At 36.6% G+C, this 72,089-nt stretch overlaps 2 protein-coding genes and 1 pseudogene across 7 annotated transcripts; 1 reads left to right on the top strand and 2 right to left on the bottom strand.

The window, feature by feature from the left end:
* Positions 1 to 16,527: 16,527 nt before the first annotated feature.
* LOC136217682 (uncharacterized) lies at positions 16,528 to 24,716 on the bottom strand. 6 transcript variants are annotated; one of them, XM_066004306.1, is made up of 14 exons: positions 24,405 to 24,716; positions 23,661 to 23,798; positions 23,133 to 23,214; positions 22,849 to 22,925; positions 22,205 to 22,311; positions 21,140 to 21,260; positions 20,319 to 20,435; positions 20,139 to 20,230; positions 19,712 to 19,778; positions 19,517 to 19,595; positions 19,332 to 19,423; positions 18,554 to 18,697; positions 18,265 to 18,418; positions 16,528 to 17,093 (listed from the first exon to the last, which is right to left on the bottom strand). In XM_066004306.1, the coding sequence occupies exons 1-13, from the start codon at positions 24,588 to 24,590 to the stop codon at positions 18,278 to 18,280; spliced, it is 1,443 nt and encodes a 480-aa protein (XP_065860378.1). In that variant the 5' UTR covers positions 24,591 to 24,716; the 3' UTR covers positions 16,528 to 17,093; positions 18,265 to 18,277. The 6 variants fall into 6 exon arrangements, with proteins under 6 accessions (XP_065860378.1, XP_065860379.1, XP_065860377.1 ...); XM_066004307.1 differs by having other exon boundaries at positions 16,529 to 16,997; XM_066004305.1 differs by lacking the exon at positions 16,528 to 17,093 and having other exon boundaries at positions 17,976 to 18,418.
* A 5,073-nt stretch (positions 24,717 to 29,789) lies between these two features.
* LOC136216814 (endoglucanase 25-like) lies at positions 29,790 to 30,885 on the top strand (annotated as a pseudogene).
* An 8-nt stretch (positions 30,886 to 30,893) lies between these two features.
* Positions 30,894 to 36,118, bottom strand: LOC136217681 (uncharacterized). Its single transcript, XM_066004304.1, has 9 exons — positions 35,813 to 36,118; positions 35,601 to 35,731; positions 35,422 to 35,507; positions 35,216 to 35,310; positions 33,312 to 33,408; positions 32,492 to 32,606; positions 31,901 to 32,055; positions 31,417 to 31,542; positions 30,894 to 31,285 (listed from the first exon to the last, which is right to left on the bottom strand). The coding sequence occupies exons 1-9, from the start codon at positions 36,046 to 36,048 to the stop codon at positions 31,085 to 31,087; spliced, it is 1,242 nt and encodes a 413-aa protein (XP_065860376.1). The 5' UTR covers positions 36,049 to 36,118; the 3' UTR covers positions 30,894 to 31,084.
* Between the last annotated feature and the right edge of the window lie 35,971 nt (positions 36,119 to 72,089).

Here is a 72,089-nt window from a genome sequence, read left to right as displayed (position 1 = left end):
TATCAAGGCTTGATAGCTAATTGAGTTGCTACAAACACATGCATGTACTATATACAAATGTTGTATAATTCATGCATCTATATACAATTTATAGTAATAGACTCTTGAAACCTAGTATTTTCTCTCTCCTTTATTTTTCTTCCGCCGCATAAACAACTTCTTTTTCTCCGACTTAACTAGATCTAATCGAGGGAGGAAGAATTAAGTCTTCCATCTATGTATCTGCTTTTTCTTTGTTTGTGGTTTCATTTTATTTGAAATCCATATTCTCATCTGATCTTCTTTTCCACCTGATTGAATTTGTTAGTTATAATTCTTTCATTTCTACATTTCTTGGATTTAGCAAGAGAAAAAATGGTTGATCTTGTCTGTAGATCACTAGATCTACGTGGATGTAAAAGAAATGACTCAGATCCGAATGTTCGAAATGACCTAAATATAAAGATTGGATTTATGATAAGTATATAATTTATCTGAATATTCGAAAGAGCAATAAAAACGATAAAAGGTACAACTAGCACAAACGAACGATAAATCATAAACTTTTATGCTGATTAAGCTTTACAATAAGTATACAATTTATAGTTCATTTGTGTTACTTGTACCTTTTATTGCTCTTTATAGTCTCTTTTCTTTCCTTCGTGGATCTTGTATTGGCTTTAGCATATACTTGTGTAAGGTTATATTATTCATTTTCTTAAAAGAAATGAAGAAATTTATATTGATCACTTCTCAAAACTGATACAAGAAAGGGAGAGGATCCCAATCTTTGTAATCTGACATAGAATCAGTCGCTCTAGCTAAACCATAAGCTACTAGATTCGCATATCTCTTGACAAACGAACATATCAGTTATGATTTCCTTTATACGGGATTTACAATAACAAGCAATAAGGTCTAATATAGAATTCAAATTCTCTTAATTGTTGATAATATTGAGTAAAAATTGAGAACCTGATTCCATAATGACATTTTGAAAGCGATTATTCTTCAACCAGCTCAAATCTTCCCGGACACTGAGGCCCTCAGTGATAAGAAAATCATACGTAAAGGGCAGACTACCATTTCGAGTGTGAATAAAATCATCATAATCACAAAACCATAACTAACTCATTGAGAAAGCGAAAAAGGAGCAGTGTCAATATTACACTTAAACGAGCTAGAAGGAGGTGAAAACCATTTAATTAGAGAAGCTATAGAGGATTCTGAAGGAGACATCGGTGAATGATAGAGAGACCAACAAAAAAGAAGAGCAGTCACCGAGCTAAAAATCACACCTGCTGGTGAAGGATGATTGTGCCAAACCAGAGAACATCTGTTATTGCAAAATCATAGACATTTTTGTGTTTTAAAATATAAGACCAGAAATCCACCAGATTAGAGAAAAGAGAACTCATATCGCATATATGCACAAAAAACTCCATACATGTTTAGCAATCAAGCAGGTTATAAGAATGTGATAAGAAATTTCATCATAAACACCATACAAAAGACAGACCTTAGAGATAGGAACATACGTGATTTTAGAGTTGTTCTCATAGGAAGACATGAAGAAATTGACAGATGTGAGCGCCCTGAAACCCGTTTATCCTTTTGGTTCGGCAAAAGGGGGTTTCGTTTGAACAATACACTGTCACTTAACATTTTTAAGGACGACATGGAGTGTGTCCCTTCCGATGCATGTTTTACTTATTAGCCTTTTATCATGTTTTGGGATGATTCGGTATGTTGGAGTCACCACCTGGAATTAATATCTAGGAATGTGTAAATTAAATGACATATGGGCTCACACTACGCCATCTCTTTAGAGTTAGGTTTGTGAATTAAACATTTTAAAGAGTTTGATTAATAAATAGTAAACTTGACTTCTGTTAGAATATCATTTATAATAGAATTCATTTTCAGTTTATAATATTCACCACATGAAAGCGATAAATAAATATTGAATAATAAATTACATTTCAAAATTGCACAAATGCCTATACAACCAATCTAGCCCTATGAAATAAATCTATTAAATTTGCAAGACATGTAAACATTAGTTGTGGGACATTGGGACTCGTCTTTCAGATTTAACTACGATGTTCGACTCGATCAATTAGGACTCATTCCAATCATATTGCTTAAGCACATCAGCATGTGTTTATATCCGTGAATTAAATCTATCTATTCTAATAGATTTAATTTATTCTAGAAATACCCCTTAACCGGTAATTAATCATATTTTATATGTTGCAACATTTAATCACCTATTTATGCCTACTGCAATATAAATTTACCGAATTTAGGAAATTACACAACCCGACGAATACGAACGAAGGTAGAAATTCTGCACTTCTTCATTAATAGAAGTGTAGAATTCCTACTTTATGTCCCAAAATCACAGCAAACCGAAATGAATTTAAATCAATTACGCATTAAAAGGAAGGCTTTACCCTTCAGAGTGTTACCTTTCGTGTTATAACCCGACTTTATGTGGAGGTAGACTCACGAACACAAACGAATAGGAATGCAACCGCGAACAGATTCCCAAACTGGTGGAATTAGACTCGAACAGGATTGAATTGATCTCAAATGATTTAGTCCCTTTCTTTGCTTCTAACTGGGTGATTGCCTGAAGAATCAGTGAGAGAAATCAAGGATTTCACTCACTTTTGCTGACTTTCACTCACTTTCAAGTGCTTCTCTCTAGAAATCTCTCTCTAAACTCTTAATTCTAATCTTGATTGATGTTTAAGATCATTTGTGGATGATTTGGGGTGAATCCAAGAAGTTTGGGGTTTATTTGGAAGCTTTCTTTGGTGTTTGGGACAGAAGAAGATGAAGCATAAGCTTCTCTGTTTACTTTCTCTCTCTTCTTTCTCTCTCTATCTCTGTAACTTTTTCACTCTCAAAATAGCTTCCCCCCACCTAAATGGCAGTTTCTGATGTTTAAAACCCGAATCCCCTTCCATTTTTTAGTTAGTGGGGCTTAATGGACAGTTTACAGCAGTTTCTGAAGAACTAACCCGGATGGAACCCATATCATTATGGCGTCTGAAAACGACCTTCCCGACTTACAATTTCGACGATTCTTATGTCGTTGGATTTGTCTCGATGAGACGAACATTTTATGTTTAACGTCCAAGGCTAAAAATGACCTGCTTTAAAGTTATCGCTCTAATAACGTCCCGGGTTTCCGTTCGACAGACTTCGAATGGTCATAACTCTTTCGTTTGACCTTTGAATTGAGCCCGGAAAAGAGTGTTAAGCTCAGAATGGAAAATAATTGATTTTAAGCTCTAAGATTGAGAGAAATGAGTTTGGGTTTCAATCTTTGATCCTATACAAAGTGACGCCTGAGGCCCACCTGTAACATACCAAGCACGGACAACCTAATTTCATCATTACGGTCGGAGAAGTATGTGCTAACAACCGCCAAAATGAGATCCTTAACTCGATGGGGGACTACAATCTTCCAAATTGTTTTCCACAAATCAGAATTAGCTCCACCTTGTTGTTGAACTTTATTGGATATAAGCTTATATCCTTCATTGATAGTGTAACATCCTTTTTTTATCTCCTAGACAAATACCAAGAATCGGTACTGTCCTACCTACTGAAAGGAATTTGAAGAATCATATTAGTATCCCTTGTAGAAAAGACGCAATGTAATTTCTCTACATTCCAACAACATCATCCATAGCGACTAAAAAGATCAGAGACAGTAAAAGAACTCATTCTTAGGGGGAATATCACTTTCTATAAAGGGGAAATTAGCATTAGAGAGCCAAGGATCGCCTCCAAAATCAAATATTAACACCATTCCTATATGACAGAAAAAACTTAGATTACTCTTCAACTCAACCCCTAAAAAATCAATTAGGATAGCAGGTTGTATAAACTTTAGCAATGAGAGAATTCGGGTTTGTGAGAAGTATCCACCCCTTCTTTGCGAAAAGGGCTAGATAAATTGTGTTGTTTTCGAAAACCCATCCCTCTTTGACATTTAGGAAGGGATAATCGATCCCCACAATTTCCATCGAATACCTCGTTGATTATCACTAGTTGAACTCCACTAAAAGGAATTCATAATTCTTTCAAGCTCGACACAAAGCGACTTCGGAATCAAGAATAAACTCAAAGTATATGATGAAATTGCTTGAATGTCTGATTTGATAAAAAAAATTCCTTAGCAGCCCGTAAAAGAAGCTTTGATTTCCAGCTATAAATTCGAGCTCGAACCCGCTTCTCTATATATTGAAAAATTTAAAACTTATTCATGCCAATCAAAGTAGAAAGACTCAAATAACTACCAACCACATCATTCGAATGAACGCCAAATAATCTGCTGAGATCATGACAAATAGAAGACGAGCAATTTCTACTAAAAGAAATTGATGACTTAATCTGTTGAACCGACACCTCAAAATATTGGAGCAAGCAATCTTTCACAATTTCCTCTTCAATGCTAGTAGCGTTAAAAAATAAGTAGTTATCATCAGCGAAAAAGATGAGTAATAGGTGGAGCATTCTTAGCCACCCTACAACCATGTATCAATCCCCTTCCCTCAAGTTTAGACAAAGAAGCAAAGAGTCCCTCCCCACACATAAAGAACAAGTACGGAGAGCTGGGATTGCCTTGATGGAGCCCATTTTGTTGTTTAATATGTCCAATAGAATACCCGCTACCAGTGATAAAGTACTTTACTTTTGAAACACATTGCATCACCAAGTTGATCCAACCGTTCGGAAAGTCAAGCTTTTTCATCATACATTGTAAAAATTGTCACTCAACACGATCGTACCTTTGAATATGTCCATTCTCCATTGTTTTTTTTTTTACTATTTTTAATCTAATGGAATAATATAAACTTTTACACTTTGGAACGTACAAAACAAATGCATCCTATAAAAATCTTCAATTCTCATATATTGAAGAGTGAATCATGTACAATTATACATAAGACAAATATTTATACCTAGTTATGAATAACATAAATAGAATATTATACTACCAATAAATTTTATTCATCGTTACTTTTTTTACACACTTTAACTTTCTTTCTTTTTTTTCTAGAAGATACATTCTATTATGTATTGAAATTTTATCTTAAACTTCTAGTTTAAAAGGTTTAATTCTTGACATTGATAACACAATTTGTTAATACGGTGATATACCCCTATATAAATGTTATTTGAGTTTAAAGCATGCATAATATAAGATTTGAAACTAAAAAAATAAAAAATAAAAACCTTTAATACAAAGGTTTAAATGTTGAGCTAAGATTTTTCAAATAATTTGCTGAAAAATGTGCGTCATCATCATCATGCTATGTTCTTTTAAAGTGTATTTAGATGATGATGATCTCAATTAAGATGATGATCTCAATTTATAGGAAAGAAACCTATATTAGTAATTAATTGACTTGTAAGAAATTAATAATTAAGATGATGATCTCAATTTATAAGAAAGCCTAAGAGCATCTCCAACAGCCTATTAAGTTGGTTCTTAAGTTAAAATTTGAGGAGGGAGAATGAAAATTCATCTCCAACAGCCTCTTAGTGGCTCCTCAAATCACTAAGAGCCTCTCTTCACCTCTTAGTACCTCCTAACTTCATTTTTTATTAATAATTTATTATTGATATGTCTCTCTCCTTACACTATTGATAATGTAACAATAAAGAATAATCTTAATAATAAAATCATAAATAAAGAGTGAATATAAGGAGCATTGTTGGAGATCATATATCTTAGCTACTCTTAAATCACTAAGGGTCAATTATTTATATTATTTTTTGAAAGCTCACTAAAAGTCTCTTGAAGATGCTTTAACATATATATTATGTCATCGCCCTTATATTTGAATCTTATTTGAATCTTAGGCTTGGTGTGGCCCTATCTATATATGCTACACCATTTGCTTCTTCAACCATTGCTACTAAACTTTCTGATAATTACTAGTACTATTTATTTTATTGTCGTTTACATATAAAGTGTTTCCTTATCACAATAATTGCATATTATGAAAGACACTCCAAATATATTATTTTATAGATCTAATACACAAATAACCCCTGAACATGTTCAAATATTGCAACTAGTTCCCCTCCTGAACTTTCAATTATAACAACTTTGTAAAACATAACACATCAAACTTGTCCAATTGTAAAACATAACCCCAAATTGCTGACATGGACTGTCATTAAAGAAACACGTGAAATACAAAGCTGCAACGCTTGTGGAGTATGACAATCAAATCTTTGGCGCGATACGAATCCGGGGAAACGTTTTTACGGTTGTTTCAAGTACGGGGTAAAAAAATTCTCAATTTGGGGTTATGTTCAATTGAACAAGTTTAAGAGGTAAGTTGTTACAATTGAAAGTTTGAGGGGGCAGTTGCAACATTTGGACATGTTGAACTATACTTCGAACGATCAATCAACCACACAGATAAACAAAGTTCACAAAGATCACAGATTGGATCTTGAAACAGCAATCAAAAGAATACACACAGAATTTACCCTGGTTCGGCTTAACTGCCTACATCCAGCAACTTCACTAATCAATGGAGATTACAACAAGATTGAAACAGTTTCCTCTCTAGAAACTCTCGTGTTTTCCCAATCCCCAACTCAGTATATCACAGTGTACACTAATGACTTAGTCTAAGAATAATCTCTCGTGTGAAACTACTTCCCAACCCAGACCTTTTATAGCCTTTACAAGGTTGTGAAAATACCCAAAATATCCTTACTCAAAATGTACTAACTCAGCAAGACCTACTGACCAGTGGTAACACAGCAAGACCATGTTGACCTGTATTAACACCTCAGTACCATGCTGACCACAGCCATGCTGACTTGATAACTCAGCATTATACCGACTTGTTGAATTACTTCATGCTGACTTGATTACATACAATTATGCTGACTTGATAACTCAGCACCATTCTTGATTAACTCAGCATCATCAGCAAGTGATAGAAAACAACGACTTACAATCTCCACCTTGTCTTTCTAATCACTCCATCAACTAGTGAAGAAAAAATACACTCAAGGACCACTGACCATCCTAACCAGTTTCAAGCAATGTTCAAATTTATTACTTAAAACAGATTTGGTCAGCATGTCGGCTGGGTTATCCTCAGTTCCTACTTTCACCACCTGAACAGTACCAGTGCTAATCACATCCCTGACGAAATGCATTCTCACATCTATGTGTTTGGATTGTTCGTGAAATACTTGGTGTTTTGACAGATGTATAGCTCCTTGGCTATCACAGTAAATCTTCAAACCATCAATCTGTGTCACTCCAAGTTCCGTTAAGACTCCTCTCAGCCACATTGCTTCCTTTACTGCCTCTGTGACGGCAATAAACTCAGCCTCGGTTGTTGACAGAGTCACAACTGACTGTAGACTTGCCCTCCAACTTATTGCTGTTCCAAACACAGTGAATACGTACCCGGTTTGGGATTTTCTGGTGTCAATGCTACCAGCATAATCAGAATCAACAAAACCTGCTACATCATCCACTAGGGCTTCAGCTCCACCATAACTCAAACCTTTACTCAGTGAGCCTTTGACATACCTCAGCACCCACTTCACCGCTGACCAATGTGCTCTTCCTGGATTTGCCATGAACCTGCTAATGAGACTCACAGCATGAGCCAAATCTGGGCGTGTACAGACCATCGCGTACATTAGACAGCCTACAACACTAGAATATGGCACCCTCTCCATGTCTTCCTTTTCCTCATCAGTTTGAGGACTCTGCTTACTGCTCAGCTTGAAGTGACTTGCAAGTGGAGTGAGAACGGCCTTTGAATTCGTCATACCAAAACGTTCTAACACCTTGCTCAGATAAGCTGACTGACTTAGGAACAACTTCTTTCTTCCTCTGTCTCGAGAAATTTGCATCCCTAAAATTTTCCGTGCTGACCCGAGATCCTTCATCTCAAACCGTGTGTTTAGTTGTGCCTTTAACTGATTTATGGCTGCTTTGTTGTGACAAGCTATAAGCATGTCATCAACATATAACAAGAGATAAATCTTAGAGCCATCACTAAGGTCTCTACTATACACACACCAGTCATAACTAGACCTATGAAAATCCTGACTTATCATAAACTCATCGAACTTCATGTACCACTGTCTAGGGGACTGTTTCAGACCATATAGAGACTTCTTAAGCAAACATACCCGCTGGTCTTTATCTCCTATTTCAAAACCCTCTGGTTGTTGCATATATATTGTTGGTCCCTTGTAAGGTTGCAAATATAGTTCCAAGGGGGGGGGGGGGGGGGTTAGGAACTATTTACCTTTTTAAAATAATTTGGGCAGATTTCTTTTCTTTAAGAAAAGTTTATATAACAGCGGCGCTTAGCACTCAGCAAGACACTGACTTAGTCAACTAGTGACTAGGACAGCTTCGTTGCTTAGGTCAGGAAATAGCACTTAGAGTATATTCCTGAACTTGCTCGTTGGTAGCGCACAACTCAGTTTGACCTCTTTTACTTGGTCAGTTTTAGTTTGTTTTAAGCAAGCAATATAAATAAGGAGTTAAGGTTTAGAAATACTTCACTCAGCAGATTTATCCAGGTTCGGCTTCTTCTAAGCCTACGTCCTGTCCCCGGAACACTTCCGAGATTTCAAATCCTCTACTGAGCTCTTTAAAGGTAGAGCCTCAAACCTTTTACAAAATCAGAAGCTGAGTATAACAAGAGTACCTTCCTCTATACCTCTACTCACTTCTATTCTAATTCACCAAGTACTAAAACCGAGTACTCAGCTTCTCCTTTCTACTTCTAGAAATGATAAAGATTTTGTCCTAAACAACAATTGATAGAACACCTTAGATGATTGAAAAACAATCACTCTAGACTCTTACACAAATGAATAGACTTTGTAGTGTAAGAATTTGCTTTGCTTTTGATGGAGAACTTTTGTATACGTTTGGTCAGCGTAACGGCTTTTGCTCAAAGTTCTCTATTGAATGTGGATTCTGAATGCTCTATTTATAGAGAGCTGTGAGAGCTTCTGGTTATTTCGAATTTCGAAATAACCGTTGGAGAGAAACGGCTACAAGTCGTTTTCACTGAGTCTGCCAGCAGTTCTCTTTAGCCAATCAGATTCCAGCGTCTTCTGTTCTTCGGTCAGTGTGACAGTATGTTCCTCCATTTTGGGTAATGTCAACCAGACAGCTTGCTGTGTCTTCTGGTTTTTACTTAAAGAGGAAATACTTTGTCTGGAAGCTGTCTTATGGTCAGCAGCTGTCTTGTACGTTTTGTCGAGACAGCTCAGCAGCTTCATACCGAAGTTGTCTACGTGGATCTTCTCGATCCTTCTTTACTCAGCATGCGTCTCATTACTTCAACGGCAACGTTTTGAAGACACGCGGGCTGAGTGATCTTGGGTTTGTTTGACTTGGGCCTTGACTTCCATATAGAGCTTGAGCCTTATGATCTTTATGTCTTATGATAAATTATAAACTCAACATTAAACAAACACATTAGTAACAATAAGCCAAAGCATTTAAACTTAGTGTGTTGTAGAATATTTACTTTCACTTAATTAATTTTGTCAAATCAAAATCTTGTGGAAAGGTGTTTCAACATATATGACCTCATCCAGGTTTCCATAAAGAAAAGTTGTTTTGACATCTAACTGTTCTAATTCTAGATCAAAACGAGCTACAAGAGAGAGAATAATCCTTATAGACCTATGTTTAACAACCGGTGAATAGATTTCATTAAAGTCTATACCTTCCTACTGAGTAAACCCTTTGGCCACCAACCTAGCTTTAAACCTAGGTTTCTCTACACCAGGTATCCCTTCCTTTCTTTTAAACACCCACCTTGAACTGACCAACTTCTTATCAGGAGGTTTATCTACCAAAATCCAAGTTTCATTTTTATCAAGGGATTTTATCTCATCCTTCATAGCGTTAAGCCACTGTTCCTTGTCAACCGAATTCACAGCTTCCCTATAGGTTACAGGTTCAGATTCTTGTACTTCCTTAGCAACACTAAATGCATAAGCTACAAGGTCCTCAAAACCATATCTAACCGGGGCCCTAGGGACTCTTCTTTCACGGTCTCTAACAAGTCTATAGCTTTGACTGGACTCAGTAGAATTACCATCACTGACTTCTTGCTCGGTTTTACGAGTGTTTTCACTATTTTCTTCAAGCTCCACCTCATTCTTAACACTCTCAAGGTTTTGAATGGACTCAGGACTACTCGGTTCTAACTGAGTTTTCTCTTGGTTTTTTCGATAAGGAAAATCCATCTCATTGAACACAACATTTCTGCTGACTATGGATTTCTTATAACCAGGTTCTAGGCACCACAGCTTATAGCCCTTGACTCCTATAGGGTAGCCTATAAAAACACATCTTAGAGCCCGAGGTTCTAATTTTTCCTGTCTAACGTGTGCAAAAGCTGAACAACCAAACACTCTAAGTTTTTCATAATCCTCTGGGTGATCAGACCACATTTGCATAGGTGTTTTAAAACCTATAGCAGACGATGGGCACCTATTGATTAGGTAACACGCAGTTTGCACTGCTTCAGCCCAGAAAGACTTAGGGAGACTGGATTGGATTAACATGCACCTAACTCTCTCTAGGATAGTCCTATTATACCTCTCTGCTAGGCCATTCTGCTGTGGAGTTCCAGGAACGGTATGATGTTTGGTTATACCTGACTTCTTGCACAAAGTGATGAAATCTTTGTCAAGAAACTCCAAACCATTGTCGGTTCTCAACCTTTTGATTTTCTTTCCTGTTTGGTTTTCCACTAACACTTTCCAATCCTTGAACGTTTGCAAAGCCTCATTCTTATGAGCTAGAATATAAACCCATACTCTTCTAGAGTAATCATCAATAAGGGTCATAAAATAGGTCCTCCCACCATGAGACTTAGTTCTTGTTGGCCCCCATAGGTCAGAGTGAATGTACTCAAGAATGTCCTGGGTTCTATGTATTGCTGACTTAGGAAACTTGACTTTACTTGACTTCCCTAAGACACAGTTCTCACAGAAATCTATCTTTCCTATGTGATCTTTACCAAAACAACCCTGCTTCCTAAGTTCATTTAAACCAACTTCACTCACGTGACCTAGTCTAAGGTGCCAAAGATTGGTTCTATCAGTTTTAGACTCGGTGAGATTTACTTTAGAGACTAACACAGTACTACCTAAGAGTGTGTATAGGCCATTACTCATGGTACCTTTCGCAACAACTAAAGATCCTCTAGCTATTCTTATGATACCCCCTTCGGCTCTATAATTGTATCCTTGTTTATCAAGCGTACCCAAAGAAATTAAATTTCTTTTCAGTTCTGGCACATACCTCACACCGGTCATAATCCTTTCTTGACCATCGAACATCTTCAGCCTAATGGAGCCTTGACCCAGTACCTTGCACAATTTGTTGTTGCCTAGAAGAACCCTCCCACCTTCTTCTTGAAAGTCTTCGAACCACGTCCTGTTGGGAGTCATATGGAACGTACATCCGCTGTCCAAGATCCAGTCAGTGTTTGGATCTTTATCAGTGACAGCAAGGACCTCAGCGCTCTCATAACCTTCTTCTACCACAGCGGCTTCACCTTGATCTTTAGGCTGACCTTGACTCCTGTTCCTCTCAGGACAATTTTTCCTGAAATGTCCTTCCTTATGGCAGTGAAAACACTTGTAGACCTTGCCTTCTTTATTGCTTGAGGATGGAGTTTTGGACTTTTTCCCGTTCTTGTTCTTTGGCTTGTGAGAGTCCTTTTTCTCAGACCTTCCACGAACAAGCAATCCTTCTGCAGCTTCAGTGTTGGTGCTGGCCTCAATCTGTTTTGACTTTAGAGCCATAAGAACTTCTTCCAGACTTAGTGTTTCTCTAGCGTACTTCATGGTTTCAACGAAATGACTGAAAGAAAGGGGTAAAGAATTCAAGATCATTATGGCCTGATCTTCATCTTCAATCTTTACCTCTATGTTCTCTAGGTCAATTATGATCTTTGAGAAATCATCAAGATAGTCTTCAACTGGCTTGTCCTCGTTCATCTTGAAGCCAAAAAGCTTTCCCTTAAGATAAACTCGATTGGTGAGTGTCTTCGTCATGTACAACTGTTCAAGCTTGAGCCAAACCCCAGCAGCTGAGGTTTCCTTCGAGACTTCTCTCAGCACCTTATCGCCAAGATACAGGACGATCGTACTGTAAGCCAATTCAAGAAGATCTTCTTTCTCCTCCTTCATCATTGTCGCCGGAAGTTCTTTCTCGCCCTTCAGAGCCTTCGCAACCTTCATTTGAACCAAGATTGCTTTCATCCTCTGTCTCCATAGAGCAAAATCTCCCTTACCATTGAAACGCTCGATCTCGATCTTTGTAAAACCCATTGCTCTGTTCTTGATTAGCTCTGATACCAATTGTTGAACTATACTTCGAACGATCAATCAACCACACAGATAAACAAAGTTCACAAAGATCACAGATTGGATCTTGAAACAGCAATCAAAAGAATACACACAGAATTTACCCTGGTTCGGCTTAACTGCCTACATCCAGCAACTTCACTAATCAATGGAGATTACAACAAGATTGAAACAGTTTCCTCTCTAGAAACTCTCGTGTTTTCCCAATCCCCAACTCAGTATATCACAGTGTACACTAATGACTTAGTCTAAGAATAATCTCTCGTGTGAAACTACTTCCCAACCCAGACCTTTTATAGCCTTTACAAGGTTGTGAAAATACCCAAAATATCCTTACTCAAAATGTACTAACTCAGCAAGACCTACTGACCAGTGGTAACACAGCAAGACCATGTTGACCTGTATTAACACCTCAGTACCATGCTGACCACAGCCATGCTGACTTGATAACTCAGCATTATACCGACTTGTTGAATTACTTCATGCTGACTTGATTACATACAATTATGCTGACTTGATAACTCAGCACCATTCTTGATTAACTCAGCATCATCAGCAAGTGATAGAAAACAACGACTTACATGACAAGTTCAGGAGGTTATTTGTGTATTAGACCTATTTTATACCATAAAAATAGTATTTTTATTTATTCAACAAATATATTATTTTAATTATTAAAAAAACAGTGTGAATATTAGAAAACATTAAAGAGCCGTTTGGTTTACCTATCGTCTCTGCTATGGTTTACTGTTGGAAAAATATGTTTTTCCTGCTATTCTAAAAAAATACTTTTTATGTATAAAAGTCATCCTAACAAACACCTAAAATTCTATCTTTTAAAGTGAAAAAGATAAATAGGATGAGAAAATTAAATAAATAAAAAACCTCCTCAATATTACTCTCTGTATTTCAAAATAATTATCATATTTAACCAAATCACACGTTAAAGAAATAATTAATTTGCATTAAATTTATGAAAGATTGACTAGAATATCATTTACTCTCTTTGTTAATAATTCTCAGTTTTTTTTATATCACTCATTAAATTGAACCATTTTCATATATTGAAAACTTAAAATAATAAAAGTACAATTAACATTAAACTCATTAATAAAAGTAAAATAAAAAAATGTTTTGAAAACTAAAACTGATAAATAATATGAAATAAATTTTCTAAAATGTGACAATTATTTTAAAATGTAGAGTATAAATCAAGTGACAATGATTTCATGAAAAATGTTAATTTTTAGAATACTCATATATCTAAAATCATCCCAATGTTTTTTTAAGAATCAATAAAAAATTAACGAAGACACATAAAGTTTCTCTCAAATTGAGTTCAACATAAATAGTAACCATTAAATACAAAATCCGATTGAAATTTAATAAATAAGATATAATAAATATAAATATCTAAAATAAAATTGAATATCTAAATCTCAACCATTAATTTTATAAATGTTTATAACATGACTTCTCAAATTAAAACTCGTGAGATTCATTTGCATCACTTTAACTTTCAATTCATCCTTCTTGATAAATAATGGTAGATAATTATACCTATTATAGTAATTATATTCATTGTGTGGTAAGTATGAAGTTTACATTTCATAGGAAGTTACACTAGGGTTTTCATATTAACTTCTTGTATATAGATATCTTTCTTGAGAATTCCATAATATGATATTTTGATTCAATTCATGCACATAATACATAACGTCTTATTTAATAAATATACAGACAGCTCAATGAGCTTCCATCACCATATTGACTGCTCCCACAAGCGATACATGGTCTAAACTGGTTAGAGCTTATGCTTCAGGCTCTAGAACACAAATTTGAATTGAGAACACAAGCCTGACTAGAGTAACAATGGGCCTTACTCCTTGTGTGCTTCTACTGCAAATAAGTTCTCTGCACATTTAGCTAGCTTATCAACTTGGCATGACCAATTAGGACATGCCTCATTTCTATTGTTAAAAGACTGATTCTTTCAAATAAAATTACAATTTCTAATTCTAAACATTCCTTGTGTTCGGCTTGTTGTTCAAGTAAAAGTCACAAGTTACTTTTTGTTTCCTCTAAACATGCTTTTACTCTTCCATTGGAAATTGTTTGTGCTGATGTTTGGGGTCCTGCACCCATTGTCTCTACTGATGGTTTTCGTTATTATATCTGCTTAGATCATTACATTGAGTATAGTTGGATGTATTTTCTGAAAAATAAGTCTGATGTGCATGATACCTTTATTCAATTTCGTACCTTTTTGTGAAACAATTTACTAAACCTGTTAAAAAAAAATCAATTAGGCGAGGGCAAATTCACCAAATTAAACATGGCTTAACCTTAATGACAAAAGCTACAATAGCTATGGAATTCTGGACTTATACTTGTCTACCTTATCAATCTCACGGCAAATTATTAGAAGCACCTGGTTTTCCATGTCACTCGGAGGACCTTCCATACATATTTCGACACATGTAATATCGACCCACATATATTATAAGAGGCCCCACTATTTTAATTATTACGTGGGGTTACAATACACGTGTCCAAATGTGAATTGGGGGTTCTCCTGGTGCTTAATATAAGAACTCCAATCTCACCCATGTTCCTCAATTATGGACTTATACCTTTGATACAATTGTTTACCATATCAAAAATTATTTGGTGAACGTTCCAATTATGATTTTGTACGTGTGTTTGGTTATTTGTGCTACCCTTATGATTTTCCACATGGGAACCTTGTGTTCAAATACCTTGTGCACTCAAACTCTGAAAGTTGCAATTATCCTTCTAATGAACCTAACCTCCCACAAAATAATTCTTCATCGGACCTCACCATTACTTCCCATGCACCTGATATCACACCTCAACCTCCTGCTTATCAATCTTCCAAATCAATTTCGCACACTACACTTCAAATGGACCTCAAAACTTTTGGGTCATTAAAATCAATTGCAGCTCGCCCCGAACATGTTACACATCAGTCCCCCCTCTGAAGCACAATATGTTTTTCCATTACCAAAAAATCCTCATAGAATAGTTTCCCATCATCCTATGATCCTTTTCCTGATTCTATTTAAAATAGGACTGTGTTTGGTAGTCTACAGTATTTGTCTCTGGTTTTTCTTTTGCCCTTAATAAGTTTGGCTCAGTTCATGCATGCTTCCATAGATGTTCACTGTCAGGGTGTTAAGCCCCTTTTCTGATATTTGGTTTGTTTTTCCAGAGGGGTTCACCTCTTCTTATGCTTCATGGTTTTACTGACGCTGATTGGACATGCAGTCTTGATAATAGATATTTACCTTGTTAAAAATCTGGTTTTCTGAACCTCTAAAAAGCAAAAGTTTGTGGCACGGTCCTCTATAGAGGCAGGAATACAGGGCACTTGCAAATTGAGCATCCAAAATTGGATGGCTTCATATTTTACTTCATAAGATTGGTTTTCTTCAAATTTTATTGGTCTTCTTTGTACCCGATCATCCTGTCTTCTCTGTCACAATCTATCTGTTATATATCTTATTCTAAATCCAATTTGCATCAACAAAGTAAACACATTGATGTTGACTTCTTTTTTATGTGAGATAAGATATCTCGACGTAATCTTCAGGTCTATTAACCATTTTTGTCTAAGGATCTGTTTCACTGGTTATAAAGCAAGTTGTTGTCGTGTGACCAAGAGGTCACGGGTTCGAGTCTTAGAAGCGGCCTCTTACCAAATAAATTGGCAGGGGAAAGCTTGCCCCCAGTACACCCTTGTGGTGGGACCCCTCCCCGGACCCTCGCTCAGCGGGGACGCGTAGTGCGACCGAGCCGCCCTTTTTTTTTTTTATCTGTTCCACTGGTTATAAAGCAAGTTGAGCGTTTGTACCAAACCTGCTCAACTACACATTGATGTTACTTCTATTTTGACTTCTTTCTATTCGTTTTATGTTTTAGCTAAATTGCTGGTTGTTTCCGCAACATTTCATTCATACCTCCATCGTTATCTTTTAGGACTGCTCTTTGCTCAAGCCTTCTATCCCAACATCATCCAATTTGGGGTGGGTCATTACTATAAAGATATGTGATAGTATTATATTATGTTAACTTATCCCCTTAAATATGTTTGACAGCCTTCTTGAAATACATGGGAAAAAGAAAGGCTCCATAAACTATTTTCACTGCCATAATTGTTGTTTAATCTATTCAGTTGTCATAGTTGTAGACATTGAGCCTTCTTACCAAGTCTACATAGTTGACTATATTACAAGAAATTACATAGTTGATTACACAATGTCAGAATAAAGAGAAGATATGAGAAATATATATTCAACTAATTACTTTTCTGGGCATCATCTGCCAATGAAACCTTGCTTAATCTGCTACTAGGCAATGTTCTTCTTCCATCATTACTTCTAACTTTTCTGCTTCCCGAACCACGGCTGCTCGAACCGTAGAGAGCCCTATGAGCAAGTGCTTTACCAAAGCGAGGTGTAGTCATCGACAATTCTGCGGAATGGTGTTGGTTGCTTTCTTCGTTTTGTGAATATGAGATTTCAGCACTACCATAGGTTTTCTCAGTAGCCATTTTCTCTGTTTCTTTCTTCGCTCTGCAGCACAATGTGGAATATAAATCCTGAAGCTGGTGGTAAAGTTGCTATGGCCGAAAGCAAATAGGATAGCTTTCCTTTTTAACTTGTAAGCCCCTGGTTGGGTTCAAACTCGAACTCATAAATTCACTCATAAAATGTTAGAAACTTTTTTGCTAAATTCCTTTGCCTAAACAACAAGTTAGATATATCTTTGATTGGAAGAAAACTCAATATACCCTATACAGTGGACTAAGCCAGTAACATTCATCTAAATAGCCATTGTTATCAGTAAATAATCGTTACTTTATACTGATTGATCCACTTGATCCCTTGGCAAATACGAGATTTTTGAACATTGGATACCTAATTACACCCTTCTTTTTTCTTTTTCCTTTTTTTTGTTTTTTGTCTGTATATTCTCCATTGGTTTAAATGATTAATGATAAATGATTGAGTTTTGGATAAAAAGTGTATCTTTGGAGTGTTCTTTTTTATCTTGAAGAGGTTGAGTATACTAGCAGCATAATCTCTCTTTTCCGCATGGAATGGAAGATTTATGCCAATAACTTTATGCTTGTGAATTCACACCTACTCTTACTAGCTCTATTCTTCTGTGTTTTTTTAATACTTTTTTTTATATATTTTCTTTCTAAAGATTCTTTATGTTCAATTCAGCCTATAGGCTCTACTGAAAGTACACAACTTGGATACAGTAGTGGTAACCGTGGTTGCAGTTCCGATCAAACTTTGTGGTTGCAGTTCCGATCAAACTTTGTGGCTTTTATCAAGTGTCGTTGTAATACACCTTAAGTTTATATTCACGACTAACTTTATGATTAACCAATGGTTAGAAATCATATGCTTACTTCCAATCTCCATCTCGATACTATTAGACGCCGTCATGGTTCGAACTAACAAAGGACCGAACTCCTTAATCATATGGGCAAAATAATCCAACCATAATTTGAGTTCCTCAATTCATTGCAATAAGATCTCAAACAGAAATTGAAGGCCTCCTCACTCACTGGTTTGTCTAGTTGCCACAGGCAAAGTCAAACACAAAGCTTAAGCTTTGTTTATCACTTGTCATAACTCCATTACCATTCACCGTTTGAAGGCTTAAATATACTAGAACCATTGCTCTTCGTTTGAATTCATAAAATTATTCTAGCGACTACAACAAAGTTTCGAGTAAATTACAATGCCCTATCATTTACAGGAGGCATACGTGTAAAACTAACATAAGAAACAACAAGCTTGTATCATTTATAGCGAAGATCAGTACCTGCACGCGACCCTTACAGTCTCACGTATATGCCTTTCATGTGTAGGAAACCTGCAACAACGCCCCAAAATAAGATATTTGTAATAACAAAAGCTAGGGTTCCATAATTCTCTGAATGCAGTATGTTCTGAAACAGAAATTCTGTGCCGTCAACCTGAAACACCATATTTGGTCCAGTCAGTCTTTAAATAGCATCAAGCACAAGTAATCCATATTTTCTCAAAGTACATACTATTAAAAGGTTGGGGGAGGGAAAAGCTAGCTACTAGGAGCTTAGTGGACGGCTTACCAAGTTATTTTCAGGTGAACGCCAATAGAAACCTTGTAGAGCTGCTGGGAAAAGGTCACAAGCTGCCAATGCATAAATAATGAGAGCATTCATTCCCATCCATTCAAATATCACCATAGGCCTTCTATATTGCTTGACATCAACCTGCACCAGGGTGGTTGAATTAAAAGATGCATTGTTCACAACTGTATACATCCACAATTTGTCTCCTAATCTTTCCCAAACAGTTACTTATGAAATGAGAATAATATTCTCAATCTACCAAGAAAATCAGAAACCCAAGACTCGCTGGGGCCACATGGTTTCCGTATGGCAATTCACAAAATATCCCAATTATTGATACGTTTTGATGTATGTGTCCTTTGAATTATAAGTCCTATATCCATTGTATCCAATGTTTGTCCCATTCTATGTACACAACACGGACATGCATATATGAATATGCATATAGTATGAACTGGTTTTGGACAAAAATATTGTACACCCAAGATGTCAAACTTCCAAATAATATAATTTTGTCCCTTCTAGGGTATAGGTATAGTAGAAAGTAATCATTGCTGTTATTTAGAAAAAAGTCACTAAATCAGATATATATGATCACTGTACCTCTTCAAAGACCTCCTTGGCAAATCAATATTATCCCTCAATATTTAACATCACTTTGTATTCGTTTACGAAGAAGAAATTTAGTAAGCTAAGTAATGTCCTCCTTCACAAATAACATAACATGTACATGCATATGGTTGTCAATGTATGAGCAGTAGAACAATAAACTTACAATATAAAAGATAATGGTTAAAAGCAACCCCGATGCTCCTGCAGTGATGCACATATAGCTCAATGTATAGAGTGGTTTAGAAAAAGGAATTCCTGTAATATTCAGAACATTACGTGTTCAGAGGAAACAAAGTGGATCTAAAAAGGAAATTTCCAATGTCGAATAGATGTCAAATATTTAATTACCAAGCAGATTTAAAATATATCCAGCAATCAACAAAGAGAAAGAAGAAACCAGCCACAAAAAAACTCTCCTGATGTTGTCCTACAAGAAATAAGTATAGCATATTAATCAATAAGATATATAAGTTGCTGCATCATACAGAACTATGAGCATGTCTAATTAGTTTGTAGAACTTGTTACTCTGAGAAGCACTATACCTGACAATAAACAAGAATATGCCCAAATTGCAAACCCAAAAAACATGTGACAGCAGCCGACAAGGAACTGAAAATTTCCATTCCATCAACAATTTTAGCAGTTAATATTTAAATCGAATACAAAATAAATATATATAAATATAAACACATTCAAATGAATGTGATCAGTTAAGAAAATTAGATTAGACATGTACTGCTTGAGGAATTAATATTATGCAAAGATTTGCGGACATTTTCTAAGTGTCCATCAGGCATACTCAATTCGCATGTCTTTTATTTTATCAACATATTCTTTTGCATTATGAGAACGTGTAATAACAGTTACATACCTCATCCATAAATTTCATATACGGTTCCCTCTTACAGTTAAAAGTTAGTAGCTAATGCCAAGTACGCAATAATGAAGAAAAAACGAGGAAATGCTGACCTTAAGATACCCTCAGGATCAAATGGAGCAAGGCACCATGCAGGTGCATTTGGTGGAAGAGGTCCATAGTCAGGAGAGTGGACACTACATTGCTGTGAGAGAAATAAGTCAAGATCCTTTCGAAGGTGGAGGAGAAATAGAAAAGAAAAGCAACTGCTAAACCGTAACTCAGGAAATCACCTCAGTTCTTCTGTATACAGGACGCTGATATAGATGATGTTCACCGAGAAAGAATCGATCAATCAGCCCAACAGCATTACAAGGAGGTTCAAGACTTCCCCTCACTCCACAATTTACCTAGCGACATTCACATACGCATAAATTAGTTTCACAAAATAGAGTGTGGAAGTCCACAGAGAGATCACCATGATATGATGCCTTGGGAAAACCAGCCCTAATTAGCCATGACTGCATATCTAACAATCAAATTCTTCTCATATCATTAAGTTCCTTTTCAAGAACTTTATTTTTATTATCTTTGAAAAAGATGAGTTCTTTCTGAAACAGATTTTTTCTGATTAATTGCTGAATCTAGCATTTTAGTTTATATTCATAATTTTACAAGCAAAGCAGCATTTAAAATAAATTGCAAATAGCAGCCAACAAAAGATAAACAGAGATTTATCTGAAGAAGAAGACGAAGAAGAAATTCCTTGGAAAAACATGATAAGAGAACTGAAGTAATACATGAAGCACATAATGCACTGATTCATGGAGAAAACAGACCAACTCTCACTCTTAATTTGGAAGCAATTATGCTACTCAGCAGAGAACTTTTCTGGTAAGTGTTTAAGAACCATATATCCACTCAATAGCCAATAAATAACAACGTCAAGATAGTAAAGTACATTTGAAGGCGAACAGATAGCTCAAATCAGAGGCAAGAAAAATAGTCATGTCATAGTCTTCATTGACGGTACAACTTTTTTCATTATGAACATTGTGGATTGGCAGTTGTAGAATTTTTTCATTAATTTCAAATACTGCATGATTCAACTCACAGTTAGAGTGCGAGATTCATAACCGTACTGGTTAATGTTTGGAGCTTCAAATTCCCAATTTGGAACAAAAAGGAAATATAACAGGCATATGTACAAGGAGCACAATGTAAAAGAAATCACCCTGCAAAATAAAGAAGAAGAAAAATTCAATTTCAAAATGCTGAACTCCATTATATTGGACAAGTGATAATTAGTGATAAGATACTCACTGATGAATAAAACAAAAAGATTCATCTTCTGTTTTTTTTTTTTTTTTTTTTTTTTTTTGCTACAAATGTTAAAGGAATTGAATATATCAATACAGAAAAAAGTTGGGAAACAAAACAAATCAAGTTGTTGCCGCAAAAACATAGCATGTCAAGGAACCAATTGAACTAAGCTTAAGCTAATAGTTAAGACCCAAGAATATCTTTTATTATTATCTGTAACATGGTTTAAATATGAAATGGCCTAAATAAATTTCTTATGGGCTTTCTTGTAATACCCCAATTCTAAAGCAATAAGATTATACAAGAAATGGAAACAATAACCTAGGCGGCCAACCACTAATGATATGAAACTTAATCTTCTGAGTTGCATGGAGTGTTTTCTACTGATTCCATTTTTCTACTAAATTCATTGAATACTCTGCAAATTCTACATATAGAGATGGGAATCAAGATGAGCCAGGTGGGTTCAGGTAATTAGTCCAGTTCTAGGAATTCATTTTGTGCTTCTAGAGTCACTTTAGTAAGTATATTGAAGGTTTACAAATTATTATTTTTAAAGAATAAATAATATAGTATCATTTCAAGTTTAATGCCTTATATAAACTCTAAAAGTATATTTCTCCTCATGGCACCCGCCTCCCCCTCTCTCTCCCAATATGAATTATTATATAGTATGACAAACATAAATTTTACAATAGAGATTCACTTAGAACTAAATAAATTACTTGGCATTTGATTCCAAAAACAGTATATACAAAGCCTCGGCAAAGTTTGCACCTCATAGTGCAACACAGTCAATGTTCACACGAATATCAGAAGTTTACAAGATAGTACGATTCCAAGAAACAGAACTAACCACTGAGCATAGTATTTCTTCACAAAAGCCAAAGGTCTGTCTATCATTATATGGTCAACAAGAAAAATCTCTGACATTGAAGCAAACAGGTATCCAATTGATATTCGCTACAAATAACAAAAAAGCATTAACTTGAAAAACATAGAAGAGCACATATGCTATGATAGTTCACTTCAAGATTTGTAAGAAAAAAAAGAAACCATATCAAATTAAACAAATCTTAGGACTTAAAAATCACATTGCACAAGGTTTCTAATGCAGAACGCAATAAATATCCATGCGATGGAGTTCTACACAAATCATGTTTTAGCCACTAGTTTATTACTTCAAACTCATCAATTTGGTAAATAGAACCCAGTGGAGTATTGGACTTTATCATTCCAATAGCCTCTTCAACTGCAAGTGTATATAAACAACAAATTCAGACCTGCTTAAAACATGCAAGATATAAATCATAGCACAGTTATGCAGTTGCATATAAAGGTACATAAGAGATGCATAAAGCATTTACTATTCAAGATATCAACAGTTGAGACATAAACTAACAGGTTCAAGAGAATATGACCAAAAAAATTATTACCAGCCACACAAGAACAAAATGCACCAATATAACATCAAATTAATAAGATTCTTCAAGGAAGCACCTGTAATACACCCATCCATCGTATCTTTCTCACATCAACTCCATATGTCAAACTGTGACGCCCATGGAAATACCCACCTGTTAAATGCCAAGAAAACATATGTAGGAAAGCTTTATAAACACAGTGTCAATCAGCAAAAGACAATAATCTGGAACCAAAATTTCAAACACTAGAAAATCCTTTTTGAAAACAAAAAAAAAGGAGGCAAAGACTATAAGTCGGAAACTTTACTTTGGTTGGACTAAATTATGAATCGTGATTCCATCAAGCAGATATGAACCTACCTTGCAAAAATACACCCAAAAGGAATAGTTTGATTGTCCTTAGTATTACTTTTTGAGTTGCCATTGATTTGCTAGATACTTTCTGCATAGTAAGACATATAATGACTGAATAATCAGTTGCCTTGGTTCAAAGAATTCGAAAATTATGCATATGTATACAGCTCCTATCCAGCACATGAAACATGTATCGCTATTTGATTTTTTAAAAGCATCACCTTTCACTACTAAATGGACCTAAAGAATGGCAAAGCCAGGACTATAGCTGTGTGTGTGTGTGATTGGGTGGTTTAGGAGACAACATTACAATTTAATTTCATTGTCAACAACTGAAATCTGTGTCACATCAGTGCATGTAAAAGTGAAGCTACTCAGGGCTCCTACATAATTCCACACAGAAATGCCATTCTCACAACAAGTGACCAAGAATGAAATTTTCAATAGAAATGAGAAAAATAAATTACATAAGCATTGACATTGTAACCATGATATGTGAGTTAAGCTCATGCGACACTTATGAAATTTCCATACCTTAAAAACCAAAGCAATAGAAATGCCAACACCAAAGAGGAAAAATGGCATCACAAAATCTGCTAGTGTCACACCAAACCAGGGAGAATGGTTAATAGAAGGAAAAGCTCCTCCAGCATCATCAACTAAAATCATGAGCTGTAAGAAAAATCTAATAAATCAATCAGACTAAATAAATTTTTTCCAAAAAAAAAATAAAAAAATAACAGGTTCAAGTTATGAGTTCATAGGCATCTAGGTGCTTTCATTCTATTAAGCAGTACACTGTTCTTGCATCTAGGTGAGTCGAACACAAGAAACAAGATCACAGGTTAGGAGTGCTTATCGCTAGGCCACTACTGCTGATCCTAATTGAGCCAATCTTTGAATAATAAAAACAGAAACTCTGCTTGTAACTTGTAAGTGACTTAACAGATCAATAACTCTAGTATTTCCAGCAAAGGAATGTGAAAATTCGAGTTAAATGTGTACCTTCGGCTTATCTGCTCAACACATAAATATTGCCTGTTTGACTTGCCAAAACTATCCTATCAGGTCTACTAGTTTCCCTAATCTGTATGCATACCTAAACTCTATGCCATATAATTGCCATTGAGAACTAAAGAAATAAGCATAAAATTCATACAAAGCACCTTTGATTCAACTGAAAAACCAAAAAAAAAAAAAAAAAAAACTAGAAAAGTTGTCACCAGCTCATCAAATTTATCTTATATCACTCATGGAATTGAGATTATAGTTGCATACCGCTACGGTGAGTCCACGGAAGACGTCTAGGGATTTAAGTCGTTGATTACGTGGCGGCGGTGCTTCTGGTAAGTTGGATGATAAGGAAGGTGCTATTTCTTCTTCCAATCCATTAGAAGGTGGAATACTCCGGTGGAGAAAGGGGCGGTGTACTTCATCTTCTGTCAGGGTGAAATGAGCAGACATCGTTTTCCTTCCCCCTCGTAACTGTCACTGATGATTTCGTTTCTCTCCTTCGTGTTCAGTTTCAAGTCAGCAACTATTGTAGTAGCACTGTCTTTGCTATTATCGCTCATCAAAAGATTGACATTTCATTTCAGAAAAAATAAAAAATAAAAGAAAAAAAATTGACATTTGACGGGTAAAAGTTCAAATTGGCCTTGTTGGCAATTTTTTAAAAATGAAATTTGGTATCCAGTTTCATCCATCCTTCAATTTCACATTTTAGATAAAATTAAATGACAAATATTGGCATAAAAATATATAAATAATTTATTTGTTTTCGAATTTTCGACACAATACACTTGGTGTTTGGTTACACAAACTTACCAGAAGTGAAGTACAGAAGAGCAGTAAATTTCATATTTATAAAATGAATAAAAAACTTAAGATGTTCATCTCCAAGCCTAGCCTACTCTACATTATCATATGGTTTCGCGGGCACGTCCAACCCCACTTTACCAGTTCAAAGTAGAAAAGCCGGCGAACTGCTTACTGCATTAACAAGCAATTACTCTCCAAACGAGGTTAGATTGAGATCTTTACCGCCGATCGATATCCCGAGAAAGTAAATAAATAGAAGAGAAGGAATGGAATGACTACCTAAGGCGTGCCGGGTTTTCGTTTTCTTCCCAAGGAATGGAAATGATAATGGTTAATTTCATTTGTCAATCCTTAGTTTTATAATTTTAACTAGTCGAAAACCTGTGCGATGTACGGAATATGAAACTTTTATATAATTTAGATAAATGAATAAATTGACATATTTACTTTTAAGTAATTTTATATCATGATATGAAAAAAATTTATATTATGTATATTTGAAATTAATATTTTTTATTGATAATTCAAATTAAATTAAATTAATTTTGAAATTAATTGATTAATTTTTTTATAGAATTTTAATTAAAGTTGAATGATTTATTTATTTTACAAAATTCAATGATTTGTACTTTTTAGTAATTTCAATACATTTTTATATTTTTATATAACTGAAATTCTGTGAAACAATAATAATAAAATAGGAGATTAATTAAGAAATATATTAGAATATAATGAAAAACCAAAAATTGAATTAACTTTAATTAAAATTAAATATTATATTTACGATATAAAAGAATTACAATCTATATTAAACAAAAGTTGAATTAAACTACAATTAAAATTAAATCGTATATCTACGATACAGAAGAATTATAATTTATGTTAAAATGGAAGCAACATCAATATATTATGTTATAAACTATTACAATCAATACTTTTCTAATGTTGCATATGAAGAAACTTTATCGATTCAATATGTTACATATAAAAAAATAAAATTCATAAGAATTAGTCAGAAATTCATCTTGATGATAATCATTTTGCTTGATGGAATTTCATGATCACCAAGTATTCGAATTCAATTATTCATTCTGATACAGTAACCCAATATATCCAATTGAATCAGCTTCAGGTGATGATTTCTCATATTTTCATCTTGTAATATCTCATCAAGACATTCAATTAATTTGTTCTTCATTCTTTCACTGTATAGAATATCAGTTACGCTCGCAGATATCACTTAATTGACTTCATTAATATTTTCTAATAATTATATATTCTTGAATTTCGTAAGCAAGAAAAACAAACAAAAGAATATAAAACAAAAATGAATGGACAAAAAAGATAATTAGGAGAGAACTATCTTTCTCTCATTTTTTTTTTCAAAAATAAGAGAGAATGTCAAGATATAAGCATATAAAGAGGAGAGTGAAAATATTTTTTGTCCATTAATTAAAATTTTTATTTTTTCTTAATGAAGTATCCATAAATTAATTTTAGTTAAATAGAATTAAATCGCAATTGTAACCACTCACTACAAAAAAAAAATATTTTATAATTAATATGTGAAATTAATTCTATTAATTAGAATCATTATGCTCAACATTTGAGAATTTGAAGAGATTCAAATAATAATATTTTTAATTAATATTTTCCAACAACTTGTCCTATAATCATGTTTCATTTTTATCTATTAAAAATACTTGAAATACTAACAATTTTGTATAAACCACAATATAATAGTTAAAAAACGGAAGAAAACAAAAGAATTAATTAAAAGGAAATTTCAATAAAAAGAAATTCAATAAAATGATCATTGGAATTCAAAAAATGAACAAAAAAAATTTAAACTATATAAGCTATTGTTGTAAAAGCAATTATCTTAATATCTCATAATTAATGTATTTTTTTTAGGATTTTGAGCATCAAATTTTATTTTTACTTACCTTCATTTTGAATTCGTATCTAGCATAATCCAAATTCTTCAAGAATAAATATCTTATCAAGTGTATTTGACGCTTACAATCTCTTTGTCTAGAGAACTGGAAAAAAATAACTTATTGATAATAATAATATAACATAATTTATAATTGAAATAAACTTCATTGTAAGTATAATATTTCAATACATTTTTAATATTTTATTCAATATGTCTCCAACTTCAGTGAACAACTATTGTGTGAAACTTTATATCTATTTGTACCAAAATTCATAAAAATAAAAAAAATACAATCCATATCAGTTAGATAAACTCAAACTAAACAATTGAGTGGATTTCAACAGGTTCTGAATTAGAAAAATTAATCTAACTTAAATTAAAGCTAAAAATTGAGTTCACATAAAGCCGAAAATCTAAATTTTAGTTAGAGTTAACAATCGAAACGATAACACCTAGCAACATATGCTAAAAAAGAATGCAAATATACAAAATCTTTATTTTAGTCATTTTGAAAAAAAAAGACAAATAAAAAAAACATGGATAAGGTAGCGAGAGGTAAAGAACCTGGGTAACGATAGAAATGGAATTTCATCCCAGAAAGATGAAACTATAACACTATTATTTAATAAAAATAAAACAATAATACAATTGAGAAGAAAAATAACTACAACATATGAAAAAAATTGTATAATTACCTTGAGAAACATAAGAATTTCTTGTAATTTTTGACACTTTTGTGTTTCCCGATTTTAGTTGTCCATGCATCTTCTATTTCTATTGAATTTCTTCAATTGGAGATATCAGTTTGAAAAAAAAAGATAAATAAAAAGGAAAACATGGATAAGGTAGCAAGCGAGAAGTATAGAACCTGAGTAACAGCAGAAATGGATTTAAAAGATGAAACTATAACAACTATTGTTTAATAAAAAATAAAACAACAACACAATTGAGAACAAAATAACTACAACATATGAAAAAAAATCGAATAATTACCTTCAGAAATATAATATTATCTATCATGGTCAATGGATATAATGGTGGAATACTATCTATCATGCTTTATATAGAAGTTTATTTATGACTTTTGGATTTCCTTTGTTTTGTGTTTTTTCATCTTCCTGTAACTCTTACTTTCTTTTATTATACAGTCAAACCTTCATAAATTAATACTCGATAAATTAATAACCTCTTTAAATTAATAATTTCTTCTGGTCCCGACTTGGGCCAAATCACTGATTTTATACTCGATAAATTAATAACCTCTATAAATTAATAAAATTTCACGGTCCCAACTTTATTAATTTATAGAGGTTTTACTGTATTTTAATTGATGGGCTAGTAATTGTTTAATATATTATAAATATAAATATATTATTTTTAATTAATTAAATCTTTTTAATTTTGATTTTTTAGTACGTTGTCAACTAATCAAAAAGGTATTCTCCTCATTTCTTTCTGCTTCCGTTATTATATATAGTATAGATGTAAGAATGGGGATCGTATTCCTCCATTTATGAGAATCAACTATTCCATCTTTCACTCTCATCAATCAAATATGATTATCATTTCTTTTTCAAATTTAATCATAATAATAAATATTAAAAATAATAATTAAACTCACGTTTTTATCCAATAACTAAACTCACGTTTTATCCAATAAAAATAACCACATATATTTATCTTTGAAAAAGATAAACTATCTACATACACATATACTACTACCTCTGTTTCATATATGGTTCATGTTAGCCGACCCCGAATCATTTTGGGACTAAGGCTTCGTTGTTGTTGTAGTACACGTTAAGTCATCTTTTTTCCTGCTATAAAACGTGTGTTTATGAAAATTAATTAAAATAATTGACTTATTATAGAATAAATAAATAGTGAAATCAATAAATAAGGGGCAACAATGTCTTTTCTCTAATCTCCTTAATTTCTATGCAACTCCCTAAAACGACATGTAATATAAAACAGAGAGAGTATCACTTATACAAATATTTTTTTATATAGCCTATATGATTCTTTTCAAACAATTCTATGTTTATTTATTCATATAATAATGTAATATATTAGTTTTTATACCAAAAAAATAGTTTATGGTTAATGATTTTTTATTTTATTTACCTATTAAATATATTATTTTTATCTAATAAATGTTGATTTGGTCCCGTTTTAATTCTGATTTTAAAATTTGAACCAAACACGTCTAAAAATAATTGGATTTTGATACCGGATTAAACCAAACAAAAGAAATAAATAATCATTCGGATTCTGATTCTCTAACATTCCAATTTCAATTCCGATTCCAAAGTTTAAACCAAACGCTCCCTTAGTGTTTAATTTTTTTAAGGCTTAATACATCATTTGCCCCCTGAACTTGTCCAAAAAGTTTGATTGGCCCCATGAACTTTCAAAGTGTTCTTATAGCTCCCTCAACTTCCATAAAATGTCCAGTTAGCCCTTGAACTTGCATAAAATGTAATCAATTAATCACTCGGTTGCAAAAAAGTAAATTAAATGCGGAAGATGCATTCCACACATCTTAGCATGTTATTACGTAATTCAAAAATAGATTAAAAATGAAGTTATTATTTGTTCAACTATAAAACTTGTCTTCACTAATATTAAAACCGTATAATCCCGATTTTGGTCGTTTTACTTTTTTTAAGACGCATGCAATACATTTTCCGCATTTAACTTACTTTTTTGCAACTGAGTAATCAATTGATTACATTTTACGCAAGTTCAATGGACTAACTGAACATTTTATGAAAATTAAAAAGGCTATCGGAACACTTTAAAAATTCAGGAGGCGAATCAAGCACAAATGCTCATATTCACTTTCTAAAGCTCATTCCATTCTAAAAAATGCGCTGATAAAGTAGAAGCTTACAAGACCCAATATGGTAGCAACCTACGCAATGGAATGGTAATTTTACATCCATATAAACTTATAAATCAGTAATATATGTTTTCTCTCTTTTTCATTATGTAAAATTCTACTGTCTTTACTCTGATTGGTTAGTACCTTTGGTATTGAAGTGTATCGAGGGGCTCACTCCAACGCAGGTCAACAAGCAGATAAGGAAATCAACTCGACAGTTGGACCAGACCCAATATTTGGTGTGGTGAGCATGGAACCCACTCTGCGACCCCTGCGACCTCTAGATTTTCAGTCCAGATAAATCGAGACATTTTCTGAAAACATGGACAGACAACTGTCTGAAGACACTAGTCACGAGAAATCCATTCCTCAATCAAAGGACCCGAAAAAATGTAGTAGGTCCCACACTAGGGGGAGAGAAAAGAATCTCAAAATCCATGATCTCAAGGATGACTCGACTGAGAAGCCTGATACAATTTGGAACTTCACGACATATTCTAACACGATGTTACTCTGCCGAATTTTGCAAGCTTTAAACGAACTGCAGGTGGACTGATTCAACTAAATCCACGACGGCCACTTCAATACATAGGTAATGCAGCTTTCATGGCTACCCTATACAGCAATTATCTTGAAGGCAACCTGATACCAGGATGGCAATGTGGAGATACATTTTACAGGAACGAAGATTTGCTCAATTTCGCTAGGAGTCAAATTGATTACATCCTAGGGAAAAATCCAGAAAATATGAGCTACATTGTAGGCTTTGGCAATCAATTCCCCCAGCATGTGCACCATAGAGGCGCATCAATTCCGAACAACAAGGTCAAGTATGGCTGTAAAGAAGGATTGAAATGGAGAGAGAGTGAAAGGCCAAATCCAAACACTACTGTCGGAGCTATGGTTGGACGTCCTGATAATCCTGATGCATTCCAGGACAATCGACTGAACTATAATTACACAGAAGCAACCATGCAGGAAATGCAGGTCTTGTTGCTGCACTTGTGGCTTTGTCCGGTGAAAGGACCTCGATAATTGACAAGAATACCATATTTTGTACAATTCCCCCAATGCACACACGTGAACCACCGCCTCCGGCACCTTGGACACCATGAAATTATGATGCTAAAAACTCATTTCTTAAATGGAAATGTGACAGATTCAAAGCAATATGATATGTGTTGCCAATCATCTTTACTTACATAATTAGGGACATTGTTTTACTAAACCAATTTTCATAATAGTTCAATTATAAGTTCCATTTTGGATCAATGTAACATCTTGATCCTTCCTTACCAAGTTAACAATGCCACATCAGCCCTGTAGCTTCTTAAGTTTTTGTGCAGCAGCAGCCAGTGTAGCATTGCTTTTGCAGAAAGCAAATCTGATATACCTCTTATGGTATTCAAAATTTCCATGAGACGATTCTACTGCAGATGCACTGGAGCGAAAAAATCCACGGCCTGGTACAGCAACTACCCCTGCTTCTTCTATTAATTTCTTAACATATTCCACCTGACCCATTACAACGAAAATTTAGCATAAGCCAGAACCATAGCAGACATTTGATCACATGAAACCAAACAAAAATTTGAAAAGAAATCTTCAAAAGCAACTGCAAACTCTTGATTCTAAGATGCACTTACATCAGAAAGCGGTGAATTTTCAGGAAGCTCTGCAAACAAGAAGAATGAACCTTGAGGCTTAAATCGAATCTGAAAACCAATCTCCGCAAGAAACTTCACCATGTAATCTCTTTTTGATTCATAGTCCTAAAGAACAACAGAAAAATGACATCAGCGATGAATTACAATGAATAGCAGAATAAAAAAGCCAGAATTCTTTTTTTATCTATGTTTTCTTTCTTGGTCCATCTAGATCAGGGCTGCCTAAAATACAAATTAAAGAGGGCCCTTCCCCCCAGTTCGTAAGCTCTCCATCCACGTCATCCCTGTGGAATTTAAACCTATGACCTAACAACTAAATTTCTCAGGATCAATATGGATGATCTAGACATTTATTCCACTGGCTCTAGAACAATTTACAATATAACAATTAATGTATCAAAAAATCACCATGAGTCTAATATCTCACAAAAGCAAGCAGAAATTACAGCTTTCGAAGACCTACTCTTCTCAATGACTCAAAGTATTCTGGTGGGCTTCTTAAAGCAGTCAAGGCTGCTTCCTGGAAAGGAGCTGGAGCACAATCTGTGATTTTAACATGAATATTTTTAATTGCTGAAGCAAAGAAAGCAGGAGCAATTGCCCATCCAACCCTCCATCCTAATAGATAACACAACAAAAGTAAGAATACAACCCTATAACAGTAATCAATAGTTGAAATCCCTTGGGAAGGATTTAAAGGGTCCGCTAAAAAAAAGCAAATGGAATACAATTTGTAGAATAGGATACAAATTTATCATTTGCTGTACAAAAGGTTCAAAAAATCTTTTATAAACTCTTTATGATTGAACAATTTGAAATTTAGATGCAAATGCAATATAAGTTTATGTATCTTCACTACAAATTATATTTATCATGTGAAATATGAAGTAAGAATCAAATTCTTGGAAGTTGGAATGGGATATGTAAGAAGCTTCAGTTTCCAAGGACAACAAATTATTACAACAACGTTACAAGGCATATGACTATGAGAACAGAGAATTTTTAAGCATGGACCAACTGAGAACAACTCATATGTGAGGATCTAAGCTGTAACCTGTAACACTAAAAGTTTTGGACAAGGAAGAAGTGATGATAGTCCTTTCTTGCATTCCAGGAAAGGAGGCAAGGGATATATGCCTTATATTGTCATATGTAATGTGTTCATAGACCTGCATAGGAAACCGAAATCCTTCATATATCAGATATATAAGTGACTCGTGTTTGATATCATGAAAAATTCATTAAGAGCCGCAGCATCAGGCAAAACATGAGAGGAAGAACTAAAATCTCATGATCGTAAAATTATATAAGCAAAACGAGCTATTTCAAATTCTAATTGATAGAAGATAAGTTTCAGCTAACTCTCAGCTATATCTGTGAGGGCCTTGATAGTGTCTAACACATCAAAATTACTAATTCAGAATTCTTGCTGCAGCATCAAGAATTGCACAAACATATCAAGTGTCATGCTCAACCAAGTTAATTACCCGATCTTATATGAACATAATTGCATCCACAAAAACAAGTTTGGTATCAGTATTCAGTATTACAAATTTCAAAATCTCAAAATGGAAATCCTAACCGATTACATAAATCTAACAGCCCTTTTTTTTTTTTTTTGCTTTTATCTAATTTTATGGGAAAGAGGGCAATAATGCAGCACTTAAGATTAAAAGCCTTTCCATGTTTCTTTTATTAGACTTATTAACCATCTAGGAGAGCTGTTACAGTAAGAGACAGAGCTCACTCAGATTGGAACTTCTTATTCAAATAGTAAAGAAGCATGAGATTTCAGATTAGTAACCCCATTTACTGAAGCAACATGTTACCTAATCATGCTAATTTCACAAGTGTAAGCAAAAGGAAGATCATACCTCATCCGTTATAGCAAGACAATCCCTTATGCAGCAAGCTCTTGCAATGGTCTCAAGCTCATCCGAAGTAAACACTTTTCCAGTTGGATTCTGAGGACTGTTGCCACATTATGTCAGTAAAACAATAAACCTGTAATGTCTAAAGCCGCTTCTTAAATAAAATGATACTTGAAAGAGATCCTAAAGATTTGCCTTTGAAGAGCCAATAAAAAGTTGTGCATTATTTTTACAGATTAACTTTATTCTTTCAGGCCAGTTCCTAGCGCTATAAACTATAAAAATGTAATATGTATACTGCTTATAATACTTATCTTTTTGGTTCTTAGTCGCTTCGTGGTAGTCAACTTCAACTACCAAGTATAAGGTTGCATAAAAGACTAGTTTGACTGCCAAAAATTGAGGCAATTCATTCTAAGAACAATAAGAAGAATTACTCCTGCTGCATATATTTTGTAAAACAAATGAACCTCCAATCTACTCTCCCGGCAATTAAAAATACCAGTGTTGTGCGGAATTAACGAAGATAAATTAACAAGTAATCGAAAAACACAGATTTACGTGGTTCACCAACGTTGTGTTGGCTAGTCCACGGGCAGAAGGAGAATAGTATTATTAGGAGGCGAAAAACAAATTACAAATTAGGTTTACATAATGGAGTATTTATAATACCCAATCTAACCTAATCCGACTTGGAACCCACGACCTAATCCGACTAGGACCCATGAACCCACGATGTCCCCACGATTCCGAATCCAAGTAAAAACCGAAACACAATACTATTCCGAATAGGAAACAAGATATACCGTCGGGCCGGGGGCGACTCCGCCCCCAGACCCCAGGCCAGGGGGCACATCGCCCCCCTGACCCCCGACTCTTCTGTCATAGAATGGCTATATTCAGAAGATCTTGTCAAGATTTGGCATGTCTACTGCAAAACCCATAGATACTCCTAGTGCTGCAAGTGCACATCTGTCTATTGCCTTTGCACCTAAGTCTGCTAAAGAGAAGGAGTATTGATTTTTCGGTACCTAAAAGGTACATCTGACGTTGGTCTCATTTATGGAGGTGATACAGAGTGTTTGGTGACAGGTTTTTCAGATTCTGATTATGCTGGAGATGTTGACTGTAGAAGATCTATGACTGGTTATGTTTTCACTCTTAGCGGTTCAGTTGTCAGTTGGAAAGCTACTTTGCAGCCTACAGTGACTTTGTCTACTACAGAAGCAGAGTATATGGCACTAACTGAAGCTCCTAAGGAGGGGATTTGGCTTAAAGGACTGGTTAGTGATCTTGGTCTACATCATGATCAGGCTACAGTGTATTGTAACAGCTTGAGTGCAATCTGTTTAGCCAAGGATCAGGTTCATCATGAGAGGACCAAGCATATAGATGTGAGGTATCATTTTCTTAGAAGTGAGAAGAGTGTCAAGGTGAAGAAGATAAACACCGCTAACAACCCTGCTGACATGTTTACCAAGCATGTTCCACATAGCAAGTTTCAACACTGTTTGGGCTTGCTAAATGTCAGAGATTATTAGTTGCCATGTGGCGGCAACTCTGAGGCAAAGGGAGAGATCTGTTCATCTAGCAATGACATGGGTGCATTGTTTTCATTGTTTCCTATTCGGAATAGTATTGTGTTTTGGTTTCTACGTGGATTCGGAATCGTGGGTTCATGGATTCCTAGTCGGATTAGGTTGTGGGTTCCAAGTTGGATTAGGTTAGATTGGGTATTATAAATACTCTATTATGTAAACCTAACACGTAAATCTGTGTTTTTCGATTACTTGTTAATTTATCTTTGTTAATTCCACACAACAACTAGTATGATTTTCACAAGAAATGCTAAATCATCATACATAGAATCCTTAGTCCCTTCACTTTTAAGTACTGAACTCTCTAACCTGTTTAATACTACAGCTTTTGTTCTTCCAGTAAAAGACCCCAAGAATTTTTCTGAATTCAAAGTCCAGTCGGGAGGATCAAGTGCCACATGCACCTGAAGCAAATCCCGTTATTTAAGAACTTCAAAATTCTTACCATTGACAATAATTACTATAAACCTTCAGCTCAATTCAGAATCAAAATACAGTGACAAAGAAAAACTTACAGGGATTCCTCCAGCCAATCTAATGCTCGCCTCATATGTTTCGAATGAAGGGTCAAAAAGCAAAACTTCATCGCCGGCGTCTATCACTGTGGAAAGCGAAGAAGTAAAATAAACTCACAACTGAAGCAAACAAAAGAAGTAAATAACAACAGCAAACTTAATTACGAAATGAAATTTACCGGCAAACACAGTGGCTGCAAATGCCTCAGTCTGGCCACAACAAATGGCAATGTCAGTGTGCGGGTCAATTGCCAAATTATGCATTTCCTTCATAATTCTAGCCAAGTGATCACAAATTCCTTGCACATGCCTTGAATTACGATAATTAAGCCCCATTAGTTCTAAAAAGAAAACAAGTCGGGTTAAATGATTGTATGGTATGGGTAGCAACCTGTACTGGTTGAAGTCGGAACTGATGGCGGAAATAGCAGCGGCTTTCAGGTACGACGGAGCAGGGAAATCCGGGAATCCCTCGGCGAGGTTGATGGCATTGCATCTCTGAGCTAAGTGGGATAGTTCTTGAATGGGCGAGGGAGCAAAGGTCTTTGCAACTGAGGATAGCTTCCTCTCCATCCGGCCGCCAGAACCACCCTGAGTAGGGGTGGTTTCCGGCTCCCCTATCTCCATTGTTTAAGGTTGGGGGTGCTGAATTAGAACCCCCAGACTTAAGGTGCCCAGCTTTGGACTGCCTCAAGTCATCCGTATTTGGGCGGCTCGGCTTGATGTTAAATTGGCTTGATGTTAAATTGGCCCCCAGCCAAGCAGTTCTGTATTCGTCACTGGGCAAAGACCCATAAAGGGAAGAACTAGACTACAAAGAGCAATACATACACTATAAAGAGCAATAAAACCAGAAAAGATACAAATACAACAAACATAGAAAACATATTCTTCTCGTAAGTCGAATCCCGTTGAAAAACTATTGTAATTCATACTTCATCATTTAGGCTTTTCCGGACGTTCGGATCTGAATACTTTCTGTTTGTGCATCCACGCAGATCTATAGATATACTGACAAGATAAACATTTTTCGCTCTTGCTAAGACCGAAAAAAGAATAAAAGAAAGAAGTATAGCTCACAAGTGTAGATCTGACGGAAAAGAAGTTCAAGAAGGAATATAGACTTCAAACTAACAAGAAAATATAGATATAAAGCTAAAAACGGAAACTTGTCTTCCTTCTTCTTCTTCTAAGGTTATGCTTTCGCACCATTTTTTTTCTTCCATAATTCTCTAATCTATACTATCCTATACTATACTCTAAATCTGTAGTCTGATTTGTCACATGTCATCTTAATAATAATGTTTTGGCTGACATGTCTTTCTATCACTCTCACTCTCTCTAATTTCAAATGTTATTTTCCTCACCCACCATAAATCAACTTCTCCGCTAAACACTCTCCATAAACCAACTCCCTTTGCTAATGACAATTCAGATTTTAACATCTCACACGATTTCATGAGAAGTCGAACAAACAGGAAGAGAAACAACAATGAACAAAAAAAAATTGGAACGGAAAAATTATAAGAAGAGAAAAAACAGAAATGGAGATGAAGATGAAGAAACTGGAAATACTTTAGGTAAGCCTTTAATTTTCGTTTGATTTATGTTTCCTCATTATTATTATTTATTTTTATTTTTTTGTTCTTTTCTCATCACTTCTCTTCATTTCCAATTAATTTTGTTATTTATATCTTTTGAATTCCATTCAATTTCGGCCTAATCGAATTTTGGGATTCATTAAACTATGGGAAATTGAAGGCTGATTTTAGGTAATTCTATGGTTTTGAATATTCTGAATTTCATTTTAGGATACATTGTGTTTTTCTATTTGATAATCTTTCTTCTTTATAATCAAATTTTCTCTATTTATTCTTTATGCAACTATATCAGTATCAATGTGCTCTTTGTTATATGAATTCGGTTGTACTCTATCTTAAGTTCGTTGTTCGTCGGCTTCTCAGGTAAATTTGTTCAACTTTTACATGAATTGTTTAACTTTTACATGGAATTGTGTAACTTTTTCTAGAAGGATATCAAAAAATGAATATCTATCTTTCATTATGTTAGATTTAAGCCTCTCTGTTATAGAAGGATGTCTATCGATGTCTTTCATATTTCCGGATTCTAAATCAAAATCTGTCAAAAATTCATTGTTTTTCTATATGATTTAATATGGATGGTTGCATTTCAATTTTATTCCATGTACTTTTTCTGCCCTGAAGGTAGCATAAGAATAATTCCTGTAAAATCAATATCTTTATCTATGTTTATTTATGTGAATTTTCACATTTCAGGTGTCCAACGGTTGTAATTAGCAACTGTTTGCTGATTTCAACACTTTGGTGTATAAAGAAGATGTAAGTCTCCCGTGTTTTATGTCTAAATCTAACATTAAAAGATGATGCATAAGTTGGTCTTTTACTTATAATCAAGTTGGTACTGTGATTGATAGCTCCCATTTATATAGGGTTTTTAGGATTAATTTAGTTTGTTTTAATTAGCTTTTAGTTAAGTTTTTGTATTAATTTGTTAGTTTTTAGTTAAATTTAGTATTTTCCATTATTTATCGCATTTTCGGTGTTTTCAGGGTTTTTCAGGACTATTTAAGCATTTCCGAACCAGACCCAAGCCTATTGGAGCATTTCCGGATTATTCAGTGACCGTCAGAGCACTTTTGGAATTCATCAGGGACCATTAAAGCACTTTTCGGAAGCCCATAGACCTAAACAGATAAAAGCCGGAGCAAAATCGCCCCATTTAGGCCCTGTCTCATCGAGACAGGCCCTCGTCTCATCGAGACACTCCTTGTCTCGACAAAACGAGGCGGGGAAAGGCGCACCAGCGCCTTCCCCCTTGCTGGAATGCGCGGATTTGGGCCTAAAGCCCATTAAAACACTTGGTAATAGCCTATTTTGCCCTCGGAGACATTAGGGTTTCTCCCTAACTCTATAAATAGGGAGCTAATCTTCATTATTCGGGGGGATTAGCCACTCAACAAATCGGAAAGCCGCTAGGGCTTTCTCGCCTCCACAATGTAATTTATATTTTTAGATTAGATTTCCAGCTTTCTAGATTAGGTTTATTTTCTGTTTTGTCTTTTCTTTCAAGAACGATTGATGGAAGAAGCTCCTCATCTTCTATTTTTATAATCGAATCAGACAAAGCGGGTTTTAGATTTCTATCTCTCTCTTTTATCTTTTGCTTTTATAATTTATTGTGGATGTTTTCCGTTATTCATGATTTCCTCCTATTATGATTAGTTTGTCTATGAACTGATCCCCATCCAATTTGGGATGGGGATGAAATTGATTGTATGAATATGTATGATTAGGGATCTAGGACCTTTGATGGATCAGTTTATGCATGCTTAATGCCTAGAAATTGTTAGGAACATGATTTATGCTAGAATGAACATTGATAATGATCAACTAGCCTGTTTATGTAAATAATGTGCTTAATGCCTGTGACCCTGACATTAAATAGGATTATAGACAGATGAGAACCTGACCACGGAATCGTCTATACCGAATTTGTATAAACCTGACCTCGCTAGAGACCACTAGGAGTGCAGCTTCGTGGCTGGGCTACGGCTTTAGCCTTAGTTGCCAATGAACCTAATGCTTTGCATGACCTAGGGTATATGCCTAATCAAGCCGTCACCCGAATGCATATGAATAGGAAGGACAATACTGATCACATTAGTCTTTCACTTAGGGCAATTACCGTCAAATCATTGGTAAAACATAAATGTGAACTCCCTAAACCCATACATAGGATTTAATCAAAGGATTCCTCAGCCTAGGTTGTGCCATCCATTAATTCACCTTCTACCCTGTCAATTGTTCCCTTTATTTTGTTATCTTTATTGCTTTAATTCATTTAATTAGTTAAGCAAAAACCCAAACATTTATCCAACCCTCTAAACAATTAGATCACTCTAGGTAGATTTACTAGTTATAACAAATAGTCTTTGTGGTTCGATCTCGTGCTTAGCACAGTATTACTTGTTGCGATAGGATACACTTGTCTTATTAAATGCTATATACTTTACGAGCATCAGTGATTTAAATAAATAAATAGTTATGTTTGTCTTTATGCAGGAGTATAAAGGTTACGATGAATATGAGGAGGAAGGATATGAAACAGAGGAATAAGGTGGGGAGGAGGAATATGACTGCTGAGTCACAAGAGTATCTTGAATTAAGAAAATGGATTAAAGAACAACTTAGGAAGAAATTGAAGAAGGAAAGTGGTTCCGGTGTTTCCAAATCACAAGAGACGATAAAGAAACCTTTCGACAAGTGAGTGATGTGCATGTTTTTTTATGTCACCTCTAAGTACTCTTTTGCTATTCTCTTAATGCAACATGATGTTTCGTACAAGTAGATATTATTACTTCCAACATATAATAGTACATAAGCATTCTTCCATCATTTTCTACCCTATGAAAATGTTGTATGTGAATCTCAGGTTTTCTGGTCCATTAATTGTAATCCTCTTTGGTTTCGATCCATTAAAAAGGAGAAATGAGGTAGATAAAATTTGCTATGCATACCTGGATAGGTCATGAAGTTAAATGATCTCACAAAACAAACCCCTCTGTATGGTCCATGAAAAAGTACTTTCTAAATATTAGATTCTTTTAATATTGAAACATATTCCTTACTTATCTGTTGACATATTTGCCACATGGCAGATTCTCAATATATATGTTGATGTGTCTATCACTCTGATTTTCTAAGCATTTTAAATTATGGTTAATTACAAAAAAAGTACCACGTGGTTGGTCGATTTGCGATGTGGTACCTGTGGTATTTTTTTTTCAAACACAACCTTGTGGTTGTCACCGTTAGACAAATAAAGGAGACGGTCGAAATTCTATTAAAAAGTTGGCATGGCACGGGGGTAATTTAGGAAATTCGATTTTTTATTTTTCTTTCTCTCTCCTTCTTCGTCGTTTAATTATTATTCTTCTTCTCCTCCTCCTCCTCCTCATCATCTCTTTTCTTCTTCTTATTCCTCTTCTCCTCTTCTTCCTATTTTTTTATTTTTCTTTTTTTCTTTTTTTTCTAATTTTTTTAATTCTGAAAGTTCCAGAATTCTGGAATTTCCAAATGTGAAGAACGTCTGGATTTTCCAGACATGTTACCTGACGATGTGAAGAACGTCTGAAAAATCCAGACGTTCTTCACGTCTAGAAATTCCAGAATTCTGGAATTTCCAGAATTAAAAGAAGAAGAGAAGAGAAGAGAAGAAAAAGGGAAGATGAAGAGAAGAAATAAGGAAGAAAAGAAAGGAAGAGGAAGAAGAAGAATTAAAGAAAGGAAAAAGAATAAGAGGAATGGGAGGAAGAAAAAGAAGAAAGAAGAAGAACGAAGAAGGAGAAGAGAAGAAGATGAAGTCAACCCAAAAAGTCAGAAAAAAAGTCAAAATTTTTCTTTCCCAAATTGCCCATGTGATTTAACAGAATTTCTACCGTCTTCTTGATTTTGCTAACAATGACAATCTCGAAGTTGTGTTTGTAAAAAAAAATACCACATGTACCACATCGCAAATCGGCCAAACCACATGGTACTTTTTTATAATTAACCCTTTAAATTATTGATTAATATTAATTATTCAGGCATCTTCCTCTTTTATCTAAAACCTCTTACACACTTTCTAACTGACGTTCCTTCTCTTTTATCTACTCAATTCTTCTCAAATAACCAGTTTCGTATCAACTGAATTGTTCTCCCTACCTTCACAACGGTTAAAGAATTATTCCCTTCGGCAATTCAATTCTCTTATAAAACTTACTTGAATCTGTGAAAAATCACTGAATTTTATTGGAATTCCCCAGGTTTATGGAGAACTGGATACAATGGATGGAAGAATTGGGCATCTGTGCATTATTGGTGCATGATAAGACTGACGTTACCCAGTGTTAGAGATAATATTCCTTATTATCTATACACCTTATCTCTTGGACAATTATCAATAAATCATAGAGATAATATCAGTAATTATCTTCAGGATAATTCTAACATATTCTAAATAAAGTTATATTTGTATTACTAGTCTAAGTAATGTATTAGGACTATACTTCCTGTGATATATATACTTGTGATTAATAGAAACCCTAATCAAGAGAATTATTTCATTCAAACTCTCTCTCTCTCTCTCTCTCTCTCTCTCTCTCTTCTCTCACTATTCTGCAATATCAACATGGTATCACGAGCAAGTTCCGGTCCGACAGTGTCGAGTTCCCTTCCCCAGCATCCGTCTATCAGTGTTTTCGGTGAATCTCACCCTACGGCATCTGCCGCCGCCTCGTAATTAGACAGGTCGGCATCCCTGTCTGCGGCTTCTCTGTCGTCTACCGTCGCTGTTCCACCGTCTGCCGTCACGGTTCTATCATCTGAATTCAGATCCGAGTACACTGTTGCGACAGCTTTGGCTTCATCGCTGCAACCTTTTTCTGGATGGAGGTTTGAGCCACCATTCACCACTCCTAAACAATCAACAGTAACATTGAGCTATTTGTTTGACAATAAGGATTCTGGACCTATTCCTCGAACCAGACAGATTCACGCTGCTCCTTAATTGTTTCCTCCACCGGGTAATAATTCTAAGCTAATCATCAGACCTAATTTTAGCCCAGCACCCTCGTATCATAGCTCTCAGTTACCGTCTTCCCTGCACTCACATGCTTTTGACTCTTTTATTTCTTATACTGGTCAAAATTTGCAATCTCATCCCAATTATGAACACCCTTCTTCACCCATACAACCTATTTATTATAGTTCAACAACTAATTATGTTCATGTAACTCGTCCTGCTCACTGATAGGGGTCAAAAAACCCTATCTTTTAGTACGGTTTTAGGGACTATTTTGTATCTTTTATTTTCTTTTTATTTACTTTAATAGCAAGTTATTATTGTTTTGTCAATTTTAGGTTTTTAAATTACTTTTTAGCTTTTTATTAAATATTCCTAACTTTTGTCAAGTATTTTGTCACTTTTAATAAATTAATCTCTATATGTTATTTTGAGCTTTATCTGTACCCAAAAGTAAGAAATTAACCTACCAAAAATAAATCAAATTTGACTTGGTAATTAAAAAAGGATTTTTGGTAGGATAATTAATTAATTTTGGGTGGATTATCTAAATAATATTTTATGAGATTATGTTCAGATTTTTAGAGATAAAGATGGAGATTTTTAAGGATCAGAATCAATGACTCACTCGGCGCATCAAATGCAAATAAAAGTCATGCAGAATATTTTGGTAGATTTTTAGGGATTATCTTTGGGCTTTTTGTATTTAAATAATTATATTTTTTTATCCCCAAAGATAAATTAGTTTTTATTAGATAATAATTGGAGAGTTATTTTTCCATTAGAATAGCTCTTTATTAATTAGTCTTTCATTAGGAAAGCTTTTTATTAATTAGTCTTTTATTAGAAATAGGTTTTATTAATCAGTTTTCCATTAGGAATAGGTTTTAGTTTTTCATTATAAATAGTTCCATTTGTTAGGAATTATTGTTATCTTTTATCTTTTTTGTAAAAACCTAAGCTTCCACCTTGAGAAATCCTATCCACCTCCTCCATCTCCTTCAACCTCCATTGAAGACATTTCCGAAGCTCCGTTCATCGAGGATTGCTCAAGTTCCATCCTTAAGTCCTAGGAAGACGCCTGCATTGGTAGACAGGTTCCTTGAAAGTGATTTTTCTTCTTTTATATTCTATTTAGCCTCTTATCCATGTTATGAATCCTAGGCTCATTGTATCTTCGTGACAATACTTTTCATCTTTAATATATGTTATAGTTTTGTTTATTCAATTGTTTTATTGCTTAATTCTTTGTCTTAGGCTTTGTCTGATTGGTTTAACTCATTCGATAATCCCAAAATTAAGTTGGCACATATTGCGAGCTGAATCTGACCTAGTCAGTGCCTATAGGATTGACGACCCTATAGAAGATTAAGCCCAAATTGCTGAGCCTTAGAGCTAGTTTCGGCCTTACAAGGGAATCACGAACTAGGGACCTCAAGAGGATAGGTAGGTTAATCACCTCGGAAACAAGTGACTTAGATTAGGTTTTAATTCCGTTGTCTAAACAATCTATTTTCATTGTTATCGTATCTAGACCTGGCAATTATCGTGTTCGAGTCGTGTTCGTGTCGTGTCATTTCGGGTTCGTGTCAAAAATGAGTAAACCCAAACCCAACCCAAAAACTTTCGTGTCAAAGTCGTGTTAACCTGTTCGGGTTAGTGTCGATTTCGTGTCGTGTTTTCGGGTTACATGTAATTTTGTTATGCATATATATTAATAATAACTCTTAAAAATATAAGAAGATATGGTACTATTTTTAAACATTTTATATCATTTTTAGATTAGTATGTTAACAATAATTATCGAAAAGTTCGATAATATCATGTTAGAGGGTCATGTAATGTGTTTATAACAATTTAGGAAATTCAAATCAATATTTGCAATTAATAATTATAATTTTATTATCTTTATTAATAAAGTGACATAAAAAACACAAGAAAATATAACAATAATTTTTAATATCCATGTCATTTCATGTCGTTTTCGGGTTCACATATCAACACTAACTCAACTAAAAAATTAGCGTGTCAGTTTCGTGTCAATCCAAAAATGACCCATTACCTATTAAGTTCAACACTAACACGACCTGACCTGCTCAACACGACCCGATCTGTCATTCCAAATATTTTGAACTTTACTTCAAATTCATAATTTGAAAAATTAAAACCTAATAAGTTAAGATAATAAGATAAGATAGATTTTTTTATACTCTTTATATTTATACTTTAATAAATAAGAAGAGTCATGTCTATTTTTAACCTAGTTTATCATAATTTTTAATTTTTTTAATTTCTTTAATTAAATTTCGGGTCAGTTTCGTGTTTTCGGGTTGACACGAAAATGACACAAAAATTAACGTGTCATTTCGTGTCGTGTCAATTTTCATATCGTGTCATAAAGCCCTAAACACTAACACTAAAAAAGCATGTCGTGTTCGTGTCGTGTCGTGTCATCGGGTCGTGTGTCGCTTTGCCGGGTCGTATCACCTCATGTTTCTTCGGGTAATTACATTGATTGTGATCTTTCTATTTCACGCCCGATGCCGATTGAGGTCGTTTACGGGTCGGGTGTGACATAAATCATGTGGATTCGATACTTGGACTTTTCATATTTTATTACTTGATAGCGACGGGGTACACTTATCCCTTGGTGAGCCTTCTGTACGGGAGGAGCATCACTCCCTCTCACATTGCTACTCACATTAAATTAACTCCTCATAACTTAATTAGGAGTAGAATAACTTAATTAGGTTTAGAATAACTTAGCTAGGAGTAGAGTAATTCAACTAGGAGTAGATTAACTTAATCAAAACAACCTCAAAACCCTCACATCCTAGATAACACCTGAGACCAAGTAGCTCGATACTTGCAGGAATAAATTGTCACATCCGTGTCCCTAATTTTAGTTATTATACCCTAATATTATGTTACATTACATTTATTTATTGATTGGAGAGTTAATTGGGTATTATGGATATAGTTTGGAGGCTAATTTCATATTTTAAGTATAAAATCAAAAGTTTAGGGTAAGTTTTAAAAGAAGTTAAAGTTTAGGGGGGCCAAAATGGATATTATCCATTATTGGGAAGCTAAAATTGCACAAATCAAGATCCCAAATTCGTTCATATCAATAGGAATGTGCACATTTACAAAATTGATCTCCATTCCATCTTATTCTCCTTCATACACTCAATTTTATGTATTTTTTATCATTCTTTGATTTCCGGAGATTGCACCGTCGGATCGAGCTCATTTTTTTACAGTAGCTTCTAGACATCCTAATACACAATGTGGTCGGTGTGATTTTGATTTGGAGATTTCTAGCATAGATTCGTCCTAAGCAGATTAGAGGGGAAGATTTGAGGTTTTAATGTGTTTTTCTCCCAATTAGTGCTAAAGTAAGTAATTATCAACTACCCTTTTGAGTTTTTATGTATATATATGTATATACAACTCTATATTTTCCAGAAAATTGAATTTTTGTGGTGATTTTTGACATGCATTTGATTAATTGGAGTTTTTATGAATTAGTGCTTAACATGAACTTAAAGTTAAGTTCAAGTAATGATATATGTATTTGCATGTCAATTTCAACCTATAATATATGTTTATGTATACATGATTTGAGTTTGGTTTTGATGAACTTAGTATGTTTGATTAATATTTGTGATATATTTGATATTTTGAAGAGTATAATTCAAAAGAAAGTGTATTGAGAAACTTTATTGATAATTAGTTTGTGATCAAAGGTATATGTATTATATAATAAGTGGTTTTCTATAAATTTATTTCTAAAAGTAAATTTGAGTTTTAATTAAAGGTTGTTAAAATATTAATTTTGATGAAATTATGATTTATTGAAATAAAGTTTATATATGATGATTTATGTGTTATTTTTAAGAAATTGAAGTTAATATTGATAAGTATATTTTTTTAAATTATTTATTGGTGATTTTAGTTCAATCATGATTTATGATTTAATATTTGGAAATTGATTGAGTAAAGGTATTGAGAAAAATTTATGATGTTGATTTATGAGGGATATATATATATATATATATATATATATTTCTGATTTTAAATTATATTATGAAATTATAATGTTTTTAGTATCCATCAAGAGTAATCCGGATAGGTGGTTTTTTATTAAAGTCCGTATTTAGTGAGAAATACGGCATGTGTACACAATTGGAAGACCTATCGGGTATGGCAAAGAATTGTTGAGTAAGACCATGCGGGATAGGCAAATTATGAGATAGCTCGATTCTATTATATTGTGGGGATTGATACATACGGGGATTATCTCTCGGATGGATACAGTTGATAAAGTATTTATCGAAATACGATTTATGAATTATTTATCGAAATACTATGTATCAAGTATTTATTGATTTACGGTTAATTTGAGTAAATGGTTAATTGCAACCCTATTTATTTCGTATAGTTAAGATTTTAAACAAATAAATATATATAGCTATTTTGGACATGAGTTTTATATTAAGTGTTTTAATACAGTGATTTACGTTTTGACTATGTGTGGTATTTTGAGAAATGATAGCAAGCTTATGATATTTTAAAGTGCATATTTGGTTAAAAGTACTACTTTGAGTATTTTATTATGGTTTAATCCATAATGTTTTCATTTTTAAGAATATGAATTTTATATGATGCATTTTGAAAATTAAACTATATATATAGCTATTTTGAGTATAAGTACTTTATGTAGTTGATAATTGTCTCACCTTTTTAAATGTTTTAATGTTTTTAGGTGAGAAAATACAAGATAGAAAGAAGGTTACCGATCGATTATACGAGGATCGAAAGTTGTTGCTAATTGTTAGAATTATTATTAGAACTTCAATATTTAATTGTATTATGATGAAGTTGGTAAATATGTTGAGGTTTTAATGTAATAGGAATATGAATTTATTTAGAATATACATTTAAGAGGAATACCTAGAAAAGTGATATTTATGATATTTGGAGACTATTAAGTGTTGATTGTGATCTTTCTATTTCACGCCTGATGCCGATTGAGGTCGTTTACGGGTCGGGTGTGACATAAATCCTGTGGATTCGATACTTGGACTTTCCAGATTTTATTACTTGATAACGACGGGGTACACTTATCCCTTAGTGAGCCTTCTGTACGGGAGGCGCATCACTCCCTCTCACATTGCTACTCACATTAAATTAACTCCTCATAACTTAATTAGGAGTAGAATAACTTAATTAGGTTTAGAATAACTTAGCTAGGAGTAGACTAATTCAACTAGGACTAGATTAACTTAATCAAAACAACCTCAAAACCCTCACATCCTAGATAACACCTGAGACCAATTAGCTCGATACTTGCAGAATAAATTGTCACATCCGTGTCCCTAATTTTAGTTATTATACCCTAATATTATGTTACATTACATTTATTTATTGATTGGAGAGTTAATTGGGTATTATGGATATAGTTTGGAGGCTAATTTTATATTTTAAGTATAAAATCAAAAGTTTAGGGTAAGTTTTAAAAGAAGTTAAAGTTTAGGGGGACCAAAATGGATATTATCCATTATTGGGAAGCTAAAATTGCACAAATCAAGATCCCAAATTCGTTCATATCAATAGGAATGTGCACATTTACAAAATTGATCTTCATTCCATCTTATTCTCCTTCATACACTCAATTTTACCTATTTTTTTATCATTCTTTGATTTTCGGAGATTGCACCGTCGGATCGAGCTCATTTTTTTTTACAGTAGCTTCTAGACATCCTAATACACAATGTGGTCGGTGTGATTTTGATTTGGATATTTCTAGCATAGATTCGTCCTAAGCAGATTAGAGGGGAAGATTTGAGGTTTTAATGTGTTTTTCTCCCAATTAGTGCTAAAGTAAGTAATTATCAACTACCCTTTTGAGTTTTTATGTATATATATGTATATACAACTTTATATTTCTTATCTTCCTCAGCACCAGTTAGTAGTTGTCATTTTTGTCCTTTAGGAAAATTAGCCAAAACTTCTTTACCTTCCATTATTCGTTCCAGCATTTCTGTTTTTGAAAGTTTACATTTGGACGTTTGGGGCCTACTCATGTTTTATCATTTAGTGGACATCGTTATTTTTTTTATTATCATTGATGAATTTACTAGCTTTGGATGGTTATTTTGTTTAAAAAATAAAAGTGAAGTTGCCTCCATTTTTGACAACTTTCTAGCAATGATCAGAAATCAATACAATGCACATGTTAAAAAAAATTATTCTGATCTTGGGGGTGAATTCCAGAAACTTCAACCTTTTCTACAATCCAATGGAATTTTACACAAAATTGTTTGTCCTCATACTTATGCTCAAAATGGTATTGCTGAAAGAAAAATTCGTCATGTAGTAGATATGTGTCTTACCTTGCTAACGAATGCCTCATTACCTCTCCAATTTTGGAATTATGCCATGATTCATAGCATGCGTTTAATCAACAATCTCCCTACCAAAATTCTTCATGACAAGTCTCATTTCCGTGTGTTTCATAAAAAGAATCACGTTTATTCCTCCTTGCGTGTATTTGGTAGTGGTATTTATCCCTTACTCTGTCCATACAACAAACATAAGTTTGATTTTCATTCTAAACTTTGCATTTATTTGGGTCCATCTCCCAAACACTCGGGTGATTTATGTTGGTCCCTTGTAAGGTTGCAAATATAGTTCCAATGGGGGGTTAGGAACTATTTTACCTTTTTAAGATAATTTAGGCAGATTTCTTCTCTTTAAGAAAAGTTTATCTAACAGCGGCGTCTAGCACTCAGCAAGACACTGGCTTAGTCAACTAGTGACTAGGACAGCTTCGTTGCTTGGGTCAGGAAATAGCACTTAGAGTCTATTCCTGAACCTTCTCGTTGGTAGCGCACAACTCAGCTTGACCTCTTTTACTTGGTCAGTTTTAGTTTGTTTTAAGCAAGCAGTGTAAATAAGGAGTTAAGGTTTAGAAATACTTCACTCAGCAGATTTATCCAGGTTCGGCTTCTTCTAAGCCTACGTCCTGTCCCCGAAACACTTCCGAGATTTCAAATCCTCTACTGAGCGCTTTAAAGGTAGAGCCTCAAACCTTTTACAATATCAGCAATTGAGTATGACAAGAGTACCTTCCTCTATACTTCTACTCAATCCTAATCTCTCCGCTGAGTACTTAAAACCGAGTACTCAGCCTCTCCTTTCTACTTCTAGAAATGATAAAGATTTTGTCCTAAACAACAATTGCTAGAACACCTTAGATGATTGAAAAACAATCACTCTAGACTTTTACACAGATATGAAAATGTAGTGTAAGAATTTTGCTTTGCTTCTTGCTTGCAGAACTTGTAGAGATTTGGACAGCATAATGGCTTGATCAAGTTCTATATTTAGTGAAGCTTGTGATGGCACTATTTATAGAGACGTCTGGCCATTCGGTCATTTCGAATTTCGAAATAACCGTTGGAGGGAAACGGCTATGTGTCGTTGTCATCCTGACTTGCACAGAGCTCTTGGCCAATCACAATCGTGTATCTTCTGTCCTTGGTCAGCACAGCAGATGGTCTCTCCTTTTATGGTAAAGTCAACTGGACAGCATACTGTGTCGTCTGAACTTTGCTAAAAGAGGAAACACTTTGTCTGGAAGTTTTCCTCTGCCGGTCTGCTGTCTTGTACGCTTTGTCGAGACTACTCAGCAGCTTCATTGTGAAGTTGTTCCTAAAGGTCTTCTAGATCCTTCCGTTTGCTGAGTTGCGTTTTTGTCCAAAACGACAACGTCTTGACATACGCGGGCCGAGTGTACTAAGTTGTTTGACTTGGGCCTTGGCTTCCATATTGGGCTTGGGCCTTCCAATCCTTATGACTTATAACATTTATACTCAACATTGAACAAACACATTAGTAGAATAAATCAACGCATTTAAACTTAGTGTGTTTAGAATATGTATTCTAATTTATACTTAACCAATTTTGTCAAATCAAAATTATGTGGAAAGGTGTTTCAACAAACTCCCCCATTTTGATGTTGGCAAAACTGTTCAGCAAGGAACTCAGTATGAGCTCCCCCATGATAGTTGACCTTTTTAATTAAGTGAACTCCCCCGTAAGGACTGAACTACTGACTTAGTTTTATTCTAAACATTCTAAGGTTTAACTGAATAAGTCTAAGATCAGATTTCAGGTATAGGTCAGCTTATGGGTCATATTCTATTTTACTCAGAATTCAGCGGAAGTAATGTATAGTGACAGAGCGCGCTGAGCAAATTATTGTTCAATGAGTTCTTTATCAGAATGTTTCATAAGATCATAGTATGATGTCAAACATGTTATCAGCATATCATTTAGTCAATAAATATTATAAGTGTTAAGCATAGCTGATATAAACGAAGATACATAATAACTCAGTACTTAATAGCATATATCATAACTCAGTATTTGAATAAGAAAAGGAAGTATGATATATTGATAGAAGTCAGCAGTTGCACAACAAAAGAAATAAATTAGCAAAAATTAAGACCTAGCCTAACTATTTCTTTTTCTTGCCCTGTGACTGACTTCTCTTGTACTGACGTTGCTCATGCTGAGCTCTAGCAGCTTGCGCTTTCTCCCCCGTTTTTTCAACTTCAGGGAGCTTAAACGCATCGGTTAAGACAGCGCGAGTCAGTTCTTGTGAAAGCTCTTTGAGTTTGTCAGCACTTTCATTGACCCCATCAAAAATGCCAACGCCATCAGCGGATACTTCGACTGGTATATGAAGATCAGCAGCACTGAGCATATTCACACTGAAGGCTTGTGCTTTGGCTTGCCAAATGAGAGCTTCAGTGAGACCAGCAAAGACTTGGTGGAAGGTTTTTAAGAGTGCTGAGTCATAATGATGACGCTGGATATTGTTATGACGGATGTGAGTGAAGGATTGCCGTGCAAGAGATAGCAACTCATTTTGCTTCATCGAGTCAGTATCCATCTCTTGCTTGTTGAGATTAAGGAGCCGAATGGCCTCACCAATTTGCTCGACTGAGCACTGACTATAGGATACCATTTGCTCATTTGTCTTAAGTTGCTCAGTATGAAGCTGAGCAAAGAGCATCTTGAGTTCTGAGGAAGTGGCATAGTCAGTGTTCACAGCAGATAACTTCTGAACTTGCTGATGGAGTGAGTTCAGATGTTGAATTGTTGACAGCTGTATCTCTGCCAACTTAGCAATTGAATCCTACTTAGCTTGCTGGGCTTGTAATGATAGGACGACATTCAGCAGATCCTTGAGTCCCTTGACTTCGTTGAGAAGTAGAGTGACTTGAGAGAGCTGAGTTGCAGCAGGAATTGAAGATCCAGCAGCAGGCGAAGCGGAATGTTGAAGATCGTGGATGAGTGCTTGCACTGAGTCAAGGAGCTTTTTGCCGGACTCAGTGGTATCCCGATGTACATCAGTATGACCAGAAGAAAGTGGGGTGAAAGGAATACCCTGGTCAGTAACTGGATGACTTGGCTCAATTTGCACTTGAGTTGGAGGTAAGTTTGATTGATCAGCAAAGAGGTTGTTGATGATGGAAGTCATAACCCGAACACTGTCTGTGCTGACGGCAGAGGGATGAGGAGTCAGCATTATGCTTGAGGAAACAGCATGGGCAGTGCTTGGTTCAACCTGACTTGTAGAAGTGGTTGAAGTGTTATGCTCGGCATGTTCCTGTTGAGAAGAAACAGAGGCTTGTTTTTCCAATGGCGTTGTAGTAGAGGAAGTTGAGGGCCGTTTGAAAAATTTTAATTGGACGGTAGAAGGATCCTTTGTTGTCTTGGAGAGGACAAGTTGAGGAATGGATGGTGGTTGCACAGGAGGGTCACTGACTATTACCTCACTGGCCTTAACCAGTTTTCGCCTTCTACGTGGTGGAGTGGTATGATGAGCAGGTTCTATTGAGTGAGTAAGAGAAGGTTCCTTTTGCTCAGTCTGAATCTGGTCAGCTTGCTCTTCAACTTGTTCAACTCCCGCAGCCAACTCAGTGTCAGTCTGCACAACTCCACCTGCTAACCCAGCGTCAGCGTCAGCGTCCTCAGCTTCAATTTCGCTGGCATATTCTTCAGACTCCTCAGCGTCATTCTGACCGCTGGTTTCATCATCTTCTTCTTCTTCCTCAGTATTATCTCCATCAAGTTCTTCCTCAACTTGGGAGATGAAGTGGTCATCTAACTGGACCTCAGTTCCCTCAGCATCAGTGCCTTGACATTGAGTGAAGTGAGAATCACCCGGTACAATAAAATCCATCGGTATGACGTCGAGAGGGGCCAGTATTGAAGACTTCTGCTTCTTCTGAGGGAGCTCAGCAGCTGCCTCAGTGTTAGGCTCATCTTGCCTGCTTCTCTTCTCAGCTGACTTTCCAGCTGACCTCTGCCTCTTTGCTGGAGACACAACATTAGGTGTCTCAGCAGATTTTCTCTTGCGATAAGCTGGGGCCTTAGTTCTTCGCCCTTTCTTAGGCTCAGCTATAGTCTCCTCAGTCTGGTCAGCTTGGCCAGCAGCAGCAGCAGCTTTTCCTTTCTACAAAGGCTGCCCATATTTCAGTGCCCTCAGCGAGGCCGCTGTGATTTCGGTTCCTCTGAAAGATTCCTCACCTTCAAGGTCAATCTTGTGGTCGATGAGGATCCTGGTAATGATTGATCCCAACCTCATTGTACCCATGCTGCGTAGGAACCCAGCAACTAGGAAGACCGGCATGTTGATGGGGGTGTACGTCAGCATGTGCCATATGAAGCACTGTTCAAAGTTCGTTGCTGAGGTCGTGCAGTTTATCTTAGGGTAAATGAAGTAGCTCAGCAGGTAGTGAGCCATCTTTTGGTGCTGTCCCATTGAAGATGCTGAGATCTCGCCTGAGTGACCCTCAGGTTTACAGAAAGTATGGACGTAGTCGGTCTTGTCCTGATCTCCAGACTTCCTCAGCCTCACTCCCTCAGTTTTAAGTTGGAGGAGATTTCCCAAGTACAGAGGGTTGATGAAGATCGTCTTTCCTTTTACTTTAGTGCTTAGATAGTCAGGGGAGTCATTGGCAACCATGAGATTGTGGTAAAACTCCCTTACCAGGTCAGGATACGTTTCATCTCTGACGGAGAACAGCCCAGCCCATTCGTTCTTTGCAATCCATTTGGCAAATGGTTGTTCATGTTGGACGAAGTGCTCAGAAACCCATCTGGAGGGCTCAACTTTCCATTCGAGAACACTTTCGAAGACTTTGGAGTAGGTTCGTATTTTCACAGCTTTCTCTTTTTCAGAGTTTTGATCAGTTTTACCCTTGCTAGAGGTGGAAGGGTTTCGTGAAGGTTCATCGGAGCTGGACTTATTTTGGCCGGCACCGGAGACGTTGAAGGATAGCTTAGTCATGCTTCTAAGATGGAGAGAATAGAGATATTTGAGAGAGAGAAATTTGGGTGATTTTGTAGCCTTAAGGATTTGTTGAGCGTAAGGAGTAAAAGATGGGGAAATGCCCATGATTTATAGACGAGTTGAACGGTGTGGATCTTAACCAAATCCATGTGTCAGTTGCCTTGGGATCATGTACCGACAGGGATCCTGGCATTTATGACACATTACGGTGAATACGTCATCCTAGGTTATACGCGTGCTTGGAATTTATGCTAATGGATTAATCACTCAGTATTTAGAATGTCAAGCGTTTGATATTCTGAGAGGTCAGTGCATTATTTAAGGATGATTTTAAGTTCAAGTTCTAAACTAATTTACTCAGTGTGCAAGTTTACTCAGTATTGTATATTCAGTCAGTTTCAAGAGATACTCAGCAAACAATAAATCATTCAGCATGTAATTCACTCATCATTCAATATTCATTTAGCACAGGAATTTACTGAAGAGGATTAAACATACCAATTGCTTCTCTCAGTATGCTGAACTGCTCACGAGCCAGTGGCTTCGTGAAGATATCCGCCAGCTGTTCGTCCGTTGGGACAAAGGTCAGCTTGATCTCATCTTTGAGTACATGGTCTCTAATGAAGTGATGTCTGATGCTGACATGCTTCATTCGGCTGTGTTGAATTGGGTTCTTGGAAAGATCAATTGCACTTTTGTTGTCACATTTGACTTCAATTGTCTTCGTTTGAACACCATAATCTTCAAGTTGTTGCTTGATCCATAGGACTTGAGCAACACAGTGACCAGCAGCAATGTACTCAGCTTCAGTGGTAGACAATGCTACTGACGCCTGCTTTTTGCTGAACCAGGATACAAGACAGCTTCCTAGGAATTGGCAACCTCCAGAGGTGCTTTTTCTTTCCAGCTTGTCTCGTCCATAGTCAGCGTCAGTGTATCCGATGAGTGTAAAGTCATGAGTATTTGGATACCACAAACCTGCATTTACTGAGCTTTGCAAATATCTAAGGATCCTTTTTACGGCTATGTAATGGGATTCCTTAGGGTTAGCTTGATATCTAGCGCAATAACATACTGAGAACTGAATGTCCGGTCTACTTGCTGTTAAGTAAAGTAAAGAGCCAATCATACCTCGGTATAACTTGCTGTCTACTGACTTACCATTCTCATCAGCACAAAGGACAGTGTCAGTGCCCATAGGAGTGGATATTGGCTTGCAATTTTCCAAGTCATATTTCTTTAAGATCTCCTTGGCATATTTGGCTTGACTGATGAATATGCCATTCTTTCCTTGCTTAATTTGAAGTCCAAGGAAGAAGTTGAGTTCTCCCATCATTGACATTTCGAATTCAGTCTGCATTTGTTTGCTAAATTCCTTGCACATAGATTCATTAGTAGCACCAAATATAATATCATCCACATATATTTGTGCCAGTAGGGTATCTTTACCCTTTCTCTTAATGAATAAGGTTGTATCAGCTTGACCCCTGACGTAACCTCTAGTCAGTAAGAAGTTGGTCAGCCTCTCATACCAAGCACGTGGTGCTTGCTTGAGTCCGTACAGAGCCTTTTTGAGTTTGTAAACATGATTTGGGAACTTAGGGTCCTCAAAACCTGGAGGTTGATTTACATAAACCTCCTCGTTTATAACTCCATTAAGAAAAGCACTTTTGACATCCATTTGGAATAATTTAAAGTTCATGTAAGATGCATATGCACACAGTATTCTAATTGCCTCTAGCCTTGCCACTGGGGCAAAGGTCTCACCGTAGTCTATACCTTATTGCTGACTGTAGCCCTGAGCTACAAGCCTTGCTTTGTTCCTGACTACGTTTCCTTGTTCGTCCATCTTGTTCCTGAAGACCCATCTTGTTCCGATGGTCTTTTGACTCTTTGGATGGGGCACTAACTCCCATACATCATTTCTTCGAAATTGATCGAGCTCCTCTTGCATTGCGTTCATCCAGAATTCATCGTACTCAGCTTCAGCGAAATTCTTCGGTTCTTGTACTGAGACGAAAGCAACATTGCTGAGGTACTTCCTGAGTTGATTCCTCATCATCAGGGTATTCCCAGCAGAATCAAGGATTGCACTTTCGGAGTGCCCTCTTGGAATCCTTATTTCTTTGGGTAGATTCATGTCTTGTGCTGTTCCTGTTTGAACAATCTCTGCAGAAGTAGATGGGTCAGTAAAAGTAATTTTAGGTTCACTCTTACTCTTGGTCAGCCGTTTTGTGAAGGACTCAGTGGCTGGTTCTTGATCAGCAGGTGCTGAGTTTGGTTCATCTTCTGTCAGCGGCTGGTATCTTCCTGCAGGGTCAGTTTCATCGAATTGCACATGTATAGATTCTTCTAATACTTGGGTTCTCTTATTAAAAACTCTGTATGCTTTGCTGTTTGTTGAGTAGCCTAGAAAGATAGCCTCATCAGCTTTTGAATCAAATTTGGCTAAGCTATCTTTGGTGTTTAAAATAAAACATCTACAGCCAAAGGCACGAAAGTATCCAATGTTGGGCTTTCGTCCTTTCCAAAGTTCATATGGGGTTTTCTTAAGTATAGGTCTAACTAGAGCCCTATTCAGAATATAGCATGCTGTGTTGACAGCTTCTCCCCAAAAATACTTTGGAAGCCTATGCTCATCCAGCATTGTCCTTGCTATTTCAACAAGAGTTCTGTTCTTCCTTTCAACAACCCCATTTTGCTGAGGCGTTCTAGGAGCAGAGAAATTGTGGTCAATGCCGCTGGCTTCACAGAATTCAACAAACTTTTGGTTTTTGAATTCTCCGTCGTTATCACTACGGATATGAGCTAATTTTAGGTCTTTCTCATTTTCAATTTTTCTAACCAAGTTTGAAAATGTCTCAAAGGTCTCATCCTTGCTGGTCAGCAAGATAACCCACGTATACCGAGAGAAGTCATCTACAATGACCAAGGAAAATCTTCTTCCACCCAGACTCAGCGGCTGGACTGGACCAAAGAGATCCAAGTGTAGTAACTCTAACAGACGTTTAGTTGAGACAATGTTTTTACTATGAAAAGATTGTTTGGTTTGTTTTCCAGCTTGGCAAGCGTGGCATAGTTGATCTTTTTGGAATTTAAGTTCAGGCAGTCCCTCAACCAATTGCTTTCTTGCTAATTTGGCCAGGAGGTCCATGCTTACATGACCAAGTCTCCTGTGCCATAGCCAGGAATTTTCTTCCTTTGTTACTAAGCACACAGTTTTTGAAAACTTTTTCTCTAAGTCTAGCAAAAAGACATTATCTATCCGAGGGGCAGTTAAGTTTAACTCATTAGTTTTACCCTCGTATATTTTACATCCAGTAGCATCAAATATAACTTTTCTTCCATTGTCACATAGCTGAGCTACGCTGAGTAAGTTATATTTGAGTCCGCTGACTAGGGAGACAGATTCAATAGTAGGATTACCTCCGACGGTTCCTGAGCCTACTATCTTACCCTTCTTGTTGTCTCCAAAACTTACACTCCCTCCTCGTTTACGTTCAAACGTGATGAACTGAGTTTCATCACCCGTCATATGCCTTGAGCATGCGCTGTCAATATACCACATCTTTGACTTCTCGGCACATCTCAGGCTTACCTGCATTGTAACTAGTTACTTTTAGGTACCCAACTCTTTTTGGGTCCTGACTTGTTAGGTGCAACAGGTATAGCATCATATTTTATTTTATGGCGGCATACATGGACAGTATGGCCATTCTTTCCACAGAAGTCACAAATGACCTTCTGTTTAGGATTTTTTACTGACTTGTCAACACCCCAGTGCTGAGCGTGCCAGCACACTTTAGTAGTGTGTCCTAACTTCCCACAAAAATCACATTGGACTTTTCGCTGGGGATTTCTTCTCTGCTGAGTACCTTGGTACTGTGTACCTTGATACTGAGTTCTCAACGGAAAATTGTTTTTGTTTGGAAACTTTAATTGGTTCTGAATGGTTGTGACATCCTTCTTCAGTTTCTTTGAAACTGACTGGACTTCAGAGACAGAATCATGAATGATTTTCATATTTTCATGCAAAACTGAGTTGTCTTGAAGAAGGTATCTGAGGTCACTCAGTTTGACCTCTTCTACTTCATCACAGCGCCGGCTGAGTGCTTTAATCTTCCTGTTACACTTTTTAACAAGTGTATAGAGATCACTCAGGGCGTTACCCATTTCATTTCTGAGTTGAGAGAGTGAGATTACCTCATTAGATTGCTCTTCATTATCTGACTCATCAGATTGGTCAGCATGCTCAGAAATGCATGGCTCAGCAAGTTCATCAGCCATAAAGCATATCTTCGCTGACTCGGTGGCCTCAGTTTCTGTTGATGAAGATTCATCACTGTCACTCCAAGTAGCCACCATTGCCTTCTTCCCACTTTTCTTGTCTTTCCTCAGCGTGGGGCAGTTTGACTTAATATGGCCATCTTGGTGGCACTCAAAGCATGTAATGGGCTTTGAGCTGTCCTTTCTGTATTTGCTGTCGCTTGAGTCAGCCTTATACTTATCAAACTTTTTGTAAGGCTTTTTGGAATATTTGTCGTTCTTCCTGAACAGCCTCTTCATCTTTCTTGTGGACATAGCCATCTCCTCATCATCAGTTGAACTCCCGTCAGTGGAGTCAGCCTTCATGACAAGTGACTTCTGCTTCTTGTCATCAGATTTTTCCTTCACCTCAAAGTTTTTCATGGATATCTCATGGGTCAGCAATGAACCGATGAGTTCGTCATATTTGTAGGTGGTTAAATCCTGAGCTTCCTCAACTGCTGTCTTCTTTGCTTGCCAGTCTTTTGGAAGACTCCTGAGTATCTTTTTGACTTGTTCTTCCTCAGTGAAGATTTTCCCAAGTCTTTTGAGCTCATTAATGATGTTGGTGAACCTTGCGTTCATGTCTGAAATGCCCTCATCATTGTTCATCTCGAACAGCTCGTACAGTCTCATCTGCTGATTCACCTTGGATTCTTTTACTTTGTTTGTTCCCTCGTAGGTGACTTCCAGCTTTTTCCAGATCTCTTGTGCCGACTCACAACCTGAGATTTTGTTATATTCTGCAGCATCGAGCGCACAGTGAAGCATATTGATAGCCGAAGCATGGTTTTGAAGCTTCTTAAGATCATCCTCTGTCCATTCAACCTCAGCTTTAACAACTGACTGGCCATCAACAACTTTCACAGGTACAAACGGGCCTTGGACTATAGATAGCCAGGCACTCATGTTTGTAGCTTGAATGAAGTTTTTCATCCTATTCTTCCAAAAGGTATAGTTTGACCCGAAGAATAGGGGAGGCCTGGTAATGGACAGCCCCTCAGGTAATATCTGAGTTGTCTGGTTTCCAGGGAGAAACCGAGTGCTGTTTTCGCCCATGGTATGGATCAACTCAAGGTTGTTAGACCTTTAGTAATGAGCTTTTAAGCTCTGATACCACTTGTTGGTCCCTTGTAAGGTTGCAAATATAGTTCCAAGGGGGGGTTAGGAACTATTTTACCTTTTTAAGATAATTTAGGCAGATTTCTTCTCTTTAAGAAAAGTTTATCTAACAGCGGCGTTTAGCACTCAGCAAGACACTGGCTTAGTCAACTAGTGACTAGGACAGTTTCGTTGCTTGGGTCAGGAAATAGCACTTAGAGTCTATTCCTGAACCTTCTCGTTGGTAGCGCACAACTCAGCTTGACCTCTTTTACTTGGTCAGTTTTAGTTTGTTTTAAGCAAGCAGTGTAAATAAGGAGTTAAGGTTTAGAAATACTTCACTCAGCAGATTTATCCAGGTTCGGCTTCTTCTAAGCCTACGTCCTGTCCCCGGAACACTTCCGAGATTTCAAATCCTCTACTGAGCTCTTTAAAGGTAGAGCCTCAAACCTTTTACAATATCAGCAATTGAGTATGACAAGAGTACCTTCCTCTATACTTCTACTCAATCCTAATCTCTCCGCTGAGTACTTAAAACCGAGTACTCAGCCTCTCCTTTCTACTTCTAGAAATGATAAAGATTTTGTCCTAAACAACAATTGCTAGAACACCTTAGATGATTGAAAAACAATCACTCTAGACTTTTACACAGATATGAAAATGTAGTGTAAGAATTTTGCTTTGCTTCTTGCTTGCAGAACTTGTAGAGATTTGGACAGCGTAATGGCTTGATCAAGTTCTATGTTTAGTGAAGCTTGTGATGGCACTATTTATAGAGACGTCTGGCCATTCGGTCATTTCGAATTTCGAAATAACCGTTGGAGGGAAACGGCTATGTGTCGTTGTCATCCTGACTTGCACAGAGCTCTTGGCCAATCACAATCGTGTATCTTCTGTCCTCGGTCAGCACAGCAGATGGTCTCTCCTTTTATGGTAAAGTCAACTGGACAGCATACTGTGTCGTCTGAACTTTGCTAAAAGAGGAAACACTTTGTCTGGAAGTTTTCCTCTGCCGGTCTGCTGTCTTGTACGCTTTGTCGAGACTACTCAGCAGCTTCATTGTGAAGTTGTTCCTAAAGGTCTTCTAGATCCTTCCGTTTGCTGAGTTGCGTTTTTGTCCAAAACGACAACGTCTTGACATACGCGGGCCGAGTGTACTGAGTTGTTTGACTTGGGCCTTGGCTTCCGTATTGGGCTTGGGCCTTCCAATCCTTATGACTTATAACATTTATACTCAACATTGAACAAACACATTAGTAGAATAAATCAATGCATTTAAACTTAGTGTGTTTAGAATATGTATTCTAATTTATACTTAAACAATTTTGTCAAATCAAAATTATGTGGAAAGGTGTTTCAACAATTTATGTCTGAAATTTTCAACTGGATGAATTTATATCTGTCGATTTGTTCGTTACAATAAGGATATATTTCCAGCAACACAAGTTGCACCACCTTCTCTCTCCACTAGCATCGGGATAGAAGCACCGATCCATGAACTACCGTCTCTACTCAGACCTTATCCAGGTAATTCCCCTATCTCTATCCCACCTTCTTTTGTGCCTCATTCTTCTTCTTCTTTTCCTCTTCGTGGGGCGTCGACTCCTTTATCAAACTCATCAAATCCTTTGCCTATTACTGATTGTATGCCTCATGCGTTGGAACGAAATCCCCTGCCTTCCGTGCTCTCTGAAATTTGCATGAATGCAACTGAAATCGACAGCGTGGATATTATCGGGCCCGCAGCGGTTCCTGACTTGGAATTGTCGAATTCCCAGCAATCATCGGAGCAATTTGTTTCATCATCTGCGAGCTGCTCCTCGATTCCTCATGTCATCCCATGCGCAACGCCTCCTGCACTTGTGAGTCTATAACAACACATGTCTGATCTGGCTTTGGCGAATTTATCACCGCCCTGGGACAGGCCCTCAGCCACTCCTGCCTCTAATTTGCGTGTGCCCAGCCCATCTATAATTCGCGTAAATCCACTATGGAATCTGCCGTCTTGTGCAACAGCACCATCGCAGTCGGTTTTTCAATTTCGAGCGGAAGCACCGCCAGTCCGTGTTTCTCAATCACACCGCAGGCATGGCATGACGCTCCGTCACTCTACCTTACACTCCCGTGGAAGATTTGAGGCGTTACATGCCTCACATCCCGGAGGAACTATTGATCCGACATGTTTTAGCAAAGCACAAAAAGTGAGTGAATGGCGAACAGAGATGTCTGATGAAATCCAAGCGCTCCTCACCAACAGAACATGGATGTTAGTTCCACGACCACCTGGGAGATATATCATTACATCATATTATCTATTCCAAACTAAAACGATAACTGATGGATCAATTGATTGTTACAAAGCTTGCTTTGTGGCACGGGGCTTCACATAAAAATTCAGGATTGATTACAAGGAAACGTTTAGTCCAGTTGTCAAAGCCACAACCATTCGAATTGTCTTTACACTTGCTGCAGCTCATGGATGGTTTCTGAATCAGATCAATGTTTCCAATGCTTTTCTTCATGGAAACTTATCTAAAACTATTTATATGGAACAACCTCAAGGCTTCCGGGATCTTGATAAACCTGATCATGTTTGTCTTCTCCGTAAGAGTCTATATGGTTTGAAACAAGCACCGCGTGAATGGTTCACCAGATTGAGGACATTTCTCGTCTCTCTTGGGTTTCAGATGTCACTGGCTGATAACTCTTTCTTTGTATACAAAAAAGGTTCGCACCAAACGTACATTTTATGCTATGTGGATGATATCCTCATTATTGGAAATGTAACTGACCTCATTGTACACACCATTGCCTCCATTGAAAAGGAATTTCCTATTCGTAATTTGGGCAAAGCCGAATATTTCTTGGGCATTGAAATTCAATACTCAAAAGAGGGCATTCACTTATATCAAGCTAAATACGCATCGGATATTCTTGACAGGGTCAAGATGATTGACTCTAAACCTATTACAACACTAATAGCCACCACACCTTCTCTGACGAAGAACCTTAGCACCAGTCTCCCTTCGGGTGATGAATACAGAAGCATTGTCGGTGCCCTTTAGTATCTTCTATTGACTCGGCCAGACATTGCGTTTGCGGTCAATAAACTCAGTCAGTTTCTTCATTGTCCCACGAATGAGCATTGGAAAGGTGTCAAACGTGTATTACGGTATCTGTTGAAACACATTTCCATATGATTTTGATTTGACAAAATTATTTAAGTTAATCCCATGATTAAACAATTAAATTTAAGTGCTTTGATTTAATTGTACTAATGAGTTTGTTCAATGTTGAGTAAGTTAAGTAACTAGAATAGGAACTAGAAATCTATAAGAGAAAGCTAAGACAAAGTCAGCAAAAGCAAGTCACATAGTAGAAGCTGAGTAGAATGCAACTCAGCCTTGCGAAAGAAATGTCTTCTTCAAAAAAGCTTGAAGGAGAAGCCGCTGAGTCAAGCTGAGTAGTCGTCAGGCCAGCATCAATAATCTATCAACTTGGAAGACAAGATCTGGCAAATTTCTGAAACAAATCAGAAGCCTCGGAAATCTGCCTTGAAGACCTTTTCGATAAGCATGGACCGTCTGACTTTTGCTAGAAGACAAACCTGGCACAAGAGGACAAACCTGGCGCAAGAAAACGAATTTGGAAACCCTAGCTCCTGGCGATAAACAGAAGACATGATTGGCCTGCAGCTCTGAAAGCTGACCAAGTGGTGACGAAAGGAGACCGTTTCCCCACAATGGCTATGTCGGAATTCAAATCATTGGTGCCCCAAAGATCATTATATAAAGGCCAATTCATCACTTGGATAAAAACATAAGAGAAACAGACAGAAGCAAATCTTCACTAAGTCAAAATCCAAAATAGAAGCTGTCTGAAAAGAAAAAGCAAGGTCTTACACCAAACTCCAATCATTGTGTAAAAGTCTAGATTGATCTAGTCATCTAAAGTGTTCTTTGTTGTATTAAGAATAATTTCTTATCATTTGTAAAAGGTTAGAAGAGTGAAGCTGAGTACTCGGTTATAGTACTCAGTGGTAGAGAGAAGCTGAGTACTCGGTCATAGTATTCAGTGGTAGATAGGATTGAGTAGACGAATAGAGGACGGTACTCTTGCATACTCAGTTGCTATTGTAAAAGGTTTGTGCTCTACCTTTAAAGAGCTCAGTAGAGGATTGAAAAAGCTCGGAAAGATTCCGAGGACTGGACGTAGGCGGAGAGGCCGAACCAGGATAAGTCTACAGAGTAACTTCTAACCCTTTCTCTTGATATATATATATATATATATATATATATGTGTGTGTGTGTGTGTTGCTTGCTTAAAATTACTCAGTAAATAATTTGTACAAGCTGAAGCTGAGAAATCTGAGTGCTGAGTTGGAAACTGACTCAAGTGTTATTTCCCAACTCACAACTGAAACAACTCTAGTCAGTATCTGATTAAAGCTGTCTCACACCACACTCAGCCTTGCTAACCTGAAACTAAGTTAAACTATCAAACATTCAATTAAGTCATCATTGTTAAGCGAAAAAGTTATATTAGTTCCTAACCCCCCCCCCCTTGGAACTAATCCTATTACGTTACACGGGACCAACAAATGGTATCAAAGCCTAATAACTCACTATTCAATATAAAACTATCTTGAGCTGATCTCTGTAATGGCTGAGAACAGCACTCGTTTCCTTCCAAGAAATCAAACAACTCAGATACTTCCTGAGGGATTATCTATTAGTCGGCCTCCTCTGTTCTTTGGATCTAATTATACATTTTGGAAGAACATGATGAAAAACTTCATTCAGGCAACAAATATGAGTGCATGGCTAGCTATAGTCCAAGGCCTTTTTGTTCCCTATGAAATTATTGATGGTGTAAAAACTGTCAAAAGCGAGGCTAAGTGGTCAGATGATGACCTTAAGAAATTGCAAAATAATGCCTCGGCTATAAATATGCTTCATTGTACTTTAGATGCTGCAGAATACAATAAGATTTCAGGTTGTGAGTCAACACATGCAGTTGCACGAGCTATTCGAGATGAATGACAATGAAGACATCTCTGAGATGAATGCAAGATTCACTAACATAATCAATGAGCTGAAGAGACTCGGTAAGAACTTCACTGAAGAAGAACAAGTGAAGAAGATTCTGAGAAGTCTCCCTAAAAGCTGGCAAGCAAAGAAAACAGTTGTTGAAGAAGCTCAAGACCTGACCACGTACAAGTATGATGAGCTCATTGGATCTCTGCTAACCCATGAGATCTCAATGAAGAACTTTGAGGCCAAATAAAAGACTGGGGACAAGAAGCAAAAATCTCTTCTCATGAAAGCTGACTCATCAGATGATGAGGAGATGGCCATGTTCACTAGAAAAATGAAGAAGCTGTTTCGAAAAAATGACAAGTACAGCAAAAGGCCATTCAAAAGAAGTGATAAATATAAAGCTGAGTCAAGTGACAGCAGACACAAGAAAGACAGCTCAAAGCCTGTTACTTGCTTTGAATGCCATCAAGCTGGTCACATCAAGTCAAGTTGTCCTACCCTAAAGAAAGACAAGAAGGGAAGTAGGAAGGCAATGGTGGCCACATGGAGTGATAGTGATGACTTAACCTCGTCAGAAGCTGATGCCACCGAGTCAGCAAACATCTATTTTATGGCTGACGAATCTGCTGACCCTTGTCACTCTGAGCAAGCTGACCTCTCTGGTGGATCTGACCATGAGGAACACTCAACTGAGTTAACATCTCTACCATTTGCTCAGAAATGAAATGATAAATGCCATGAGTGATCTCTATGCACTTATCAAAAAGTGTAACAAGAAAATAAGGACACTCAGCAGGCGATGTGATGAGATTGAAGAGGTCAAACTCAGTGACCTTCGACATCTCCTCCAAGACAATACCAGGCAAGATGAAAATCTAAAAATCATGCATAGGTTTGTCTCTGAAGTCTAATCAGATTCTAAGAAGCTGAGAAAGGATATCACATCCATACAGAACCAGCTAAGTTCATCGGCTAAGAAAAGGTTCTATTCAAAGACTGAGTATTCGGGTACTAGTCAGCAAAGACGGTACACTCAGCAGAACAGTCAGTGTGACTGTTGTGGAAAGAAAGGACACACTATAAAGGTGTGTTGGTATTCTCAGCACCATCGTGCTGACCAAAAATGGAAATACCCCCAAAGGGAAGTTTATTATAACTTTTGTGGGAAAGATGGCCACACTATAAATGTATGCCGTCACAAAATTAAATATGATGCATCACCTGTTGACTCTAACAAGTGAGGACCCAAAAAGACTTGGGTACCTAAAGATAACTAGTTACATTGCAGGTGAGCCTGAGGTGTGCTGAGAAGTCAAAGCTATGGTACATTGACAGCGCATGCTCAATGCATATGACTAGTGATGAAACTCAGTTCATCACACTTGTGCATAAACGAGGAGGAAATGTAAGTTTTGGAGACAACAAAAAGGGTAAGATAGTAGGGTCAGGTACTGTTGGTGGTAATCCTACTATTGAGTCAGTCTCCCTAGTCAGGGGTCTTAAATATAACCTACTGAGTGTAGCTCAGCTGTGTGACAGCGGTAGAAAGGTTGTATTTGATGCCATTGAGTGTAAAATACTTGAGGGAAAAACTAATGAGTTGATTTTAATTGCCCCTCGTGTTGACAACGTTTTCATACTAAACTTGGAAAAGAAGTTTTCAAAGAATATATGCTTAGTGTCAAAGGAAAATAATTCCTGGCTATGGCATAGGAGACTTGGTCATGTAAGCATGGATCTCCTTGCCAAATTAGCAAGAAAGCAATTAGTTGAGGGATTTCCCAAACTCAGGTTTGAGAGTGTAATGCTTGTCAGCAAGGTAAACAAACTAAAAAATATTTTCAAAGTAAAAATGTAGTCTCAACCAAGCATCCATTAGAGTTACTACACTTGGATCTTTTCGGACCAGTCCAGCCGTTGAGCTTGGGTGGTAAGAGATTTTCCTTAGTCATTGTAGATGACTTTTCTCGGTACACTTGGGTCATCCTGCTGAGTAGCAAGGTTGAAGCTTTTGAGATGTTCTCAATATTGGTAAGAAAACTTGAAAATGATAAAGACCTAAAGTTAGCTCACATCCAAGTGATAATGACGGAGAATTCAAAAATCAACAGTTTGATGAATTCTGTGAAGTCAGCGGTATTGACCACAATTTTTCTGCTCCTAGAACTCCTCAACAAAATGGGGTAGTTGAAAGGAAGAATAGAACCTTAGTCGAAATTGCTAGGACAATGTTGAGTGAGAATAGGCTTCCAAAGTATTTCTGGGGTGAAGCTGTCAACACACCTTGCTATATACTCAATAGGGCTCTAGTCAGACCTATACTTAAGAAAACCCCCTATGAACTTTGGAAAGGACGAAAACCAAACATTGGATATTTTCGTGCCTTTGGTTGTAAATGTTTTATTCTAAATACTAAAGACAACCTTGCTAAGTTTGACTCAAAAGCTGATGAAACTATCTTTTTAGGCTACTCAACAAACAGTAAAGCATATAGAGTGTTTAATAAACGAACTCAGGTCTTAGAAGAGTTTGTACATGTCAATATGGAGCCGCTGAGTCACTACCTCAAGGGCTGACCAAAGGTAAAAACAAACCTCAAATTATCTTTGCTGACCAATATAATCATGCAGAGATTGTTGAAACACCTACCCCTGAAGACACTACAATACCAAAGGAGATCAAGGTTCCAAGAGGACACTCTGAAAGTAGCATTCTTGATGCCGCTGAGAACACCCTGATGACCAGAAATCAACTCAGGAGATATCTCAGTAACGTAACTTCCGTGTCAGTTCTTGAGCTAAGAAACTTCTCAGAAGCTAAGAACGATGAATTCTGGATAAATGTGATGCAAGAGGAGCTCGATCAATTCAAGAGAAACGAAGTATGAGATTTAGTGCCTAAACCAAGGAATCAAAAGACCATAGGAACAAAATGGGTACTTCGTAATAAGCTAGATGAACAAGGTAACGTAGTCAGGAACAAAGCTAGACTTGTAGCTCAAGGTTACAGTCAGCAGGAAGGTATTGACTATGGTGAGACCTTTGCACCCGTAGCTAGATTAGAAGCTATAAGAATATTGTGTGCATATGCTAGCTTTATGAATTTTAAATTGTTCTAAATGGATGTTAAAAGTGCATTTCTTAATGGAGTTATAAATGAAGAGGTTTATGTTAGTCAGCCTCCGGGGTTTGAGGATCCAAAATTCCCAAACCATGTTTATAAACTCAAAAAGGATCTGTATGGCCTGAAGCAAGCACCACGTGCTTGGTATGAAAGGCTGACCAGCTTTCTGCTGACCAGAAACTATGTTAGAGGAAAAGCTGACACAACCTTATTCATTAAGAAAAAGGGTAAAGATACCTTGCTGGCACAGATATATGTTGATGATATTATCTTTGGTGCTACTAATGAGTCTATGTGCAAGGAATTTAGCAAGCATATGCAAACTGAGTTTGAGATGTCAATGATAGGAGAACTCAACTTCTTCCTTGGACTTCAAATCAAACAAGGCAAGAATGGCATCTTCATCAGCTAAACTAAGTATGCCAATGAGATATTGAAGAAATTTGATATGGAAAATTGTAAGCCAATATCCACCCCAATGGGTACTGACACTGTGCTTTGTGCTGATGAAAAAGGTAAGTCAGTAGACAGCAAATTATATCGAGGTATGATAGGCTCTCTACTCTATCTAACGACAAGTAGGCCAGATATACAGTACTTAGTATGTTACTGTGCAAGATATCAAGCTGACCCTAAGGAATCTCATTACATAGCTGTAAAAAGAATCTTTAGATATTTGCAAAGCTCAGTGAATGCAGGTTTATGGTATCCCAACACGAACGATTTCACACTCATTGGATACACTAACGCTGACTATGGACGAGACAAGCTTGAGCGGAAAAGCACTTCAGGAGGATGTCATTTCCTTGGAAGCTATCTAGTGTCTTGGTTCTGTAAGAAGCAGTCATCAGTTGCCCTGTCAACAACTAAAGCTGAGTACATTGCTGCTGGAAGCTGTGTTGCACAAGTCTTATGGATCAAGCAACAGCTGGATGATTATGGAGTTCAAACAAAAACAATTGAAGTCAAATATGACAACAAAAGTGCCATTGACTTATCAAAGAATCCAATCCAACACAACAGGATGAAGCATGTCAGCATTAAGCATCACTTCATCAGAGATCATGTACTCAAAGGCGAGATCAAGCTGACCTATGTTCCAATAGATGAACAGCTTGCAGATATCTTCACGAAGCCATTGGCTCGTGAGCAGTTTTGCATACTAAGGGAAGCTATCGGTATGTCTAATACTCTTCAATAAACTTCTGAGTGAAATAAATGTTGAGTGATTATAATATGCCGAGTGATTATTACATGTTGAGTAACTGTCATATGCTAAGTAAATATAAATGCTATGAAATCACTATATGCTGAGTTGCTATACATGTTGAGTGATTGCTAAATGTCGAGTTACTACACATGCCGAGAACCCCTTCTACGCTAAGCTATACACTCAGAACTTCAAACGTTTAGTATCTTAGATGCTAAGTGGAACAACTTGCACAGTTAATGCTTGCACGCGTATTTAAGTAGCTACCTAGGATGACGTAAGCGTAATGATTAGAAAACCAAGCGCTGAATGTGTCATGAATGTTAGAATTAAATATTGTTGATTGATTCAAAAACGAACCGCCATTCTGACCTATCAGATCAACACGCACTGGCTATAAATAGTGGATGATTTCCCACTAATCCTTATTTACGCTTGAAACATTTCGCACTCGTTCTCTTTCTCTCAAACTCCTAAATCTCTGTATTTCTTAAGAAGCCCTCAAGAACACCATGTCGAGCGATTCCAAAACAACTTCGGTGAGCAATACGATGACAACCGCTCCGACATTAATCCTCCTTCTCCGACTAAGCAGGAGTACCAAGAGACTTCCTATGAGTCTCAGAAACAAGCCCATGGTCAGCTTGACCAACCTATGGACGAGGTCAGCATCCTCGACGAGAACCCACGAACTGACCGATCTACTCCATCGAAGAAGAAGAAGGAGAAGAAGAACAGGAAACCCAAGGAAAGAAAATTCTTTCCAGTCTTTAGCAGTGTCAAGAACCTCAACGTCTTCCATTCTCGATGGTTTTCCAGGAGCTTCATTGAAGAAGAAAAACCCTTATGCGATTGGATTTCAAAGAATGGGTGGACCACCCTCTTCTCTCTCCCTGGCACAACCTACCCACAATTAGTAAAGGAATTCTACGCGAACCTGAAGGTTGCTGATGATGATGATGATGACTATCTGGTCACTAAGGTTAAGATTAAGGAGATCACCATCACCCCCTCTTACCTTGCTATCCTACTAAAGCTTAAAGCAGAAGGTGCAGAACTACGATGCACAAATGATTATAAACGGGTTGAGTACAAAGTCGAGTTCTGTAAACCCAAAAACCACAAAGGTGAAATCTCTAGTACCAATTTGGGTCAGCCTCAAAGACAGGCACATTACATCCTGACCAACTATCTCTTCCCCAAGGTCAATGCCACCTCCTCAGCCTCAAACTTTGAATAATGCTTCATCTGGCATATGCTGAACTACAAGCCGCTCAACATGCCCGTCTTTATCATTGGGGCTTTTCAACGCAGCACCGGGATCCTCAGGATGGGTTCTCTCATCACCAGAATTCTTCAGGACCACAAGGTCAGCTTAAAAGAGGAAATTAATGTAGATGGCACTGAAATCACCTCAACAATCATGTTCGGCTTAGCTCACAGCCTTCCTATCAAACCTAAAAAGGTAAGGAAACCATGGTTGAAGAAGCACCTGTTGAGTTACCTCAGAAAGGAAAGGAAGCTATGGGTGAAGAAGCACCTGCTGAGTGATCCAAGAAGGAAAAAAAGAGGAAAGCTGACCCATCCTCAACACCACTAGCCCAAGATATTAATAAGGCTGTAAAGAAGATCAGGGCGGTGGTTGGTGAGAAGAAAGCTGCACTTGCTGAGTCAGTGCAAAAGAAACCAGAGCCAGTTGAGAAAAAAAAGAAGAGAGCTGACCCTGAGGAAGAAAGTGAGGAGACTCTCGAGCAACCCCTAAAGAGGAAGAAGACCTCTAGGATGACACCTTTGGAAGCTGCCCCCCTTAACTTTGTCATCACCAAGGATTCTCACTTCCTGCGAGCTCAGGAGATCAACCTAGAAAAGACACCTTGTGATCAAGAGGAAGAACAAGGTTGTACTGAAGAACAGGCTAAAACTGACAAGATACATTCTGCTGAGCCTAGTAACACAGCTGCTGCTAAGCAAGCTGATGAGCAAGGAACTGAGTCTCCAGTGAAGGACAAGGTTGTTGAGAACCTTTATGCTGACTTCGGACTCAACTCTTCTCCTGAGTCCACAGAACCTAATTATGCTGTCCCTTCTCCTCCAACCAAAAATAACAAAGGAAGCACTGAGAAACGGTTCAAGCGGAAGGCACAAAAGCCTAACTTCATAGACATCTTGGATGATGCTCCGCTAAGGGACCCCATCACTGACCTGACTGGGCTTGAATTCAACTTCTTCACTACTATCACCAAGCCCACTCTAAGTCAAGTGAAGGAAAAGCAAGCCTCTGTTTCTCAAACTGAGTAACAAGCCGACCCAAAAGCCCCTATTGGTCAAACTTCTACCGACACCGCCGCTCCACCGTCAACTGAGCAAGTGCTCGAAGTTCCAGCTGCTCAACACACCGAGTTAGCAAAGGAAAATCCTCCTGATAAAGACAGTTCTGAGTTGCCTCAACCTCAAGTTTCAACTCAACTTCAGACTGACCCTGAGCAGGTAAATACTGCTGCGAAAACACTTCCATCTTCTACTGAGCAGTTAGTAAGCCAGTTAGCCCCTACTGCTGGACTCAATAATGAAAGTGCAGCCACTGACCAAGCTGGCACTTCTAATTCTGGGCAGCACCAAAATACTCCACCACCTGCTGCTAATTAGAAAATGGCCCCTAAGCCTTCACAAATTCATGTTGAAGATGACCCCTACAATTTTTTGGATGCCTCTGAGTTAGGCCGTAGAATCATCCATTCAGCTCATGCGATTATCCAAGAGATCAATCAGTCTCAGGCCATTGCTGATGGGTCCATTCCTGCTGAGTCTACTCAACTTTCCTCCATCACGCAACTCTTGACCGAACTCAAAGGTCTTAAGGAGCTGATGGGTGTTATGACTTCTTTGGTCTCTCAGCAGCCCAAACAAGAATTTATGGTCAAGCTGGCGGATCTTCAGCTTATGATGGTTCATCATATGGACTCAATCGAAGGGAAAATCAATGCCCTATCTGCTGTGAACTCATCATCGGCAACTTTTGCTGAAGTCACTCATCATTTCACCCAGCTGACTGCTGAGCTAACCGGAGCTCATGAACTTATCTCCTCCACTTCTCAATGCTCCATAGAACAAATTGGTGAGGTTATACGCCTACTCAACCTGAGCAAAGAAGAAATGGACACTGACCAAGTAAAGACCAATGACATTCTGCACTACACTCGATCAACTCTTGCACATGTTCGGCACATCAACGCTCAGCGTCATACGTACGATGCTTCGATGCTCTGCATGTACTATCAATCATATGCAAGGATGACCGACTCCATTACTTGGATTGGGAAGTCACTTGAGTATTTACTCAGTATGCTAAGCGTTCATATTAAGATCCCCGCATCAAGTATGGCAGATGGTGTCCAGGTCTTTACAGGTCTTAAAGAAAGTACGAGTCAAATGCAACAGTACTCAACCATACTGACTCGTGCTATTAAAAAGGGCAATTTTATGCTTCTGCCCCTCAGCCTGGTGATGCTGGCAAAACAAGGGAGAAAGACCAGCCAGCTGACGGAACTCAACATCAAACTCAACAGAAGCCTCATGGCTCAACTTCTGTTGTCCCGGCAACCAAACTCAGCAACAAAGAACAGCCAAGCCCAAAGCCAAAGCTAACAAAGTTCAAGCCAACATCAAGAAATAGAACTAGCAATAGTCTTAGCTTGAAACTTGTATTTTGTATTTGGCATGTTTCTTTGTTAAGCTGACTATCTATATACAAGCATCTATTCTACAAACTGTCTTCATATATGTGATGCTTATATGCTCTGTTTTCTATATGCTGACCTTTCATAACTACTCATTGAACATAAACTAAAAACTTGTGAACATAGAAATTAAACAAGTAAAAATTCTCAGCGCACTTCAACTCTGATACATAAAC

Source organism: Euphorbia lathyris, chromosome 2 (assembly GCF_963576675.1).
Source record: "Euphorbia lathyris chromosome 2, ddEupLath1.1, whole genome shotgun sequence".
Taxonomy (NCBI): domain Eukaryota; kingdom Viridiplantae; phylum Streptophyta; class Magnoliopsida; order Malpighiales; family Euphorbiaceae; genus Euphorbia; species Euphorbia lathyris.
This window is presented reverse-complemented; position numbering and strand designations above follow the sequence as displayed.

What these genes read in the sequence shown, in the direction of transcription:
- LOC136217682 (XM_066004306.1), bottom strand. Translation starts at nt 24,590, where the DNA reads ATGTCTGCTCATTTCACCCTGACAGAAGATGAAGTACACCGCCCCTTT. An exon ending in TCCGTGGACTCACCGTAGCG is followed by an intron (nt 23,799 to 24,404) that starts GTATGCAACTAT and finishes TTTTTCTTACAG; the next exon opens with CTCATGATTTTAGTTGATGA. An exon ending in TTTGGGTGTATTTTTGCAAG is followed by an intron (nt 22,926 to 23,132) that starts GTAGGTTCATAT and finishes GGCATTTAACAG; the next exon opens with GTGGGTATTTCCATGGGCGT.
- LOC136217681 (XM_066004304.1), bottom strand. Translation starts at nt 36,048, where the DNA reads ATGGAGATAGGGGAGCCGGAAACCACCCCTACTCAGGGTGGTTCTGGC. An exon ending in AAAGCTGTAGTATTAAACAG is followed by an intron (nt 33,409 to 35,215) that starts GTTAGAGAGTTC and finishes ATGTGGCAACAG; the next exon opens with TCCTCAGAATCCAACTGGAA. An exon ending in ACTTTGAGTCATTGAGAAGA is followed by an intron (nt 31,543 to 31,900) that starts GTAGGTCTTCGA and finishes GTTGTTCTTTAG; the next exon opens with GACTATGAATCAAAAAGAGA.